The sequence below is a fragment of the Patiria miniata genome, unplaced genomic scaffold (genome assembly GCF_015706575.1).
Source record: "Patiria miniata isolate m_02_andy unplaced genomic scaffold, ASM1570657v1 HiC_scaffold_10, whole genome shotgun sequence".
In the NCBI taxonomy this organism is placed as follows: Eukaryota; Metazoa; Echinodermata; class Asteroidea; order Valvatida; family Asterinidae; genus Patiria; species Patiria miniata.
In genome coordinates this window covers 7,796,937-7,852,262 of record NW_024037048.1, presented here as the reverse complement: position 1 = coordinate 7,852,262, position 55,326 = coordinate 7,796,937, and the positions used below count along the sequence as shown (strand labels likewise).

At 39.3% G+C, this 55,326-nt stretch overlaps 1 pseudogene; it reads left to right on the top strand.

Annotated features, from left to right (window-relative positions):
• The first annotated feature begins 26,890 nt into the window (after nt 1–26,890).
• LOC119740476 lies at nt 26,891–35,391 on the top strand (annotated as a pseudogene).
• The last annotated feature ends 19,935 nt before the right edge of the window (nt 35,392–55,326 follow it).

Sequence of the window (55,326 nt, the reverse complement as noted above, 5' to 3'; positions counted from 1 at the left end):
AAAGTTGTCTTTTCTCACTGGATACTGAATGTGATGAGTTGAACTCTTCAGGGAATTCAATTCTGGCCTCTAGGCACCTCGTGTGAACTTTTGAGGCAATTTGGTGAAGTTGGATTTTGGGTCAAAAACTGACTTTTTCGATGATGCCGGCTATGGAAAACGTTGAAGTTTGGGGGCATTTGTAAAAAATCTAAATGTTGTCTTTTCTCACTGGATACTGAATGTAATGAGTTGAACTCTCAGGGAATTCAATTCTGGCCTCTAGGCACCTCGTGTGAACTTTTGAGGAAATTTGGTGAAACTTGGATTTTGGGTCAAAAACTGACTTTTTCGATGATGCCGGCTATGGAAAACGTTGAAGTTTTGGGGGCATTTTGTAAAAATCTAAAGTTGTCTTTTCTCACTGGATACTGAATGTGATGAGTTGAACTCTTCAGGGAATTCAATTCTGGCCTCTAGGCACCTCGTGTGAACTTTTGAGGAAATTTGGTGAAGTTGGATTTTTGGGTCAAAAACTGACTTTTTCGATGATGCCGGCTATGGAAAACGTTGAAGTTTTGGGGGCATTTTGTAAAAAATCTAAAAGTTGTCTTTTCTCACTGGATACTGAATGTGATGAGTTGAACTCTTCAGGGAATTCAATTCTGGCCTCTAGGCACCTCGTGTGAACTTTTGAGGAAATTTGGTGAAGTTGGATTTTTGGGTCAAAAAACTGACTTTTTCGATGATGCCGGCTATGGAAAACGTTGAAGTTTTGGGGGCATTTTGTAAAAAATCTAAAAGTTGTTTTTTCTCACTGGATACTGAATGTAATGAGTTGAAACTCTTCAGGGAATTCAATTCTGGCCTCTAGGCACCTCGTGTGAACTTTTGAGGAATTTGGTGAACTTGGATTTTTGGGTCAAAAACTGACTTTTTCGATGATGCCGGCTATGGAAAACGTTGAAGTTTTGGGGGCATTTTGTAAAAAATCTAAAAGTTGTCTTTTCTCACTGGATACTGAATGTGATGAGTTGAACTCTTCAGGGAATTCAATTCTGGCCTCTAGGCACCTCGTGTGAAACTTTTAATTTGGTGAAGTTGGATTTTTGGGTCAAAAACTGACTTTTTCGATGATGCCGGCTATGGAAAACGTTGAAGTTTTGGGGCATTTTGTAAAAAATCTAAAGTTGTTCTTTTCTCACTGGATACTGAATGTGATGAGTTGAACTCTTCAGGGAATTCAATTCTGGCCTCTAGGCACTCGTGTGAACTTTTGAGGAATTTGTGGAACTTGGATTTTTGGGTCAAAAACTGACTTTTCGATGATGCCGGCTATGGAAAACGTTGAAGTTTTGGGGGCATTTGTAAAAATCTAAAAGTTGTCTTTTCTCACTGGATACTGAATGTGATGAGTTGAATTCTTCAGGGAATTCAATTCTGGCCTCTAGGCACCTCGTGTGAACTTTTGAAAATTTGGTGAAGTTGGATTTTTGGGTCAAAAACTGACTTTTTCGATGATGCCGGCTATGGAAAACGTTGAAGTTTTGGGGGCATTTTGTAAAAAATCTAAAAGTTGTCTTTTCTCACTGGATACTGAATGTGAATGAGTTGAACTCTTCAGGGAATTCAATTCTGGCCTCTAGGCACCTCGTGTGAACTTTTGAGGAATTTGGTGAACATGGATTTTTGGGTCAAAAACTGACTTTTTCGATGATGCCGGCTATGGAAAACGTTGAAGTTTTGGGGCATTTTGTAAAAAATCTAAAAGTTGTCTTTTCTCACTGGATACTGAATGTGATGAGTTGAACTCTTCAGGGAATTCAATTCTGGCCTCTAGGCACCTCGTGTGAACTTTTGAGGAAATTTGGTGAAGTTGGATTTTTGGGTCAAAAACTGACTTTTCGATGATGCCGGCTATGGAAAACGTTGAAGTTTTGGGGCATTTTGTAAAAAATCTAAAAGTTGTCTTTTCTCACTGGATACTGAATGTGATGAGTTGAACTCTTCAGGGAATTCAATTCTGGCCTCTAGGCACCTCGTGTGAACTTTTGAGGAATTTGGTGTGAATTGGATTTTGGGTCAAAAACTGACTTTTTCGATGATGCGGCTATGGAAAACGTTGAAGTTTTGGGGGCATTTTGTAAAAAATCTAAAAGTTGTCTTTTCTCACTGGATACTGAATGTGATGAGTTGAACTCTTCAGGGAATTCAATTCTGGCCTCTAGGCACCTCGTGTGAACTTTTGAGCAATTTGATGAACTTGGATTTTTGGGTCAAAAACTGACTTTTTCGATGATGCCGGCTATGGAAAACGTTGAAGTTTTGGGGGCATTTTGTAAAAAATCTAAAAGTTGTCTTTTCTCACTGGATACTGAATGTGATGAGTTGAACTCTTCAGGGAATTCAATTCTGGCCTCTAGGCACCTCGTGAGAACTTTTGAGAAATTTGGTGAAGTGGATTTTTGGGTCAAAAACTGACTTTTTCGATGATGCCGGCTATGGAAAACGTTGAAGTTTTGGGGGCATTTTGTAAAAAATCTAAAAGTTGTCTTTTCTCACTGGATACTGAATGTGATGAGTTGAACTCTTCAGGGAATTCAATTCTGGCCTCTAGGCACCTCGTGTGAACTTTTGAGGGAATTTGTGAACTTGGATTTTTGGGTCAAAAACTGACTTTTTCGATGATGCCGGCTATGGAAAACGTTGAAGTTTTGGGGGCATTTTGTAAAAAATCTAAATGTTGTTTTTTCTCACTGGATACTGAATGTGATGAGTTGAATCTTCAGGGAATTCAATTCTGGCCTCTAGGCACCTCGTGTGAACTTTTGAGGCAATTTGATGAACTTGATTTTTGGGTCAAAAACTGACTTTTTCGATGATGCCGGCTATGGAAAACGTTGAAGTTTTGGGGCATTTTGTAAAAAATCTAAAAGTTGTCTTTTCTCACTGGATACTGAATGTGATGAGTTGAACTCTTCAGGGAATTCAATTCTGGCCTCTAGGCACCTCGTGTGAACTTTTGAGGAAATTTGGTGAAGTTGGATTTTTGGGTCAAAAAACTGACTTTTTCGATGATGCCGGCTATGGAAAACGTTGAAGTTTTGGGGGCATTTTGTAAAAAAATCTAAAAGTTGTCTTTTCTCACTGGATACTGAATGTGATGAGTTGAACTCTTCAGGGAATTCAATTCTGGCCTCTAGGCACCTCGTGTGAACTTTTGAGGAAATTTGGTGAACTTGGATTTTTGGGTCAAAAACTGACTTTTTCGATGATGCCGGCTATGGAAAACGTTGAAGTTTTGGGGCATTTTGTAAAAAATCTAAAAGTTGTCTTTTCTCACTGGATACTGAATGTGATGAGTTGAACTCTTCAGGGAATTCAATTCTGGCCTCTAGGCACCTCGTGTGAACTTTTGAGCAATTTGATGAAACTTGGATTTTTGGGTCAAAAACTGACTTTTTTCGATGATGCCGGCTATGGAAAACGTTGAAGTTTTGGGGCATTTTGTAAAAAATCTAAAAGTTGTCTTTTCTCACTGGATACTGAATGTGATGAGTTGAACTCTTCAGGGAATTCAATTCTGGCCTCTAGGCACCTCGTGTGAACTTTTGAGGAAATTTGGTGAAGTTGGATTTTTGGGTCAAAAACTGACTTTTTCGATGATGCCGGCTATGGAAAACGTTGAAGTTTTGGGGGCATTTTGTAAAAAATCTAAAAGTTGTCTTTTCTCACTGGATACTGAATGTGATGAGTTGAACTCTTCAGGGAATTCAATTCTGGCCTCTAGGCACCTCGTGTGAACTTTTGAGAAATTTGATGAACTTGGATTTTTGGGTCAAAAACTGACTTTTTCGATGATGCCGGCTATGGAAAACGTTGAAGTTTTGGGGGCATTTTGTAAAAAATCTAAAAGTTGTCTTTTCTCACTGGATACTGAATGTGATGAGTTGAATTCTTCAGGGAATTCAATTCTGGCCTCTAGGCACCTCGTGTGAACTTTTGAGCTAATTTGATGAATTGGATTTTTGGGTCAAAAACTGACTTTTTCGATGATGCCGGCTATGGAAAACGTTGAAGTTTTGGGGGCATTTTGTAAAAAAATCTAAAAGTTGTTTTCTCACTGGATACTGAATGTGATGAGTTGAACTCTTCAGGGAATTCAATTCTGGCCTCTAGGCACCTCGTGTGAACTTTGAGGAAATTTGGTGAACTTGGATTTTTGGGTCAAAAACTGACTTTTTCGATGATGCCGGCTATGGAAAACGTTGAAGTTTTGGGGGCATTTTGTAAAAAATCTAAAAGTTGTCTTTTCTCACTGGATACTGAATGTGATGAGTTGAATTCTTCAGGGAATTCAATTCTGGCCTCTAGGCACTCTTGTGAACTTTTGAGGAATTTGGTGAACTTGGATTTTTGGGTCAAAAACTGACTTTTTCGATGATGCCGGCTATGGAAAACGTTGAAGTTTTGGGGGCATTTTGTAAAAAATCTAAAAAAGTTGTCTTTTCTCACTGGATACTGAATGTGATGAGTTGAACTCTTCAGGGAATTCAATTCTGGCCTCTAGGCACCTCGTGTGAACTTTGAGGAAATTTGGTGAAGTGGATTTTTGGGTCAAAAACTGACTTTTTCGATGATGCCGGCTATGGAAAACGTTGAAGTTTTGGGGGCATTTTTTAAAAAATCTAAAATGTGTCTTTCTCACTGGATACTGAATGTGATGAGTTGAACTCTTCAGGGAATTCAATTCTGGCCTCTAGGCACCTCGTGTGAACTTTTGAGGAATTTGGTGAACTTGGATTTTTGGGTCAAAAACTGACTTTTTCGATGATGCCGGCTATGGAAAACGTTGAAGTTTTGGGGGCATTTTGTAAAAAATCTAAAAGTTGTCTTTTCTCACTGGATACTGAATGTGATGAGTTGAACTCTTCAGGGAATTCAATTCTGGCCTCTAGGCACCTCGTGTGAACTTTTGAGGAAATTTGGTGAACTTGGATTTTTGGGTCAAAAACTGACTTTTTCGATGATGCCGGCTATGGAAAACGTTGAAGTTTTGGGGCATTTTGTAAAAAATCTAAAAGTTGTCTTTTCTCACTGGATACTGAATGTGATGAGTTGAACTCTTCAGGGAATTCAATTCTGGCCTCTAGGCACCTCGTGTGAACTTTTGAGCTAATTTGGTGAACTTGGATTTTGGGTCAAAAACTGACTTTTTCGATGATGCCGCTATGGAAAACGTTGAAGTTTTGGGGGCATTGTGTAAAAAATCTAAAAGTTGTCTTTTCTCACTGGATACTGAATGTGATGAGTTGAACTCTTCAGGGAATTCAATTCTGGCCTCTAGGCACCTCGTGTGAACTTTGAGGAATTTGGTGAATTGGATTTTTGGGTCAAAAACTGACTTTTTCGATGATGCCGGCTATGGAAAACGTTGAAGTTTTGGGGGCATTTTGTAAAAAATCTAAAAGTTGTCTTTTCTCACTGGATACTGAATGTGATGAGTTGAACTCTTCAGGGAATTCAATTCTGGCCTCTAGGCACCTCGTGTGAACTTTTGAGCCAATTTGATGAACTTGTATTTTTGGGTCAAAAACTGACTTTTTCGATGATGCCGGCTATGGAAAACGTTGAAGTTTTGGGGGCATTTTGTAAAAAATCTAAAAGTTGTCTTTTCTCACTGGATACTGAATGTGATGAGTTGAACTCTTCAGGGAATTCAATTCTGGCCTCTAGGCACCTCGTGTGAACTTTTGAGAAATTTGATGAACTTGTATTTTTGGGTCAAAAACTGACTTTTTCGATGATGCCGGCTATGGAAAACGTTGAAGTTTTGGGGGCATTTTGTAAAAAATCTAAAAGTTTTCTTTTCTCACTGGATACTGAATGTGATGAGTTGAACTCTTCAGGGAATTCAATTCTGGCCTCTAGGCACCTCGTGTGAACTTTTGAGCCAATTTGATGAAGTTGGATTTTTGGGTCAAAAACTGACTTTTTTCGATGATGCCGGCTATGGAAAACGTTGAAGTTTTGGGGGCATTTTGTAAAAAATCTAAAAGTTGTCTTTTCTCACTGGATACTGAATGTGATGAGTTGAACTCTTCAGGGAATTCAATTCTGGCCTCTAGGCACCTCGTGTGAACTTTTGAGGAAATTTGGTGAAGTGGATTTTTGGGTCAAAAACTGACTTTTTCGATGATGCCGGCTATGGAAAACGTTGAAGTTTTGGGGGCATTTTGTAAAAAATCTAAAAGTTGTTTTCTCACTGGATACTGAATGTGATGAGTTGAATTCTTCAGGGAATTCAATTCTGGCCTCTAGGCACCTCGTGTGAACTTTTGAGGAAATTTGGTGAACTTGGATTTTTGGGTCAAAAACTGACTTTTTCGATGATGCCGGCTATGGAAAACGTTGAAGTTTTGGGGGCATTTTGTAAAAAATCTAAAAGTTGTTTTTCTCACTGGATACTGAATGTGATGAGTTGAACTCTTCAGGGAATTCAATTCTGGCCTCTAGGCACCTCTGTGAACTTTTGAGGAAATTTGGTGAACTTGGATTTTTGGGTCAAAAACTGACTTTTTCGATGATGCCGGCTATGGAAAACGTTGAAGTTTTGGGGCATTTTGTAAAAAATCTAAAAGTTGTCTTTTCTCACTGGATACTGAATGTGATGAGTTGAACTCTTCAGGGAATTCAATTCTGGCCTCTAGGCACCTCGTGTGAACTTTTGAGCAATTTGGTGAACTTGGATTTTTGGGTCAAAAACTGACTTTTTCGATGATGCCGGCTATGGAAAACGTTGAAGTTTTGGGGGCATTTTGTAAAAAATCTAAAAGTTGTCTTTTCTCACTGGATACTGAATGTGATGAGTTGAACTCTTCAGGGAATTCAATTCTGGCCTCTAGGCACCTCGTGTGAACTTTTGAGGAAATTTGGTGAATTGGATTTTTGGGTCAAAAACTGACTTTTTCGATGATGCCGGCTATGGAAAACGTTGAAGTTTGGGGGCATTTTGTAAAAAATCTAAAAGTTGTCTTTCTCACTGGATACTGAATGTGATGAGTTGAAACTCTTCAGGGAATTCAATTCTGGCCTCTAGGCACCTCGTGTGAACTTTTGAGAAATTTGGTGAACTTGGATTTTGGGTCAAAAACTGACTTTTTCGATGATGCCGGCTATGGAAAACGTTGAAGTTTTGGGGGCATTTTGTAAAAAATCTAAAAGTTGTTTCTCACTGGATACTGAATGTGATGAGTTGAATTCTTCAGGGAATTCAATTCTGGCCTCTAGGCACCTCGTGTGAACTTTTGAGGAAATTTGGTGAACTTGGATTTTTGGGTCAAAAACTGACTTTTTCGATGATGCCGGCTATGGAAAACGTTGAAGTTTTGGGGGCATTTTGTAAAAAATCTAAAAGTTTCTTTTCTCACTGGATACTGAATGTGATGAGTTGAACTCTTCAGGGAATTCAATTCTGGCCTCTAGGCACCTCGTGTGAACTTTTGAGAAATTTGATGAAGGTGGATTTTTGGGTCAAAAACTGACTTTTTCGATGATGCCGGCTATGGAAAACGTTGAAGTTTGGGGGCATTTTGTAAAAAATCTAAAAGTTGTCTTTTCTCACTGGATACTGAATGTGATGAGTTGAACTCTTCAGGGAATTCAATTCTGGCCTCTAGGCACCTCGTGTGAACTTTTGAGCTAATTTGATGAATTGGATTTTTGGGTCAAAAACTGACTTTTTCGATGATGCCGGCTATGGAAAACGTTGAAGTTTTGGGGGCATTTTGTAAAAAATCTAAAAGTTTTCTTTTCTCACTGGATACTGAATGTGATGAGTTGAACTCTTCAGGGAATTCAATTTTGCCTCTAGGCACCTCGTGTGAACTTTTGAGGAAATTTGGTGAACTTGATTTTTGGGTCAAAAACTGACTTTTTCGATGATGCCGGCTATGGAAAACGTTGAAGTTTTGGGGGCATTTTGTAAAAAATCTAAAAGTTGTCTTTTCTCACTGGATACTGAATGTGATGAGTTGAATTCTTCAGGGAATTCAATTCTGGCCTCTAGGCACCTCGTGTGAACTTTTGAGCCAATTTGATGAACTTGGATTTTTGGGTCAAAAACTGACTTTTTCGATGATGCCGGCTATGGAAAACGTTGAAGTTTTGGGGCATTTTGTAAAAAATCTAAAAGTTGTCTTTTCTCACTGGATACTGAATGTGATGAGTTGAACTCTTCAGGGAATTCAATTCTGGCCTCTAGGCACCTCGTGTGAACTTTTGAGCAATTTGATGAAATGGATTTTGGGTCAAAAACTGACTTTTTCGATGATGCCGGCTATGGAAAACGTTGAAGTTTTGGGGGCATTTTGTAAAAAATCTAAAAGTTGTCTTTTCTCACTGGATACTGAATGTGATGAGTTGAACTCTTCAGGGAATTCAATTCTGGCCTCTAGGCACCTCGTGTGAACTTTTGAGGAAATTTGGTGAACTTGGATTTTTGGGTCAAAAACTGACTTTTTCGATGATGCCGGCTATGGAAAACGTTGAAGTTTTGGGGGCATTTTGTAAAAAATCTAAAAGTTTTCTTTTCTCACTGGATACTGAATGTGATGAGTTGACTCTTCAGGGAATTCAATTCTGGCCTCTAGGCACCTCGTGTGAACTTTTGAGCCAATTTGATCAACTTGTATTTTTGGGTCAAAAACTGACTTTTTCGATGATGCCGGCTATGGAAAACGTTGAAGTTTTGGGGGCATTTTGTAAAAAATCTAAAAGTTGTCTTTTCTCACTGGATACTGAATGTGATGAGTTGAATTCTTCAGGGAATTCAATTCTGGCCTCTAGGCACCTCGTGTGAACTTTTGAGGAAATTTGGTGAACTTGGATTTTTGGGTCAAAAACTGACTTTTTCGATGATGCCGGCTATGGAAAACGTTGAAGTTTTGGGGGCATTTTGTAAAAAATCTAAAAGTTGTCTTTTCTCACTGGATACTGAATGTGATGAGTTGAATTCTTCAGGGAATTCAATTCTGGCCTCTAGGCACCTCGTGTGAACTTTTGAGCCAATTTGATGAACTTGGATTTTTGGGTCAAAAACTGACTTTTTCGATGATGCCGGCTATGGAAAACGTTGAAGTTTTGGGGCATTTTGTAAAAAATCTAAAAGTTGTCTTTTCTCACTGGATACTGAATGTGATGAGTTGAACTCTTCAGGGAATTCAATTCTGGCCTCTAGGCACCTCGTGTGAACTTTTGAGCTAATTTGATGAAATTGGATTTTTGGGTCAAAAACTGACTTTTTCGATGATGCCGGCTATGGAAAACGTTGAAGTTTTTGGGGCATTTTGTAAAAAATCTAAAAGTTGTCTTTTCTCACTGGATACTGAATGTGATGAGTTGAATTCTTCAGGGAATTCAATTCTGGCCTCTAGGCACCTCGTGTGAACTTTGAGCGGAATTTGGTGAAGGTGGATTTTTGGGTCAAAAACTGACTTTTTCGATGATGCCGGCTATGGAAAACGTTGAAGTTTTGGGGGCATTTTGTAAAAAATCTAAAAGTTGTCTTTTCTCACTGGATACTGAATGTGATGAGTTGAACTCTTCAGGGAATTCAATTCTGGCCTCTAGGCACCTCGTGTGAACTTTTGAGCCAATTTGTGAACTTGGATTTTTGGGTCAAAAACTGACTTTTTCGATGATGCCGGCTATGGAAAACGTTGAAGTTTTGGGGGCATTTTGTAAAAAATCTAAAAGTTGTCTTTTCTCACTGGATACTGAATGTGATGAGTTGAACTCTTCAGGGAATTCAATTCTGGCCTCTAGGCACCTCGTGTGAACTTTTGAGGAAATTTGATGAAGTTGGATTTTTGGGTCAAAAACTGACTTTTTCGATGATGCCGGCTATGGAAAACGTTGAAGTTTTGGGGGCATTTTGTAAAAAATCTAAAAGTTTGTCTTTTCTCACTGGATACTGAATGTGATGAGTTGAACTCTTCAGGGAATTCAATTCTGGCCTCTAGGCACCTCGTGTGAACTTTTGAGCCAATTTGATGAACTTGTATTTTTGGGTCAAAAACTGACTTTTTCGATGATGCCGGCTATGGAAAACGTTGAAGTTTTGGGGCATTTTGTAAAAAATCTAAAAGTTGTCTTTTCTCACTGGATACTGAATGTGATCAGTTGAATTCTTCAGGGAATTCAATTCTGGCCTCTAGGCACCTCGTGTGAACTTTTGAGGAAATTTGGTGAAGTTGGATTTTTGGGTCAAAAACTGACTTTTTCGATGATGCCGGCTATGGAAAACGTTGAAGTTTTGGGGGCATTTTGTAAAAAATTAAAAGTTGTCTTTTCTCACTGGATACTGAATGTGATGAGTTGAACTCTTCAGGGAATTCAATTCTGGCCTCTAGGCACCTCGTGTGAACTTTTGAGGAAATTTGGTGAAGTTGGATTTTTGGGTCAAAAACTGACTTTTTCGATGATGCCGGCTATGGAAAACGTTGAAGTTTTGGGGGCATTTTGTAAAAAATCTAAAAGTTGTCTTTTCTCACTGGATACTGAATGTGATGAGTTGAACTCTTCAGGGAATTCAATTCTGGCCTCTAGGCACCTCGTGTGAACTTTTGAGGCAATTTGATGAACTTGGATTTTTGGGTCAAAAACTGACTGATGCCGGCTATGGAAAACGTTGAAGTTTTGGGGGCATTTTGTAAAAAATCTAAATGTTGTCTTTCTCACTGGATACTGAATGTGATGAGTTGAACTCTTCAGGGAATTCAATTCTGGCCTCTAGGCACCTCGTGTGAACTTTTGAGGAAATTTGGTGAACTTGGATTTTTGGGTCAAAAACTGACTTTTTCGATGATGCCGGCTATGGAAAACGTTGAAGTTTTGGGGGCATTTTGTAAAAAATCTAAAAGTTGTCTTTTCTCACTGGATACTGAATGTGATGAGTTGAATTCTTCAGGGAATTCAATTCTGGCCTCTAGGCACCTCGTGTGAACTTTTGAGGAAATTTGGTGAAGTTGGATTTTTGGGTCAAAAACTGACTTTTTCGATGATGCCGGCTATGGAAAACGTTGAAGTTTTGGGGGCATTTTGTAAAAAATCTAAAAGTTGTGTTTTCTCACTGGATACTGAATGTGATGAGTTGAATTCTTCAGGGAATTCAATTCTGGCCTCTAGGCACCTCGTGTGAACTTTTGAGGAATTTGGTGAACATGGATTTTTGGGTCAAAAACTGACTTTTTCGATGATGCCGGCTATGGAAAACGTTGAAGTTTTGGGGGCATTTTTTAAAAAATCTAAAAGTTGTCTTTTCTCACTGGATACTGAATGTGATGAGTTGAACTCTTCAGGGAATTCAATTCTGGCCTCTAGGCACCTCGTGTGAACTTTTGAGGAATTTGATGAAGTTGGATTTTTGGGTCAAAAACTGACTTTTTCGATGATGCCGGCTATGGAAAACGTTGAAGTTTTGGGGGCATTTTGTAAAAAATCTAAAAGTTTTCTTTTCTCACTGGATACTGAATGTGATGAGTTGAACTCTTCAGGGAATTCAATTCTGGCCTCTAGGCACCTCGTGTGAACTTTTGAGCCAATTTGATGAACTTGGATTTTTGGGTCAAAAACTGACTTTTTCGATGATGCCGGCTATGGAAAACGTTGAAGTTTTGGGGGCATTTTGTAAAAAATCTAAAAGTTGTCTTTTCTCACTGGATACTGAATGTGATGAGTTGAATTCTTCAGGGAATTCAATTCTGGCCTCTAGGCACCTCGTGTGAACTTTTGAGCCAATTTGATGAACTTGGATTTTTGGGTCAAAAACTGACTTTTTCGATGATGCCGGCTATGGAAAACGTTGAAGTTTTGGGGGCATTTTGTAAAAAATCTAAAAGTTGTCTTTTCTCACTGGATACTGAATGTGATGAGTTGAATTCTTCAGGGAATTCAATTCTGGCCTCTAGGCACCTCGTGAGAACTTTTGAGGAAATTTGGTGAAGTTGGATTTTTGGGTCAAAAACTGACTTTTTCGATGATGCCGGCTATGGAAAACGTTGAAGTTTTGGGGGCATTTTGTAAAAAATCTAAAAGTTGTCTTTTCTCACTGGATACTGAATGTGATGAGTTGAACTCTTCAGGGAATTCAATTCTGGCCTCTAGGCACCTCGTGTGAACTTTTGAGGAAATTTGGTGAAGTTGGATTTTTGGGTCAAAAACTGACTTTTTCGATGATGCCGGCTATGGAAAACGTTGAAGTTTTGGGGGCATTTTGTAAAAAATCTAAAAGTTGTCTTTTCTCACTGGATACTGAATGTGATGAGTTGAACTCTTCAGGGAATTCAATTCTGGCCTCTAGGCACCTCGTGTGAACTTTTGAGCTAATTTGATGAAATTGGATTTTGGGTCAAAAACTGATCGATGATGCCGGCTATGGAAAACGTTGAAGTTTTGGGGGCATTTTGTAAAAAATCTAAAAGTTGTCTTTTCTCACTGGATACTGAATGTGATGAGTTGAACTCTTCAGGGAATTCAATTCTGGCCTCTAGGCACCTCGTGTGAACTTTTGAGGAATTTGGTGAACTTGGATTTTTGGGTCAAAAACTGACTTTTTCGATGATGCCGGCTATGGAAAACGTTGAAGTTTTGGGGGCATTTTGTAAAAAATCTAAAAGTTGTCTTTTCTCACTGGATACTGAATGTGATGAGTTGAATTCTTCAGGGAATTCAATTCTGGCCTCTAGGCACCTCGTGTGAACTTTTGAGGAAATTTGGTGAAGTTGGATTTTTGGGTCAAAAACTGACTTTTTCGATGATGCCGGCTATGGAAAACGTTGAAGTTTTGGGGGCATTTTGTAAAAAATCTAAATGTTGTCTTTTCTCACTGGATACTGAATGTGATGAGTTGAACTCTTCAGGGAATTCAATTCTGGCCTCTAGGCACCTCGTGTGAACTTTTGAGGAATTTGGTGAACATGGATTTTTGGGTCAAAAACTGACTTTTTCGATGATGCCGGCTATGGAAAACGTTGAAGTTTTGGGGGCATTTTTAAAAAATCTAAAAGTTGTCTTTTCTCACTGGATACTGAATGTGATGAGTTGAACTCTTCAGGGAATTCAATTCTGGCCTCTAGGCACCTCGTGTGAACTTTTGAGCTAATTTGATGAAGTTGGATTTTTGGGTCAAAAACTGACTTTTTCGATGATGCCGGCTATGGAAAACGTTGAAGTTTTGGGGGCATTTTGTAAAAAATCTAAAAGTTTTCTTTTCTCACTGGATACTGAATGTGATGAGTTGAACTCTTCAGGGAATTCAATTCTGGCCTCTAGGCACCTCGTGTGAACTTTTGAGCCTATTTGATGAAGGTGGATTTTTGGGTCAAAAACTGACTTTTTCGATGATGCCGGCTATGGAAAACGTTGAAGTTTTGGGGGCATTTTGTAAAAAATCTAAAAGTTGTCTTTTCTCACTGGATACTGAATGTGATGAGTTGAACTCTTCAGGGAATTCAATTCTGGCCTCTAGGCACCTCGTGTGAACTTTTGAGGAAATTTGGTGAACTTGGATTTTGGGTCAAAAACTGACTTTTTCGATGATGCCGGCTATGGAAAACGTTGAAGTTTTGGGGGCATTTTGTAAAAAATCTAAAAGTTGTCTTTTCTCACTGGATACTGAATGTGATGAGTTGAATTCTTCAGGGAATTCAATTCTGGCCTCTAGGCACCTCGTGTGAACTTTTGAGGAAATTTGGTGAAGTTGGATTTTTGGGTCAAAAACTGACTTTTTCGATGATGCCGGCTATGGAAAACGTTGAAGTTTTGGGGGCATTTTGTAAAAAATCTAAAAGTTGTGTTTTCTCACTGGATACTGAATGTGATGAGTTGAACTCTTCAGGGAATTCAATTCTGGCCTCTAGGCACCTCGTGTGAACTTTTGAGCCAATTTGATGAAGTTGGATTTTTGGGTCAAAAACTGACTTTTTCGATGATGCCGGCTATGGAAAACGTTGAAGTTTTGGGGGCATTTTGTAAAAAATCTAAATGTTGTGTTTTCTCACTGGATACTGAATGTGATGAGTTGAACTCTTCAGGGAATTCAATTCTGGCCTCTAGGCACCTCGTGTGAACTTTTGAGCTAAATTTGATGAAGTTGGATTTTTGGGTCAAAAACTGACTTTTTCGATGATGCCGGCTATGGAAAACGTTGAAGTTTTGGGGGCATTTTGTAAAAAATCTAAAAGTTGTCTTTTCTCACTGGATACTGAATGTGATGAGTTGAACTCTTCAGGGAATTCAATTCTGGCCTCTAGGCACCTCGTGTGAACTTTTGAGCCAATTTGATGAAGGTCAATTTTTGGGTCAAAAACTGACTTTTTCGATGATGCCGGCTATGGAAAACGTTGAAGTTTTGGGGGCATTTTGTAAAAAATCTAAAAGTTGTCTTTTCTCACTGGATACTGAATGTGATGAGTTGAACTCTTCAGGGAATTCAATTCTGGCCTCTAGGCACCTCGTGTGAACTTTTGAGGAAATTTGGTGAACTTGGATTTTTGGGTCAAAAACTGACTTTTTCGATGATGCCGGCTATGGAAAACGTTGAAGTTTTGGGGGCATTTTGTAAAAAATCTAAAAGTTGTCTTTTCTCACTGGATACTGAATGTGATGAGTTGAACTCTTCAGGGAATTCAATTCTGGCCTCTAGGCACCTCGTGTGAACTTTTGAGCCAATTTTTGAACTTGGATTTTTGGGTCAAAAACTGACTTTTTCGATGATGCCGGCTATGGAAAACGTTGAAGTTTTGGGGCATTTTGTAAAAAATCTAAAAGTTGTCTTTTCTCACTGGATACTGAATGTGATGAGTTGAACTCTTCAGGGAATTCAATTCTGGCCTCTAGGCACCTCGTGTGAACTTTTGAGCTAATTTGATGAACTTGGATTTTTGGGTCAAAAATTGACTGATGCCGGCTATGGAAAACGTTGAAGTTTTGGGGGCATTTTGTAAAAAATCTAAAAGTTGTCTTTTCTCACTGGATACTGAATGTGATGAGTTGAACTCTTCAGGGAATTCAATTCTGGCCTCTAGGCACCTCGTGTGAACTTTTGAGGAAATTTGGTGAAGTTGGATTTTTGGGTCAAAAACTGACTTTTTCGATGATGCCGGCTATGGAAAACGTTGAAGTTTTGGGGGCATTTTGTAAAAAATCTAAAGTTGTGTTTTCTCACTGGATACTGAATGTGATGAGTTGAACTCTTCAGGGAATTCAATTCTGGCCTCTAGGCACCTCGTGTGAACTTTTGAGGAATTTGGTGAACTTGGATTTTTGGGTCAAAAACTGACTTTTTCGATGATGCCGGCTATGGAAAACGTTGAAGTTTTGGGGGCATTTTGTAAAAAATCTAAAAGTTGTCTTTTCTCACTGGATACTGAATGTGATGAGTTGAACTCTTCAGGGAATTCAATTCTGGCCTCTAGGCACCTCGTGTGAACTTTTGAGCTAATTTGATGAAGTTGGATTTTTGGGTCAAAAACTGACTTTTTCGATGATGCCGGCTATGGAAAACGTTGAAGTTTTGGGGGCATTTTGTAAAAAATCTAAAAGTTTTCTTTTCTCACTGGATACTGAATGTGATGAGTTGAACTCTTCAGGGAATTCAATTCTGGCCTCTAGGCACCTCGTGTGAACTTTTGAGGAAATTTGGTGAACTGGTATTTTTGGGTCAAAAACTGACTTTTTCGATGATGCCGGCTATGGAAAACGTTGAAGTTTTGGGGGCATTTTGTAAAAAATCTAAAAGTTGTCTTTTCTCACTGGATACTGAATGTGATGAGTTGAATTCTTCAGGGAATTCAATTCTGGCCTCTAGGCACCTCGTGTGAACTTTTGAGGAAATTTGGTGAAGTTGGATTTTTGGGTCAAAAACTGACTTTTTCGATGATGCCGGCTATGGAAAACGTTGAAGTTTTGGGGGCATTTTGTAAAAAATCTAAAAGTTGTCTTTTCTCACTGGATACTGAATGTGATGAGTTGAACTCTTCAGGGAATTCAATTCTGGCCTCTAGGCACCTCGTGTGAACTTTTGAGCCAATTTGATGAAGTTGGATTTTTGGGTCAAAAACTGACTTTTTCGATGATGCCGGCTATGGAAAACGTTGAAGTTTTGGGGGCATTTTGTAAAAAATCTAAAAGTTGTCTTTTCTCACTGGATACTGAATGTGATGAGTTGAATTCTTCAGGGAATTCAATTCTGGCCTCTAGGCACCTCGTGTGAACTTTTGAGCCAATTTGATCAACTTGTATTTTTGGGTCAAAAACTGACTTTTTCGATGATGCCGGCTATGGAAAACGTTGAAGTTTTGGGGGCATTTTGTAAAAAATCTAAAAGTTGTCTTTTCTCACTGGATACTGAATGTGATGAGTTGAATTCTTCAGGGAATTCAATTCTGCCTCTAGGCACCTCGTGTGAACTTTTGAGGAAATTTGGTGAAGTTGGATTTTTGGGTCAAAAACTGACTTTTTCGATGATGCCGGCTATGGAAAACGTTGAAGTTTTGGGGGCATTTTGTAAAAAATCTAAAAGTTGTCTTTTCTCACTGGATACTGAATGTGATGAGTTGAACTCTTCAGGGAATTCAATTCTGGCCTCTAGGCACCTCGTGTGAACTTTTGAGCCAATTTGATGAACTTGTATTTTTGGGTCAAAAACTGACTTTTTCGATGATGCCGGCTATGGAAAACGTTGAAGTTTTGGGGGCATTTTGTAAAAAATCTAAAAGTTGTCTTTTCTCACTGGATACTGAATGTGATGAGTTGAATTCTTCAGGGAATTCAATTCTGGCCTCTAGGCACCTCGTGTGAACTTTTGAGGAAATTTGGTGAAGTTGGATTTTTGGGTCAAAAACTGACTTTTTCGATGATGCCGGCTATGGAAAACGTTGAAGTTTTGGGGGCATTTTGTAAAAAATCTAAATGTTGTCTTTTCTCACTGGATACTGAATGTGATGAGTTGAACTCTTCAGGGAATTCAATTCTGGCCTCTAGGCACCTCGTGTGAACTTTTGAGGAAGTTTGGTGAACTGGATTTTGGGGTCAAAAACTGACTTTTTCGATGATGCCGGCTATGGAAAACGTTGAAGTTTTGGGGGCATTTTGTAAAAAATCTAAAAGTTGTCTTTTCTCACTGGATACTGAATGTGATGAGTTGAATTCTTCAGGGAATTCAATTCTGGCCTCTAGGCACCTCGTGTGAACTTTTGAGCCAATTTGATGAACTTGTATTTTTGGGTCAAAAACTGACTTTTTCGATGATGCCGGCTATGGAAAACGTTGAAGTTTTGGGGGCATTTTGTAAAAAATCTAAAAGTTGTCTTTTCTCACTGGATACTGAATGTGATGAGTTGAATTCTTCAGGGAATTCAATTCTGGCCTCTAGGCACCTCGTGTGAACTTTTGAGGAAATTTGGTGAAGTTGGATTTTTGGGTCAAAAACTGACTTTTTCGATGATGCCGGCTATGGAAAACGTTGAAGTTTTGGGGGCATTTTGTAAAAAATCTAAAAGTTGTCTTTTCTCACTGGATACTGAATGTGATGAGTTGAATTCTTCAGGGAATTCAATTCTGGCCTCTAGGCACCTCGTGTGAACTTTTGAGCCAATTTGATCAACTTGTATTTTTGGGTCAAAAACTGACTTTTTCGATGATGCCGGCTATGGAAAACGTTGAAGTTTTGGGGGCATTTTGTAAAAAATCTAAAAGTTGTCTTTTCTCACTGGATACTGAATGTGATGAGTTGAATTCTTCAGGGAATTCAATTCTGACCTCTAGGCACCTCGTGAGAACTTTTGAGGAAATTTGGTGAAGTTGGATTTTGGGTCAAAAACTGACTTTTTCGATGATGCCGGCTATGGAAAACGTTGAAGTTTTGGGGGCATTTTGTAAAAAATCTAAATGTTGTCTTTTCTCACTGGATACTGAATGTGATGAGTTGAACTCTTCAGGGAATTCAATTCTGGCCTCTAGGCACCTCGTGTGAACTTTTGAGGAATTTGGTGAACTTGGATTTTTGGGTCAAAAACTGACTTTTTCGATGATGCCGGCTATGGAAAACGTTGAAGTTTTGGGGGCATTTTGTAAAAAATCTAAAAGTTGTCTTTTCTCACTGGATACTGAATGTGATGAGTTGAACTCTTCAGGGAATTCAATTCTGGCCTCTAGGCACCTCGTGTGAACTTTTGAGCTAATTTGATGAAGTTGGATTTTTGGGTCAAAAATTGACTTTTTCGATGATGCCGGCTATGGAAAACGTTGAAGTTTTGGGGCATTTTGTAAAAAATCTAAAAGTTGTCTTTTCTCACTGGATACTGAATGTGATGAGTTGAACTCTTCAGGGAATTCAATTCTGGCCTCTAGGCACCTCGTGTGAACTTTTGAGCCAATTTGATGAAGGTCAATTTTTGGGTTAAAAACTGACTTTTTCGATGATGCCGGCTATGGAAAACGTTGAAGTTTTGGGGGCATTTTGTAAAAAATCTAAAAGTTGTCTTTTCTCACTGGATACTGAATGTGATGAGTTGAACTCTTCAGGGAATTCAATTCTGGCCTCTAGGCACCTCGTGTGAACTTTTGAGGAAATTTGGTGAACTTGTATTTTTGGGTCAAAAACTGACTTTTTCGATGATGCCGGCTATGGAAAACGTTGAAGTTTTGGGGGCATTTTGTAAAAAATCTAAAAGTTGTCTTTTCTCACTGGATACTGAATGTGATGAGTTGAATTCTTCAGGGAATTCAATTCTGGCCTCTAGGCACCTCGTGTGAACTTTTGAGGAAATTTGGTGAAGTTGGATTTTTGGGTCAAAAACTGACTTTTTCGATGATGCCGGCTATGGAAAACGTTGAAGTTTTGGGGGCATTTTGTAAAAAATCTAAAAGTTGTCTTTTCTCACTGGATACTGAATGTGATGAGTTGAACTCTTCAGGGAATTCAATTCTGGCCTCTAGGCACCTCGTGTGAACTTTTGAGCCAATTTGATGAAGTTGGATTTTTGGGTCAAAAACTACTTTTTCGATGATGCCGGCTATGGAAAACGTTGAAGTTTTGGGGGCATTTTGTAAAAAATCTAAAAGTTGTCTTTTCTCACTGGATACTGAATGTGATGAGTTGAACTCTTCAGGGAATTCAATTCTGGCCTCTAGGCACCTCGTGTGAACTTTTGAGCTAATTTGATGAAGTTGGATTTTTGGGTCAAAAACTGACTTTTTCGATGATGCCGGCTATGGAAAACGTTGAAGTTTTGGGGGCATTTTGTAAAAAATCTAAAAGTTTTCTTTTCTCACTGGATACTGAATGTGATGAGTTGAACTCTTCAGGGAATTCAATTCTGGCCTCTAGGCACCTCGTGTGAACTTTTGAGCCAATTTGGTGAACTTGGATTTTTGGGTCAAAAACTGACTTTTTCGATGATGCCGGCTATGGAAAACGTTGAAGTTTTGGGGGCATTTTGTAAAAAATCTAAAAGTTGTCTTTTCTCACTGGATACTGAATGTGATGAGTTGAACTCTTCAGGGAATTCAATTCTGGCCTCTAGGCACCTCGTGTGAACTTTTGAGGAAATTTGGTGAACTTGGATTTTTGGGTCAAAAACTGACTTTTTCGATGATGCCGGCTATGGAAAACGTTGAAGTTTTGGGGGCATTTTGTAAAAAATCTAAAAGTTGTCTTTTCTCACTGGATACTGAATGTGATGAGTTGAACTCTTCAGGGAATTCAATTCTGGCCTCTAGGCACCTCGTGTGAACTTTTGAGCCAATTTATGAACTTGGATTTTTGGGTCAAAAACTGACTTTTTCGATGATGCCGGCTATGGAAAACGTTGAAGTTTTGGGGGCATTTTGTAAAAAATCTAAAAGTTGTCTTTTCTCACTGGATACTGAATGTGATGAGTTGAACTCTTCAGGGAATTCAATTCTGGCCTCTAGGCACCTCGTGTGAACTTTTGAGCTAATTTGATGAAATTGGATTTTTGGGTCAAAAATTGACTGATGATGCCGGCTATGGAAAACGTTGAAGTTTTGGGGGCATTTTGTAAAAAATCTAAAAGTTGTCTTTTCTCACTGGATACTGAATGTGATGAGTTGAATTCTTCAGGGAATTCAATTCTGGCCTCTAGGCACCTCGTGTGAACTTTTGAGGAAATTTGGTGAAGTTGGATTTTTGGGTCAAAAACTGACTTTTTCGATGATGCCGGCTATGGAAAACGTTGAAGTTTTGGGGGCATTTTGTAAAAAATCTAAATGTTGTGTTTTCTCACTGGATACTGAATGTGATGAGTTGAACTCTTCAGGGAATTCAATTCTGGCCTCTAGGCACCTCGTGTGAACTTTTGAGGAAGTTTGGTGAACTTGGATTTTTGGGTCAAAAACTGACTTTTTCGATGATGCCGGCTATGGAAAACGTTGAAGTTTTGGGGGCATTTTTTAAAAAATCTAAAAGTTGTCTTTTCTCACTGGATACTGAATGTGATGAGTTGAACTCTTCAGGGAATTCAATTCTGGCCTCTAGGCACCTCGTGTGAACTTTTGAGCTAATTTGATGAAGTTGGATTTTTGGGTCAAAAATTGACTTTTTCGATGATGCCGGCTATGGAAAACGTTGAAGTTTTGGGGGCATTTTGTAAAAAATCTAAAAGTTTGTCTTTTCTCACTGGATACTGAATGTGATGAGTTGAACTCTTCAGGGAATTCAATTCTGGCCTCTAGGCACCTCGTGTGAACTTTTGAGCAATTTGATGAAGGTCAATTTTTGGGTTCAAAAACTGACTTTTTCGATGATGCCGGCTATGGAAAACGTTGAAGTTTTGGGGGCATTTTGTAAAAAATCTAAAAGTTGTCTTTTCTCACTGGATACTGAATGTGATGAGTTGAACTCTTCAGGGAATTCAATTCTGGCCTCTAGGCACCTCGTGAGAACTTTTGAGGAAATTTGGTGAAGTTGGATTTTTGGGTCAAAAACTGACTTTTTCGATGATGCCGGCTATGGAAAACGTTGAAGTTTTGGGGGCATTTTGTAAAAAATCTAAAAGTTGTCTTTTCTCACTGGATACTGAATGTGATGAGTTGAACTCTTCAGGGAATTCAATTCTGGCCTCTAGGCACCTCGTGTGAACTTTTGAGCCAATTTGATGAAGTTGGATTTTTGGGTCAAAAACTGACTTTTTCGATGATGCCGGCTATGGAAAACGTTGAAGTTTTGGGGGCATTTTGTAAAAAATCTAAAAGTTGTCTTTTCTCACTGGATACTGAATGTGATGAGTTGAATTCTTCAGGGAATTCAATTCTGGCCTCTAGGCACCTCGTGTGAACTTTTGAGCCAATTTGATGAACTTGTATTTTTGGGTCAAAAACTGACTTTTTCGATGATGCCGGCTATGGAAAACGTTGAAGTTTTGGGGGCATTTTGTAAAAAATCTAAAAGTTGTCTTTTCTCACTGGATACTGAATGTGATGAGTTGAATTCTTCAGGGAATTCAATTCTGGCCTCTAGGCACCTCGTGTGAACTTTTGAGGAAATTTGGTGAAGTTGGATTTTTGGGTCAAAAACTGACTTTTTCGATGATGCCGGCTATGGAAAACGTTGAAGTTTTGGGGGCATTTTGTAAAAAATCTAAAAGTTGTCTTTTCTCACTGGATACTGAATGTGATGAGTTGAACTCTTCAGGGAATTCAATTCTGGCCTCTAGGCACCTCGTGTGAACTTTTGAGCCAATTTGATGAACTTGTATTTTTGGGTCAAAAACTGACTTTTTCGATGATGCCGGCTATGGAAAACGTTGAAGTTTTGGGGGCATTTTGTAAAAAATCTAAAAGTTGTCTTTTCTCACTGGATACTGAATGTGATGAGTTGAATTCTTCAGGGAATTCAATTCTGGCCTCTAGGCACCTCGTGTGAACTTTTGAGGAAATTTGGTGAAGTTGGATTTTTGGGTCAAAAACTGACTTTTTCGATGATGCCGGCTATGGAAAACGTTGAAGTTTTGGGGGCATTTTGTAAAAAATCTAAATGTTGTCTTTTCTCACTGGATACTGAATGTGATGAGTTGAACTCTTCAGGGAATTCAATTCTGGCCTCTAGGCACCTCGTGTGAACTTTTGAGAAGTTTGGTGAACATGGATTTTTGGGTTCAAAAACTGACTTTTTCGATGATGCGGCTATGGAAAACGTTGAAGTTTTGGGGGCATTTTGTAAAAAATCTAAAAGTTGTCTTTTCTCACTGGATACTGAATGTGATGAGTTGAATTCTTCAGGGAATTCAATTCTGGCCTCTAGGCACCTCGTGTGAACTTTTGAGGAAATTTGGTGAAGTTGGATTTTTGGGTCAAAAACTGACTTTTTCGATGATGCCGGCTATGGAAAACGTTGAAGTTTTGGGGGCATTTTGTAAAAAATCTAAAAGTTGTCTTTTCTCACTGGATACTGAATGTGATGAGTTGAACTCTTCAGGGAATTCAATTCTGGCCTCTAGGCACCTCGTGTGAACTTTTGAGCCAATTTGATGAACTTGGATTTTTGGGTCAAAAACTGACTTTTTCGATGATGCCGGCTATGGAAAACGTTGAAGTTTTGGGGGCATTTTGTAAAAAATCTAAAAGTTGTCTTTTCTCACTGGATACTGAATGTGATGAGTTGAATTCTTCAGGGAATTCAATTCTGGCCTCTAGGCACCTCGTGTGAACTTTTGAGGAAATTTGGTGAAGTTGGATTTTTGGGTCAAAAACTGACTTTTTCGATGATGCCGGCTATGGAAAACGTTGAAGTTTTGGGGGCATTTTGTAAAAAATCTAAAAGTTGTCTTTTCTCACTGGATACTGAATGTGATGAGTTGAACTCTTCAGGGAATTCAATTCTGGCCTCTAGGCACCTCGTGTGAACTTTTGAGGAAGTTTGGTGAACATGGATTTTTGGGTCAAAAACTGACTTTTTCGATGATGCCGGCTATGGAAAACGTTGAAGTTTTGGGGGCATTTTGTAAAAAATCTAAAAGTTGTCTTTTCTCACTGGATACTGAATGTGATGAGTTGAACTCTTCAGGGAATTCAATTCTGGCCTCTAGGCACCTCGTGTGAACTTTTGAGCCAATTTGATGAACTTGTATTTTTGGGTCAAAAACTGACTTTTTCGATGATGCCGGCTATGGAAAACGTTGAAGTTTTGGGGGCATTTTGTAAAAAATCTAAAAGTTGTCTTTTCTCACTGGATACTGAATGTGATGAGTTGAATTCTTCAGGGAATTCAATTCTGGCCTCTAGGCACCTCGTGTGAACTTTTGAGGAAATTTGGTGAAGTTGGATTTTTGGGTCAAAAACTGACTTTTTCGATGATGCCGGCTATGGAAAACGTTGAAGTTTTGGGGGCATTTTGTAAAAAATCTAAAAGTTGTCTTTTCTCACTGGATACTGAATGTGATGAGTTGAATTCTTCAGGGAATTCAATTCTGGCCTCAAGGCACCTCGTGTGAACTTTTGAGCCAATTTGATGAACTTGATTTTTGGGTCAAAAACTGACTTTTTCGATGATGCCGGCTATGGAAAACGTTGAAGTTTTGGGGGCATTTTGTAAAAAATCTAAAAGTTGTCTTTTCTCACTGGATACTGAATGTGATGAGTTGAATTCTTCAGGGAATTCAATTCTGGCCTCTAGGCACCTCGTGTGAACTTTTGAGGAAATTTGGTGAAGTTGGATTTTTGGGTCAAAAACTGACTTTTTCGATGATGCCGGCTATGGAAAACGTTGAAGTTTTGGGGCATTTTGTAAAAAATCTAAATGTTGTGTTTTCTCACTGGATACTGAATGTGATGAGTTGAACTCTTCAGGGAATTCAATTCTGGCCTCTAGGCACCTCGTGTGAACTTTTGAGGAAATTTGGTGAACTTGGATTTTTGGGTTCAAAAACTGACTTTTTCGATGATGCCGGCTATGGAAAACGTTGAAGTTTTGGGGGCATTTTGTAAAAAATCTAAAAGTTGTCTTTTCTCACTGGATACTGAATGTGATGAGTTGAACTCTTCAGGGAATTCAATTCTGGCCTCTAGGCACCTCGTGTGAACTTTTGAGCTAATTTGATGAAGTTGGATTTTTGGGTCAAAAATTGACTTTTTCGATGATGCCGGCTATGGAAAACGTTGAAGTTTTGGGGGCATTTTGTAAAAAATCTAAAAGTTTTCTTTTCTCACTGGATACTGAATGTGATGAGTTGAACTCTTCAGGGAATTCAATTCTGGCCTCTAGGCACCTCGTGTGAACTTTTGAGCCAATTTGATGAAGGTCAATTTTTGGGTCAAAAACTGACTTTTTCGATGATGCCGGCTATGGAAAACGTTGAAGTTTTGGGGGCATTTTGTAAAAAATTAAAAGTTGTCTTTTCTCACTGGATACTGAATGTGATGAGTTGAACTCTTCAGGGAATTCAATTCTGGCCTCTAGGCACCTCGTGTGAACTTTTGAGGAAATTTGGTGAACTTGGATTTTTGGGTCAAAAACTGACTTTTTCGATGATGCCGGCTATGGAAAACGTTGAAGTTTTGGGGGCATTTTGTAAAAAATCTAAAAGTTGTCTTTTCTCACTGGATACTGAATGTGATGAGTTGAATTCTTCAGGGAATTCAATTCTGACCTCTAGGCACCTCGTGAGAACTTTTGAGGAAATTTGGTGAAGTTGGATTTTTTGGTCAAAAACTGACTTTTTCGATGATGCCGGCTATGGAAAACGTTGAAGTTTTGGGGGCATTTTGTAAAAAATCTAAAAGTTGTCTTTTCTCACTGGATACTGAATGTGATCAGTTGAATTCTTCAGGGAATTCAATTCTGACCTCTAGGCACCTCGTGTGAACTTTTGAGCTAATTTGATGAAGTTGGATTTTTGGGTCAAAAACTGACTTTTTCGATGATGCTGGCTATGGAAAACGTTGAAGTTTTGTGGGCATTCTGTAAAAAATCTAAAAGTTGTCTTTTCTCACTGGATACTGAATGTGATGAGTTGAACTCTTCAGGGAATTCAATTCTGGCCTCTCGGCACCTCGTGTGAACTTTTGAGGAAGTTTGGTGAACATGGATTTTTGGGTCAAAAACTGACTTTTTCGATGATGCCGGCTATGGAAAACGTTGAAGTTTTGGGGGCATTTTGTAAAAAATCTAAAAGTTGTCTTTTCTCACTGGATACTGAATGTGATGAGTTGAACTCTTCAGGGAATTCAATTCTGGCCTCTAGGCACCTCGTGTGAACATCTGAGGAAATTTGGTGAAGTTGGATTTTTGGGTCAAAAACTGACTTTTTCGATGATGCCGGCTATGGAAAACGTTGAAGTTTTGGGGGCATTTTGTAAAAAATCTAAAAGTTGTGTTTTCTCACTGGATACTGAATGTGATGAGTTGAACTCTTCAGGGAATTCAATTCTGGCCTCTAGCCATCTCGTGTGAACTTTTGAGCCAATTTGATGAACTTGGATTTTTGGGTCAAAAACTGACTTTTTCGATAATGCCGGCTATGGAAAACGTTGAAGTTTTGTGGGCATTCTGTTAAAAATCTCAAAGTTGTCTTTTCTCACTGGATACTGAATGCGATGAGTTGAACTCTTCAGGGAATTCTATTCTGGCCTCTAGGCACCTCGTGTGAACTTTTGAGCTAATTTGATGAAGTTGGATTTTTGGGTCAAAAATTGACTTTTTCGATGATGCCGGCTATGGAAAACGTTGAAGTTTTGGGGGCATTTTGTAAAAAATCTAAAAGTTGTCTTTTCTCACTGGATACTGAATGTGATGAGTTGAACTCTTCAGGGAATTCAATTCTGGCCTCTATGCACCTCGTGTGAACTGCTGAGGAAATTCGGTGAAGTTGGATTTTTGGGTCAAAAACTGACTTTTTCGATGATGCCGGCTATGGAAAACGTTGAAGTTTTGGGGGCATTTTGTAAAAAATCTAAAAGTTGTCTTTTCTCACTGGATACTGAATGTGATGAGTTGAACTCTTCAGGGAATTCAATTCTGGCCTCTAGGCACCTCGTGAGAACTTTTGAGCCAATTTGATGAAGTTGGATTTTTGGGTGAAAAACTGACTTTTTCGATGATGCCGGCTATGGAAAACTTTGAAGTTTTGGGGGCATTTTGTAAAAAATCTAAAAGTTGTCTTTTGTCACTGGATACTGAATGTGATGAGTTGAACTCTTCAGGGAATTCAATTCTGGCCTCTAGGCACCTCATGTGAACTTTTGAGGAAATTTGGTGAAGTTGGATTTTTGGGTCAAAAACTGACTTTTTCGATGATGCCGGCTATGGAAAACGTTGAAGTTTTGGGGGCATTTTGTAAAAAATCTAAAAGTTGTCTTTTGTCACTGGATACTGAATGTGATGAGTTGAACTCTTCAGGGAATTCAATTCTGGCCTCTAGGCGCCTCGTGTGAACTTTTGAGGAAATTTGGTGAAGTTGGATTTTTGGGTCAAAAACTGACTTTTTCGATGATGCCGGCTATGGAAACGTTGAAGGTTTGGGGGCATTTTGTAAAAAATCAAAAAGTTGTCTTTTCTCACTATCTACTGAATGTGATGAGTTGAACTCTTCAGGGAATTTAATTCTGGCGTCTATGCACCTCCTGAGAACTTTTGAACAATTTTTGTCAACTCTGATTTTTGGGTGAAAAACTGACTTTTTCGATGATGCCAGCTATGGACAATGATGGAAAACTTTGAAGTTTTGGGGGCATTTTGTAAAAAATCAAAAAGTTGTCTTTTCTCACTGGATACTGAATGTAATGAGTCGAACTCTGCAGGGATTTCAATTCTGGCCACTAGGCATCTTGTATGATTTTTTGAGCAATTTTGGTGAAGTTGGTTTTTTGGGGTCAAAAACTGACTTTTTCAATGATGCCGGCTTTGGAAAACGTTGAAGGTTGGGGAGCACTTTGTAAAAAATCAAAAAGTTGTCTTTTCTCACTGGATACTGAATGTAATGAGTTGAACTCTACAGGGAATTCAATTTTGGCCTCTAGGCACCTCCTGTGAACTTTTGAGCAATTTTGGTGAAGTTGGATTTTTGGGTGAAAAACTGACTTTTTTTATGATGCTGACTATGGAAAACGTTGAAGTTTTGGGGGCTTTTGTAAAAAATCAAAAAGTTTTCTTTTCTTACTGGATACTGAATGTAATGAGTTGAACTCTTTAGGGAATTCAATTCTGGCTTCTAGGCACCTCCTGTGAACTTTTGTGCAATTTTGGTCAACTTTGATTTTTGGGTGAAAAACTGACTGATTCTATGATGCCGGCTATGGAAAACATTGAAGTTTGGGGGGAATTTTGTAAAGAATCAAAAAGTTTTCTTTTTTCATCACTGGATACTGAATGTAATGAGTTGAACTCTTCAGGGAATTCAATTCTGGCCTCTTTGCACCTCGTGTGAACTTTTGGGCAAGTTTGGTCAAGTTGGATTTTTGGGGAAATTGATTTCCCCCCGTCTCAGCCCTGTGTGTGTTCTTTTGCATCACATTGACCCTGACCTTTCCAATTCCTCCAAAAACCTCTTTGCAAAGGCTACCTGTCCTCTTTGCAAAGGCTACCTGTATATGGCAAAAAATGTGTGGCTGATTTTGCAGGATGCACTACACGGCTTTACCTTGTGTTGTTTATGCTCAGACTTGCATAAATTTAGGCCTATATTTAACGGTGATTGCTGGAGGGTTTTGCAGGTTTGAGGCAGTGGTCACCCCTCCAAGGACGACATCCAAGAAATAACGTAGGAATTTGGATGATTGAGGCTATATGCAATTTTTTACATAGTTGGAGGATTTTGCAGGATAGAGGTTGCATCCTAGCAAAAATGCCCATGGCTAGGGATTCAGGGTTAAAACATCTTTCCTGAGTGAATTCCAACAATGTACAGAGTTTTAAACTAGAAGTTATGGGTTCGAGTCACACCTCAGCAAAGTTGTGATTTTTTTTTTTTCAGAGGGTCTCTGACGATACTTATTGCAGTCTTAGAGTGCAATTCCAAGATTAACATGTACACCCTCCAGATGTAATAGTCCATCAAAAAGTCATGTGGTTTATCATTATTCCCGTCATTTTTCTTGCCTGGTTGCAGAATTCCTGACAAGTGAGCTGCAAGCTGCCAAGATTATTGCCAGCCGACCCCAGAAGGTGGAGGCCATGCAAGTGGATAAAGAGGCGAGTTATTTGGTGGCATGCTGCCTTCAAGATGCAAAAGAGAAACTGTGTCACCTCACGATGAGATCATTAGATTTGAAATCAAGTCTGTATCATCTGGTTATTGTCGGTTGGCTATGTGGGGTGCAGAAACCCAATAAACCTAGCACACAGCACGGTCACTTGCGTCATGCCTGCTCCCCCACTATCCCAGTATGTGGACAGTGTATCACCCACGACTATACGTGCCCTAGTGAGAATTTGCTACAATTTACGGCAGTCAGTAAGCCTTCTGCTAGTAACGTTTGACCTTTGTCAGTCTAGGTCTCGGACACGAATAATTCGACTACAATACTGGAGCACACATATAGGAAGACCCTGTGTTGCTCATCGACAAGTAGGGCTCCCCCAAATATTTTTCATGATTTTTTTTTTAGATACCCAATTCTCACCCTGATGTGAGTTATGTTTTGAACACAGCAATGCCCTTAATTATCCATCGCTGTTTTTATTGCGTTCATTTCCTCAGTGCGGATGGCACGTATCTAGCCAGCACCTGAAGAACATCTGCGTGGGTCTGAAGCTGAAGAAGCCCCCGGCAGGTGTCAGCGAGGTCCAGTTATTCAATAAGATAGAGGAAAATATACGAGAAAGACTAGGCAGCATGGGCACCGAAGGGCGGGCAAGCCTATCTTGAAGAAACAGCTCACGGAGCAACAGTGGGTAAGTACAAAAAAAATACAGTAGATAGAATACGAAACTATAGACCAATCCTAGTTGCCAAAGCCACACGCACCACAACCCCAGGCTGGTTTCGAACGCACAACTTGTGCTGAATCTGATCCTCCGGGTTCAGTTCGGTTCGGTCCGGTTGCGGTTGGTATTTTTTTCTTTTCCGAACATCATGTACATTGAGAAGGTATATCAATTGCTGGATCGCGCTGATAGTCGGCTTATATAAGTGGCCATTTTGCTCAGGTTGGCGTGTTACTCTCGGTCCCCTACAAAAAGCACAACAAAATCCGTTGTGTAAATCGGCATTTTGAAAATCACGCATTGGCATCGACTTCCTGCTGTACAGTTGCAGTTACAAAATACATGGGCCACCAAAAAGGGGTTTCCCCAGTATATAAATGTGATTCTCCATCGTGAGCAATACCTCTTGACTCTGTCTAGTTTGGGGGTTGTCTTAATGAATGATGCAGTAACTTTTTCCTACCATGTTTGCATTATGTATATAGTCTCCACTCATAGCCTTGTCATAGTTTGTACGGATTATGCACACCAAAGATGGACAATCATGGAGCTTAGCCCACCAAACAATGAAGATGAATGCAGTGACTTGTTTACTGCAGGGGTGTGAAATCTCAGCTTTAAAGCTGATTTCAGCTTATTTTGTTTTGGATTTCAGTTTTTTCCCCTCACTTGCTGTGTACAAAAGTATAAGAGATTTCCAAAGTTCAGCTTTTTTACACCTTTTTCAGCTGTTTTCGGCTATTTTTTATCAGTGGTCACTCACACCCCTGTGGTTAACACGGTAAATTCAACCATCCGTGCGCTTTAATGCTGCCCTTTCATTGCAAGCACTAGCGTTCCTAGCGTTTTAAAAAAAAAAATTGCCAAACTTCCGGTTCATTTTGGAAGGCCATGTTTGGCTATTTTTAGTTTGGTTCGGCTGCAGCACTGCCAAAAACCTGCAGAATTACCCGCAGAGCACGAATTCAATGCTCAAGACCATGAGACCACGATACTCCACACGTGTTCTGGCATGGAAGTGTCCCCGTAAAGGCGAACAAAATCGTCGATGTAATATTAAAATCAGATTGGAATTGAGATCTATAGTGAATTATTCCTTAAAGGGAAGATACAACATTTGCAAACATCGAAAAACAAAATGATCAAATTACCACGAAATTCTTTACTGGACTGTTAGGGAATGACAGTCTAATTAAGCATCCTGTAAAATCATGGCTTGTGGTGTGCTGATATTTTAAAGTAAAGTGGTATTTTTGTATCAATTTCCAACACTGGTCGGCCGACCAGCGTTGGAGAAAACTGGATTTTTTTCAACAACTGCTCCTAATTATTCATAATTAGTTATTCTGCATTTTCATTGCAATTGATTACACACCTATGAAGAGGCACAAGCCAGCTAGACTGATTCTCTGACCTTATAATTCCCCAACATCTATAAATTGCTCTGTTTCATCTTAAGTTGGGTCAGGGAAACCAGACTACAAGAACATGATTGGTTTTCTTGGTTTTTCCAGCACCTACGAACCCAAAACGTGAAACAAGTCAGTCTAACAATATTTGCTTTAACATACTATTCCTCCAAATCCATTTATTTCTGAAAATTACAGCAAAAGCAAATTAATGTTGTAACTTCCCTCTAACCCTCAACCATTTTGTAACAGGCCAAATTGGGAAAGATCAATGATCGTATGCGGAAGGAGTACAGTCTGCGCAGGCAGATGTTACTGAAGCGTCTTGATGTCACCATACAGTCCTTCCAGTGGGGAGAAAGGATTAAGGTGAGTCTTGGGTCTGTTCAAATAAAATGGTTAATCACAAAATGTGGGCTGTCAGAATAAAAAACACACAGTCATTTTGAGAGATATAATAAGGGAATAAATGTGTGTTTGGGAGGTATTAAAAAGTCTGTTTAAGACCGCTGGGAGTCTGGATGGGTGATATTCGCCTCGGGTAATTATCAGCACTTCAGACTCCAACTGGTCTTTAAACAAAGTGTTTAATACCAACCAAGCACATATTTATTCCCATTCATAAATACCTTCTCGGTCAAAAAACAAAATTGTTTCGGTCCAAAAATGTAAAAAATATTGGACAAATATTGAATGCTTCGAGTGGTGTAGTAAAACTAGCCTCCCGAGGTGATCCATGGACATTCTATTCGCCTCGGGAAAATAGAATGCTCCATGGATCACCAAGGGAGGCTAGTTTTACTTCACCACGAGATAAAGCATTCAATTTTTGTTTTATAACACTTCACCCACAGATTCTGCTTGGTTATAATATTTAAATTATTTACATCTGAACACAGTTGAAATAAACTTCAATTTCAATACAAAACTGGAGGAAAATGTATTTCTCTCTTCCAAACTACCCCTTTGCGAAATGTTTGAACCCAACTCTGCGGCGCGCTCTCTTTGGAACAAAAGGAGCTGCTTGCAACGCGCAACGCGTACACCAGCATGCATTTTGCACACAAATACCGCGCCGTGGAAATAGTACTTTGGTTGCTAATGGTATAGTACTTTGGTTGCTACGGGCATAGTACTTTTGACCGTGCACAGAAAGATAGCAAAAATAGAAAGTATCATGTGACTCGCTCTCGGCCAATCAAGACAAAGAATCTGTGGGTGAGGTGTTATAACAAAAGCTAGACGTTGCCACTCATTTTGTTTAACAAGTTAACTTCGTGTTTAATTTAACACCCCTCTGACTATATGGAATGTCCTCTACAACTTATAAGGAGATTGGCGTGCACGTCGCACGTACTGCGCAATGTCACGCAAAACGCAGCTGGGCTGGTGTAGTGTGCATTTCAGAATATGAAATACTGATTCACTGGTAGAATTGTCATGTGACACTGGAAAAGTGTTCAAGACCAACAAGCCATGTCTTTATCATCCGTTTAAGACTGGCCACATGACGGGTTCTTGACCAATAGGAATGGGTAAACTGTCTTAGGTATTTATGAATTCAGAGTAATGTATGATGAATATAAATAAAAGCCTGGAAAAAAAACCTGTAAAACAGCAAATGAGCTGTATAGTGCAGTGTTTTTAATTTTTTTCAAACATCACATTTTTTTTAAATCTGATTTCGGCTGCAATGTAGATGTATTTCAATTTTGTGTTAAAGGTAGAGAATATCATTTGTCATTTTGCATTTCTTTTCTTTGAAGCAACAAAATGCTCAAAATCTAAAGAAGGGTACTTAACAACTAACCTGATGAAGTTTTAGCTCAGTGAATGCTGTATATTCTGAGAAAACAATATTCTAGGATCTCGATTTCAATTCAAAAGTTGCCGAGTCGTGTTGTGAATTGTGCCCGAAATCAGTGCCGATTGCACCTACACGATGTTGGGCACTGAACCAACAAATTATGGTATCCGCACGCCTGTGTGCTTCCTGTCAATGCTTGCGTGCACTTATTTATGGTTTCCTCTATTAAAACCGAACAAAATTTTCAAAAGTGTGTCTTCAGACAGATCTTTGGAAATGACCTTCTTTTATTGTTTTCTTCAAAATGACAGCAGGAATAATTTCACACGGAGTTTAGCACCATTACTATCTTTAAACCCAGTATGCATGCTTTTCAACAACAATTTTTTTAGTAACGTTTTGGATAGCAGCAAATGATTTACATGTACCTTTAAACAATCAATGTTGTCTACTTTGGCTGACTGATTTCAAGTTCATTTGTTGAGGAAAACTAATGAATGCCCTGTCGTGAATCATTTTTGGATCGTATGGACAAGTCCGCCGACCAACTAAAATTGACTGCAGAAATCTTTTGGTAAACCACTTTCACGTACATTTATGACAGGTACCGCTCATAAGTCTGACGCCTCTTAGGTCCGACCTCTCATAAGTCCAAAATTTCTGACTTATGAGGCGTCGGACTTATGAGGCATCACATTTATTTATTCTGCCTCATAGGTACCACTCCTCTTAAGTCCGACGCCTCATGGCTCCGACGCCTCATAAGTCCTAAACAGCATTTGTCCATTGTCGGACATATGAGGCGTCAGACGTATGAGTCGTTGGACCCGGCTATGAGGCAGATTTATGCCTCATAAGTCCGACGCCTCATTCGGACTTAAGAGGCGTCGGACTTATGACACGGCCCCTTCATGACAGCATTTACTTGATTTTCGACCTTCTCACAAAAAATCTTGAAAAGATTTTTCTGTCTTTTTCTGTTGTTTTTTTGTCTTTCATCCCACAGGGCAAAATGCAAGACGATTTAGCAGCTGCCTATCGACCCAAACGGGGCAAGCTTGCTGCAGACAGTCCGGTTACCATAGCAACGCTCATGGCTGCTAGAGAAGGTAAGCTGCAAATTATATGCACCATAGGTTTGGGGGAGGGGTTGGGAGGGGGGTGGGAAGGCCAACACGTACGTGTTCACCAGAAACATTTCTCAATTTATCGTTGAAAGTAGCTGAACTGGGATTTGTACCTGCAACCTCAGCGAGAATGACATTTTGTTGTAGTGCCGTGGTCAAAGGGTTACAGTTTAAGACTCGCGTGGTACCTGGGATTGAACCCTGATGAGGAACATTGTGCTTGTGTTTTTGGGCAAGACACTTAACCACAATCGCCCCTCTCCACCCAGGAGTGTAAATGGGCACCTGTGGAGGTAGAGATTAGAATGCGCAGATCTCGAGCTCCTGCAGAAACTGGTCTCATTGCCTGATGAACAGGGGCAATTGTGAAGCGCCTTGAGACCTTTGGTATAAAGCGCTACATAAGCACCACATGATTGTTATTCGGGCCTATGTTTTGTATAATGAATTAAGCTATTCAAGTTGCCCAACACATCAGCATTATGGCTTGAGAAGACATCTACAGGGCTTGACTTTTATTTACTGTGTCTTCAAAAGCCTTCTCAGACTTTTTGGAAAAAAATAATTACCCCATGCTTAAAGAGTGCCAATTGGTCTCGTAAGCAGCGCATTAAGAAAGTCGCATAAAATGTGTACAATTTCCACTATTTGGGTATCCAGGATGCCATTTTTCAGGCTATAGCTTAAATTAAGGCTTTTTCATGTTTTGGAAAAACAAATAGAGGCTTTCCATCCCTTTACACGCTGGCACAGTACATCCTCTTGTAGCACGCACAGAGAATATAAAATTGTGCATGCAGTGGCAGTCAGTATGCAAGCTCAGTACACAAATCTATAATTTGTTGAGTGAGTTCAAGGTAGACATACACGTGTGGTTTATACGTGTAATGGCACCATTAAGGAGACACGTTATCGTAATTTCTTCGCACGATGGGAGACATAGGTCATCAGGCAGACATTTTCATGTCTCCCTAATGTCACAGCCCCACTTTAGAGGCAAAATGTTGTTGTCGCAATTAGATTATATTTGTTGCTCCTGTTCTCATTAGTAAACATGCTGAAATTCGTGGAAAAAGGACAAGGGAATATTGGGTTAGGGCACATTTAAGTTTTAACAATTTTGTGCACAAGTCTATAGGGATGTCTCCCAAATGTCCAATCCAGGGTAATTATTATTATTACTATTATTATTATATATTTTTGGTAATGAAACCAAGGATTTCTCAAAAGTGCCATAGGCACTGTAGCTCGCAAGCCTGAAGAAACCTGTGGAGAGAAGACACTGAGAAGACATTACAGTTTATGAGGTGGGAAGAAAACCCCTGAAAATACTCTGGGGAAAACCCACGGAATCAGGTAGGGACTGAAAACCCAATCCACATATTGGCCCAGGCGGGATTCGATCCAGGGTCACAGCGGTGGAAGGCAAGAAGGAAATGTAATATTGAAATGTGATGGTGTACTGCAGTAGATTTGTGTATTTCGCCGTCTTTCACATGTCAACTGTTTCAGGCCCTGGTGCACTAACCCACTGGCATCCCTAAATTGCATCTCATGTGTTACAATTGCTCATGCCATGTTCTCCTTTCCTTTTCTGATTCAGATTTGGCAAAGCTTAGAAAGACCAGCAGTGGGTCAGTCAGGAAGAACACAAAGTCTGCCATCCACAAAGTCATCATGGGACATGTAAGTTTTGGGGACTTGCTGTTTTATTGGTGCCATAGGCCACTGAGGGTCCAACGTCATTGAGACACCGAGCACAGAAAAAAGTTTTCTTAGCTAAAAAAAAAGAAAAAAAGGTCACCAGCCAAAATGGCATGCATTTGTACATTGCTTGTGGCTGGTACTCGGCAGATTTTTGCTTACCTTAAAACAATTGCTGAGCACTTTTTCTACCTTCAGTTCCATGACATTGGTCCTGGTGGCCACAATCAGCCAGTTCGGTATCTCGATGAAGTATTCCAGGTCAAAGGTCATCATGAAATCACGAACGCCCATTCTGCTGTATTTAACGCCTAGCATCGTGCGACAGTCTCTATGCGCTTTCATGCGCCTTTGATGAGCTTTCGAATATCCCGGATGACCTGTTCCCCATATCATTGTGGGCAGGCACAGTTGAAATACTGAACTGGCTTATTGGAAGCCATTGTTGAAGTGGCACTACTCAGGGATTCATTTCTGGCATCTAACCACCTTGTGTGAACATTTGACTTAGTTTCGTGAAGTTGGATTTTTGGGCCAAAAATCAGTATTTTTGATGACCGCGGATATGGAAAACTTTTCAGATTGGGACCATTTTTGGTCAAAAACTAAAATGTTTGTTTTCTGCCCGGATCCTGACTGTAGTGAGCTGAAATCTCTTGGGGATTCATTTCTGGCATCTCTTCACCTTCTGTGCCCATTTGACTTAGTTTCGTGAATTTGGATTTTTGACCAAAAATCGGTATTTTTGATGACCGCGGATATGGAAAACTTTTCAGATTTGAACGATTTTTGGTAAAAAAATGAAATGTGTGTTTTCTGCCCGAATCCTGACTGTAGTGGGCTGAAATCTCTTGGGGATTCATTTCTGGCATCTACCCACCTCGTGTGAACATTTGACTTAGTTTCGTGAAGTCGGATTTTTTGGCCAAAAATCAGTAGTTTTGATGACCGCGGATATGGAAAACTTTTCACTTTTGAACGATTTGTGGTAAAAAACTGAAATGTGTGTTTTCTGCCCGAATCCTGACTGTAGTGGGCTGAAATCTCTTTGGAATTCATTCATGGCATCTACCCACCTTGTGTGAACATTTGACTTAGTTTCGTGAATTTGGATTTTTAGGCCCAAAATCAGTATTTTTGATGACCGCGGATATGGAAAACTTTTCAGATTTGAACCATTTTTGGTAAAAAACTGAAATGTTTGTTTTCTGCCCGGATCCTGACTATATTTAGCTGAAATCTCTTGGGGATTCATTTCAAGCATCTACCCACCTCGTGTGAAAATTTGACTAAGTTTCATGAAGTTGGATTTTTGGGCCAAAAATCAGTAGTTTTGATGAACACGATTATGGAAAACTTTTCAGATTGGAACGATTTGTGGTAAAAAACTGAAATGTGTGTTTTCTGCCCGATTCTTGACTATAGTGGGCTGAAATCTCTTGGGGATTCATTTCTGGCATCTACCCACCTTGTGTGAACATTTGACTTAGTTTCGCAAAGTTGGATTTTTTGGCCAAAAATCACTATTTTTGATGACCGCGGATATGGAAAACTTTTCAGATTGGAACGATTTGTGGTAAAAACTTAGATGTGTGTTTTCTGCCCGAATCCTGACTGTAGTGGGCTGAAACCTCTTGGGGATTCATTTCTGGCATCTACCCACCTTGTGTGAACATTTGACTTAGTTTCGTGAAGTTGGATTTTTGGGCCAAAAATCAGTATTTTTGATGACCGCGGATTTTGAAAACCTTTCAGATTTGGACCACTTTTGCTGAAAAACTGAAATGTTTGTTTTCTGCCCGAATCCTGACTATAGTGAGCTGAAATCTCTTGGGTATTCATTTCAAGCATCTACCCACCTCATGTGAACATTTGACTTAGTTTCGTGAAGTTGGATTTTTTGGCCAAAAATCAGTATTTTTGATGACCACGGATATGGAAAACTTTTCACTTTTAAACAATTTGTGGTAAAAAACTGAAATGTTTGTTTTCTGCCCGAATCCTGACTGTAGTGGGCTGAAATCTCTTGGGGATTCATTGCTGGCATCTACCCACCTTGTGTGAACATTTGACTTAGTTTCGTGAAGTTGGATTTTTTGGCCAAAAATCAGTATTTTTGATGACCGCGGATATGAAAAACTTTTCAGATTTGGACCATTTTTTGCTTCAAAACTGAAATGTTTGTTTTCTGCCCGGATCCTGACTATAGTGAGCTGAAATCTCTTGGGGATTCTTTTCAAGCATCTACCCACCTCGTGTGAAAATTTGACTAAGTTTCGTGAAGTTGGATTTTTTGGCCAAAAATCAGTATTTTTGATGACCGCGGATATGGAAAACTTTTCACTTTTGAACAATTTGTGGTAAAAAACTGAAATGTGTGTTTTCTGCCCGAATCCTGAATGTAGTGGGTTGAAATCTCTTGGGAATTCATTCATGGCATCTACCCACCTTGTGTGAACATTAGACTTAGTTTCATGAAGTTGGATTTTTTGGTCCAAAATCAGTATTTTTGATGACAGCGGATATGGAAAACTTTTCAGATTTGGACCATTTTTGCTAAAAATCTGAAATGTTTGTTTTCTGCCCGGATCCTGACTATAGTGAGCTGAAATCTCTTGGGGATTCATTTCAAGCATCTACCAACCTCGTGTGAAAATTTGACTTAGTTTCGTGAAGTTGGATTTTTTGGCCAAAAAGCAGTATTTTTGATGACCGCGGATATGGAAATCTTTTCAGATTTGAAACATTTTTGGTAAAAAACTTAGATGTGTGTTTTCTGCCCGAATCCTGACTGTAGTGGGCTGAAATCTCTTGGGGATTCATTCCTGGCATGTACCCACCTTGTGTGACTATTTGACTTACTTTCGTGAAGTTGGATTTTTTGGCCCAAAATCAGTATTTTTGATGACCGCGGATATGGAAAACTTTTCAGATTTGAACCATTTTTGGTAAAAAACTGAAATGTGTGTTTTCTGTCCGAATCCTGACCGTAGTGGGCTGAAATCTCTTTGGGATTCATTTCTGGCATCTACCCACCTTGTGTGAACATTTGACTTAGTTTCGTGAAGTTGGATTTTTTGGCCAAAAAGCAGTATTTTTGATGACCGCGGATATGGAAATCTTTTCAGATTTGAAACATTTTTGGTAAAACACTTAGATGTGTGTTTTCTGCCCGAATCCTGACTGTAGTGGGCTGAAATCTCTTGGGGATTCATTCCTGGCATGTACCCACCTTGTGTGAACATTTGACTTACTTTCTGTGAAGTTGGATTTTTTGGCCCAAAATCAGTATTTTTGATGACCGCGGATATGGAAAACTTTTCAGATTTGAACCATTTTTGGTAAAAAACTGAAATGTGTGTTTTCTGCCCGAATCCTGACCGTAGTGGGCTGAAATCTCTTTGGGATTCATTTCTGGCATCTACCCACCTTGTGTGAACATTTGACTTAGTTTCGTGAAGTTGGATTTTTTGGCCAAAAATCAGTATTTTTGATGACTGCGGATATGGAAAACTTTTCAGATTTAAACCATTTTTGGTAAAAAACTGAAACGTGTTTTTTCTGCCCGAATCCTGAATGTAGTGGGCTGAAATCTCTTGGGAATTCATTCATGGCATCTACCCACCTTGTGTGAACATTTGACTTAGTTTCGTGAAGTTGGATTTTTTGGCCCAAAATCAGTATTTTTGATGACCGCGGATATGGAAAACTCTTCAGATTTGAACCATTTTTGGTAAAAAACTTAGATGTGTGTTTTCTGCCCGAATCCTGACTGTAGTGAGCTGAAATCTCTTGGGGATTCATTTCTGGCATCTACCCACCTCGTGTGAACATTTGACTTAGTTTCATGAAGTTGGATTTTTTGGCCCAAAATCAGTATTTTTGATGACCGCGGATATGACAACTTTTCAGATTTGAACCATTTTTGGTAAAAAACTTAGATGTGTGTTTTCTGCCCGAATCCTGACTGTAGTGGGCTGAAATCTCTTGGGGATTCATTTCTGGCATCTACCCACCTTGTGTGAACATTTGACTTTGTTTCGTGAAGTTGGATTTTTTGGCCAAAAATCAGTATTTTTGATGACCGCGGATATGGAAAACTTTTCAGATTTGAACCATTTTTGGTAAAAAACTGAAATGTGTGTTTTCTGCCCGAATCCTGACTGTAGTGGGCTGAAATCTCTTGGGGATTCATTCCTGGCATCTACCCACCTTGTGTGAACAATTGACTTAGTTTCGTGAAGTTGGATTTTTTGGCCCAAAATCCGTATTTTTGATGACCGCGGATATGGAAAACTTTTCAGATTTGAACCATTTTTGGTAAAAAACTGAAATGTGTGTTTTCTGCCTGAATCCTGACTGTAGTGGGCTGAAATCTCTTGGGGATTCATTCCTGGCATCTACCCACCTTGTGTGAACATTTGACTTAGTTTCGTGAAGTTGGATTTTTTGGCCCAAAATCAGTATTTTTGATGACCGCGGATATGGAAAACTTTTCAGATTTGGACCATTTTTGGTAAAAAACTGAAATGTGTGTTTTCTGCCCGAATCCTGACTGTAGTGGGCTGAAATCTCTTGGGGATTCATTTCTGGCATCTACCCACCTTGTGTGAACATTTGACTTAGTTTCGTGCAGTTGGATTTTTTGGCCAAAAATCAGTATTTTTGATGACCGCGGATATGGAAAACTTTTCAGATTTGAACCATTTTTGGTAAAAAACTGAAATGTGTTTTTTCTGCCCGAATCCTGAATATAGTGGGCTGAAATCTCTTGGGGATTCATTCCTGGCATCTACCCACCTTGTGTGAACATTTGACTTAGTTTCGTGAAGTTGGATTTTTTGGCCAAAAAGCAGTATTTTTGATGACCGCGGATATGGAAATCTTTTCAGATTTGAAACATTTTTGGTAAAAAACTTAGATGTGTGTTTTCTGCCCGAATCCTGACTGTAGTGGGCTGAAATCTCTTGGGGATTCATTCCTGGCATGTACCCACCTTGTGTGAACATTTGACTTACTTTCTGTGAAGTTGGATTTTTTGGCCCAAAATCAGTATTTTTGTTGACCGCGGATATGGAAAACTTTTCAGATTTGAACCATTTTTGGTAAAAAACTGAAATGTGTGTTTTCTGCCCGAATCCTGACCGTAGTGGGCTGAAATCTCTTTGGGATTCATTTCTGGCATCTACCCACCTTGTGTGAACATTTGACTTAGTTTCGTGAAGTTGGATTTTTTGGCCAAAAATCAGTATTTTTGATGACTGCGGATATGGAAAACTTTTCAGATTTAAACCATTTTTGGTAAAAAACTGAAATGTGTTTTTTCTGCCCGAATCCTGAATGTAGTGGGCTGAAATCTCTTGGGAATTCATTCATGGCATCTACCCACCTTGTGTGAACATTTGACTTAGTTTCGTGAAGTTGGATTTTTTGGCCCAAAATCAGTATTTTTGATGACCGCGGATATGGAAAACTCTTCAGATTTGAACCATTTTTGGTAAAAAACTTAGATGTGTGTTTTCTGCCCGAATCCTGACTGTAGTGAGCTGAAATCTCTTGGGGATTCATTTCTGGCATCTACCCACCTCGTGTGAACATTTGACTTAGTTTCATGAATTTGGATTTTTTGGCCCAAAATCAGTATTTTTGATGACCGCGGATATGGACAACTTTTCAGATTTGAACCATTTTTGGTAAAAAACTTAGATGTGTGTTTTCTGCCCGAATCCTGACTGTAGTGGGCTGAAATCTCTTGGGGATTCATTTCTGGCATCTACCCACCTTGTGTGAACATTTGACTTTGTTTCGTGAAGTTGGATTTTTTGGCCAAAAATCAGTATTTTTGATGACCGCGGATATGGAAAACTTTTCAGATTTGAACCATTTTTGGTAAAAAACTGAAATGTGTGTTTTCTGCCCAATCCTGACTGTAGTGGGCTGAAATCTCTTGGGGATTCATTCCTGGCATCTACCCACCTTGTGTGAACAATTGACTTAGTTTCGTGAAGTTGGATTTTTTGGCCCAAAATCAGTATTTTTGATGACAGCGGATATGGAAAACTTTTCAGATTTGAACCATTTTTGGTAAAAAACTGAAATGTGTGTTTTCTGCCCGAATCCTGACTGTAGTGGGCTGAAATCTCTTGGGGATTCATTCCTGGCATCTACCCACCTTGTGTGAACATTTGACTTAGTTTCGTGAAGTTGGATTTTTTGGCCCAAAATCAGTATTTTTGATGACCGCGGATATGGAAAACTTTTCAGATTTGGACCATTTTTGGTAAAAAACTGAAATGTGTTTTTTCTGCCCGAATCCTGAATATAGTGGGCTGAAATCTCTTGGGGATTCATTCCTGGCATCTACCCACCTTGTGTGAACATTTGACTTAGTTTCGTGAAGTTGGATTTTTTGGCCCAAAATCAGTATTTTTGATGACCGCGGATATGGAAAACTTTTCAGATTTGAACCATTTTTGGTAAAAAACTGAAATGTTTGTTTTCTGCCCGAATCCTGACCGTAGTGGGCTGAAATCTCTTTGGGATTCATTTCTGGCATCTACCCACCTTGTGTGAACATTTGACTTAGTTTCGTGAAGTTGGATTTTTTGGCCCAAAATCAGTATTTTTGATGACCGCGGATATGGAAAACTTTTCAGATTTGGACCATTTTTGGTAAAAAACTGAAATGTGTGTTTTCTGCCCGAATCCTGACCGTAGTGAGCTGAAATCTCTTGGGGATTCATTTCTGGAATCTACCCACCTCGTGTGAACATTTGACTTAGTTTCGTGAAGTTGGATTTTTTGGCCAAAAATCAGTATTTTTGATGACTGCGGATATGGAAAACTTTTCAGATTTGAACCATTTTTGGTAAAAAACTGAAATGTGTGTTTTCTGCCCGAATCCTGAATGTAGTGGGCTGAAATCTCTTGGGAATGCATTCATGGCATCTACCCACCTTGTGTGAACATTTGACTGAGTTTCGTGAAGTTGGATTTTTTGGCCCAATATCAGTATTTTTGATGACCGCGGATATGGAAAACTTTTCAGATTTGAACCATTTTTGGTAAAAAACTGAAATGTTTGTTTTCTGCCCGAATCCTGACTGTAGTGGGCTGAAATCTCTTGGGGATTCATTTCTGGCATCTACCTACCTTGTGTGAACATTTGACTTAGTTTCGTGAAGTTGGATTTTTTGGCCCAAAATCAGTATTTTTGATGACCGCGGATATGGAAAACTTTTCAGATTTGGACCATTTTTGGTAAAAAACTTAGATGTGTGTTTTCTGCCCGAATCCTGACTGTAGTGGGCTGAAATCTCTTGGGGATTCATTGCTGGCATCTACCCACCTCGTGTGAACATTTGACTTAGTTTCGTGCAGTTGGATTTTTTGGCCAAAAATCAGTATTTTTGATGACCGCGGATATGGAAAACTTTTCAGATTTGAACCATTTTTGGTAAAAAACTGAAATGTGTGTTTTCTGCCCGAATCCTGACTGTAGTGGGCTGAAATCTCTTGGGGATTCATTCCTGGCATCTACCCACCTTGTGTGAACATTTGACTTAGTTTCGTGAAGTTGGATTTTTTGGCCCAAAATCAGTATTTTTGATGACCGCGGATATGGAAAACTTTTCAGATTTGGACCATTTTTGGTAAAAAACTGAAATGTGTGTTTTCTGCCCGAATCCTGACTGTAGTGGGCTGAAATCTCTTGGGGATTCATTTCTGGCATCTACCCACCTTGTGTGAACATTTGACTTAGTTTCGTGCAGTTGGATTTTTTGGCCAAAAATCAGTATTTTTGATGACCGCGGATATGGAAAACTTTTCAGATTTGAACCATTTTTGGTAAAAAACTGAAATGTGTTTTTTCTGCCCGAATCCTGAATATAGTGGGCTGAAATCTCTTGGGATTCATTCCTGGCATCTACCCACCTTGTGTGAACATTTGACTTAGTTTCGTGAAGTTGGATTTTTTGGCCCAAAATCAGTATTTTTGATGACCGCGGATATGGAAAACTTTTCAGATTTGAACCATTTTTGGTAAAAAACTGAAATGTTTGTTTTCTGCCCGAATCCTGACCGTAGTGGGCTGAAATCTCTTTGGGATTCATTTCTGGCATCTACCCACCTTGTGTGAACATTTGACTTAGTTTCGTGAAGTTGGATTTTTTGGCCCAAAATCAGTATTTTTGATGACCGGGATATGGAAAACTTTTCAGATTTGGACCATTTTTGGTAAAAAACTGAAATGTGTGTTTTCTGCCCGAATCCTGACTGTAGTGAGCTGAAATCTCTTGGGGATTCATTTCTGGCATCTACCCACCTCGTGTGAACATTTGACTTAGTTTCGTGAAGTTGGATTTTTTGGCCAAAAATCAGTATTTTTGATGACCGCGGATATGGAAAACTTTTCAGATTTGAACCATTTTTGGTAAAAAACTGAAATGTGTGTTTTCTGCCCGAATCCTGAATGTAGTGGGCTGAAATCTCTTGGGAATTCATTCATGGCATCTACCCACCTTGTGTGAACATTTGACTTAGTTTCGTGAAGTTGGATTTTTTGGCCCAAAATCAGTATTTTTGATGACCGCGGATATGGAAAACTTTTCAGATTTGAACCATTTTTGGTAAAAAACTGAAATGTTTGTTTTCTGCCCGAATCCTGAATGTAGTGGCCTGAAATCTCTTGGGGATTCATTTCTGGCATCTACCCACCTTGTGTGAACATTTGACTTAGTTTCGTGAAGTTGGATTTTTGGCCAAAAATCAGTATTTTTGATGACCGCGGATATGGAAAACTTTTCAGATTTGAACCATTTTTGGTAAAAAACTGAGATGTGTGTTTTCTGCCCGAATCCTGACTGTAGTGGGCTGAAATCTCTTGGGGATTCATTTCTTGCATCTACCCACCTTGTGTGAACATTTGACTTAGTTTCGTGAAGTTGGATTTTTTGGCCAAAATCAGTATTTTTGATGACCGCGGATATGGAAAACTTTTCAGATTTGAACCATTTTTGGTAAAAAACTGAAATGTGTGTTTTCTGCCCGAATCCTGACTGTAGTGGGCTGAAATCTCTTGGGATTCATTTCTGGCATCTACCCACCTTGTGTGAACATTTGACTTAGTTTCGTGAAGTTGGATTTTTTGGCCAAAATCAGTATTTTTGATGACCGCGGATATGGAAAACTTTTCAGATTTGAACCATTTTTGGTAAAAAACTGAAATGTTGTTTTCTGCCCGAATCCTGACTGTAGTGGGCTGAAATCTCTTGGGGATTCATTTCTGGCATCTACCCACCTTGTGTGAACATTTGACTTAGTTTCGTGAAGTTGGATTTTTTGGCCAAAAATCAGTATTTTTGATGACCGCGGATATGGAAAACTTTTCAGATTTGAACCATTTTTGGTAAAAAACTGAAATGTGTGTTTTCTGCCCGAATCCTGACTGTAGTGGGCTGAAATCTCTTGGGGATTCATTTCTGGCATCTACCCACCTTGTGTGAACATTTGACTTAGTTTCGTGAAGTTGGATTTTTTGGCCAAAAATCAGTATTTTTGATGACCGCGGATATGGAAAACTTTTCAGATTTGAACCATTTTTGGTAAAAACTGAAATGTGTGTTTTCTGCCCGAATCCTGACTGTAGTGGGCTGAAATCTCTTGGGATTCATTTCTGGCATCTACCCACCTTGTGTGAACATTTGACTTAGTTTCGTGAAGTTGGATTTTTTGGCCCAAAATCAGTATTTTTGATGACCGCGGATATGGAAAACTTTTCAGATTTGAACCATTTTTGGTAAAAAACTGAAATGTGTGTTTTCTGCCCGAATCCTGACTGTAGTGGGCTGAAATCTCTTGGGATTCATTCATGGCATCTACCCACCTTGTGTGAACATTTGACTTAGTTTCGTGAAGTTGGATTTTTTGGCCCAAAATCAGTATTTTTGATGACCGCGGATATGGAAAACTTTTCAGATTTGAACCATTTTTGGTAAAAAACTGAAATGTGTGTTTTCTGCCCGAATCCTGACTGTAGTGGGCTGAAATCTCTTGGGGATTCATTTCTGGCATCTACCCACCTTGTGTGAACATTTGACTTAGTTTCGTGAAGTTGGATTTTTTGGCCCAAAATCAGTATTTTTGATGACCGCGGATATGGAAAACTTTTCAGATTTGGACCATTTTTGGTAAAAAACTTAGATGTGTTTTTCTGCCCGAATCCTGACTGTAGTGGGCTGAAATCTCTTGGGGATTCATTTCTGGCATCTACCCACCTTGTGTGAACATTTGACTTAGTTTCGTGAAGTTGGATTTTTTGGCCAAAAATCAGTATTTTTGATGACCGCGGATATGGAAAACTTTTCAGATTTGAACCATTTTTGGTAAAAAACTGAAATGTGTGTTTTCTGCCCGAATCCTGACTGTAGTGGGCTGAAATCTCTTGGGGATTCATTCCTGGCATCTACCCACCTTGTGTGAACATTTGACTTAGTTTCGTGAAGTTGGATTTTTTGGGCCAAAATCAGTATTTTTGATGACCGCGGATATGGAAAACTTTTCAGATTTGAACCATTTTTGGTAAAAAACTGAAATGTGTGTTTTCTGCCCGAATCCTGACTGTAGTGGGCTGAAATCTCTTGGGGATTCATTTCTGGCATCTACCCACCTTGTGTGAACATTTGACTTAGTTTCGTGAAGTTGGATTTTTTGGCCAAAAATCAGTATTTTTGATGACCGCGGATATGGAAAACTTTTCAGATTTGAACCATTTTTGGTAAAAAACTGAAATGTGTTTTTTCTGCCCGAATCCTGACTGTAGTGGGCTGAAATCTCTTGGGGATTCATTCCTGGCATCTACCCACCTTGTGTGAACATTTGACTTAGTTTCGTGAAGTTGGATTTTTTGGCCCAAAATCAGTATTTTTGATGACCGCGGATATGGAAAACTTTTCAGATTTGAACCATTTTTGGTAAAAAACTGAAATGTTTGTTTTCTCTGCCCGAATCCTGACTGTAGTGGGCTGAAATCTCTTGGGATTCATTTCTGGCATCTACCCACCTTGTGTGAACATTTGACTTAGTTTCGTGAAGTTGGATTTTTTGGCCCAAAATCAGTATTTTTGATGACCGCGGATATGGAAAACTTTTCAGATTTGGACCATTTTTGGTAAAAAACTGAAATGTGTGTTTTCTGCCCGAATCCTGACTGTAGTGGGCTGAAATCTCTTGGGGATTCATTTCTGGCATCTACCCACCTTGTGTGAACATTTGACTTAGTTTCGTGAAGTTGGATTTTTTGGCCAAAAATCAGTATTTTTGATGACCGCGGATATGGAAAACTTTTCAGATTTGAACCATTTTTGGTAAAAAACTGAAATGTGTGTTTTCTGCCCGAATCCTGACTGTAGTGGGCTGAAATCTCTTGGGAATTCATTCATGGCATCTACCCACCTTGTGTGAACATTTGACTTAGTTTCGTGAAGTTGGATTTTTTGGCCCAAAATCAGTATTTTTGATGACCGCGGATATGGAAAACTTTTCAGATTTGAACCATTTTTGGTAAAAAACTGAAATGTTTGTTTTCTGCCCGAATCCTGAATGTAGTGGGCTGAAATCTCTTGGGGATTCATTTCTGGCATCTACCCACCTTGTGTGAACATTTGACTTAGTTTCGTGAAGTTGGATTTTTTGGCCAAAAATCAGTATTTTTGATGACCGCGGATATGGAAAACTTTTCAGATTTGAACCATTTTTGGTAAAAAACTGAAATGTGTGTTTTCTGCCCGAATCCTGACTGTAGTGGGCTGAAATCTCTTGGGGATTCATTTCTGGCATCTACCCACCTTGTGTGAACATTTGACTTAGTTTCGTGAAGTTGGATTTTTTGGCCAAAAATCAGTATTTTTGATGACCGCGGATATGGAAAACTTTTCAGATTTGGACCATTTTTGGTAAAAAACTGAAATGTGTGTTTTCTGCCCGAATCCTGACTGTAGTGGGCTGAAATCTCTTGGGATTCATTTCTGGCATCTACCCACCTTGTGTGAACATTTGACTTAGTTTCGTGAAGTTGGATTTTTTGGCCCAAAATCAGTATTTTTGATGACCGCGGATATGGAAAACTTTTCAGATTTGAACCATTTTTGGTAAAAAACTGAAATGTGTGTTTTCTGCCCGAATCCTGACTGTAGTGGGCTGAAATCTCTTGGGGATTCATTTCTGGCATCTACCCACCTTGTGTGAACATTTGACTTAGTTTCGTGAAGTTGGATTTTTTGGCCAAAAATCAGTATTTTTGATGACCGCGGATATGGAAAACTTTTCAGATTTGGACCATTTTTGGTAAAAAACTGAAATGTGTGTTTTCTGCCCGAATCCTGACTGTAGTGGGCTGAAATCTCTTGGGGATTCATTCTGGCATCTACCCACCTTGTGTGAACATTTGACTTAGTTTCGTGAAGTTGGATTTTTTGGCCAAAAATCAGTATTTTTGATGACCGCGGATATGGAAAACTTTTCAGATTTGGACCATTTTTGGTAAAAAACTGAAATGTGTGTTTTCTGCCCGAATCCTGACTGTAGTGGGCTGAAATCTCTTGGGATTCATTTCTGGCATCTACCCACCTTGTGTGAACATTTGACTTAGTTTCGTGAAGTTGGATTTTTTGGCCCAAAATCAGTATTTTTGATGACCGCGGATATGGAAAACTTTTCAGATTTGGACCATTTTTGGTAAAAAACTGAAATGTGTGTTTTCTGCCCGAATCCTGACTGTAGTGGGCTGAAATCTCTTGGGAATTCATTCTGGCATCTACCCACCTTGTGTGAACATTTGACTTAGTTTCGTGAAGTTGGATTTTTTGGCCCAAAATCAGTATTTTTGATGACCGCGGATATGGAAAACTTTTCAGATTTGAACCATTTTTGGTAAAAAACTGAAATGTGTGTTTTCTGCCCGAATCCTGACTGTAGTGGGCTGAAATCTCTTGGGGATTCATTTCTGGCATCTACCCACCTTGTGTGAACATTTGACTTAGTTTCGTGAAGTTGGATTTTTTGGCCCAAAATCAGTATTTTTGATGACCGCGGATATGGAAAACTTTTCAGATTTGAACCATTTTTGGTAAAAACTTAGATGTGTTTTTCTGCCCGAATCCTGACTGTAGTGGGCTGAAATCTCTTGGGGATTCATTTCTGGCATCTACCCACCTTGTGTGAACATTTGACTTAGTTTCGTGAAGTTGGATTTTTTGGCCAAAAATCAGTATTTTTGATGACCGCGGATATGGAAAACTTTTCAGATTTGAACCATTTTTGGTAAAAACTGAAATGTGTGTTTTCTGCCCGAATCCTGACTGTAGTGGGCTGAAATCTCTTGGGGATTCATTCCTGGCATCTACCCACCTTGTGTGAACATTTGACTTAGTTTCGTGAAGTTGGATTTTTTGGCCCAAAATCAGTATTTTTGATGACCGCGGATATGGAAAACTTTTCAGATTTGAACCATTTTTGGTAAAAAACTGAAATGTGTGTTTTCTGCCCGAATCCTGACTGTAGTGGGCTGAAATCTCTTGGGATTCATTTCTGGCATCTACCCACCTTGTGTGAACATTTGACTTAGTTTCGTGAAGTTGGATTTTTTGGCCAAAAATCAGTATTTTTGATGACCGCGGATATGGAAAACTTTTCAGATTTGAACCATTTTTGGTAAAAAACTGAAATGTGTTTTTTCTGCCCGAATCCTGAATGTAGTGGGCTGAAATCTCTTGGGATTCATTCATGGCATCTACCCACCTTGTGTGAACATTTGACTTAGTTTCGTGAAGTTGGATTTTTTGGCCCAAAATCAGTATTTTTGATGACCGCGGATATGGAAAACTTTTCAGATTTGGACCATTTTTGGTAAAAAACTGAAATGTGTGTTTTCTGCCCGAATCCTGACTGTAGTGGGCTGAAATCTCTTGGGATTCATTCATGGCATCTACCCACCTTGTGTGAACATTTGACTTAGTTTCGTGAAGTTGGATTTTTTGGCCCAAAATCAGTATTTTTGATGACCGCGGATATGGAAAACTTTTCAGATTTGAACCATTTTTGGTAAAAAACTGAAATGTGTGTTTTCTGCCCGAATCCTGACTGTAGTGGGCTGAAATCTCTTGGGGATTCATTTCTGGCATCTACCCACCTTGTGTGAACATTTGACTTAGTTTCGTGAAGTTGGATTTTTTGGCCCAAAATCAGTATTTTTGATGACCGCGGATATGGAAAACTTTTCAGATTTGAACCATTTTTGGTAAAAAACTTAGATGTGTTTTTCTGCCCGAATCCTGACTGTAGTGGGCTGAAATCTCTTGGGGATTCATTTCTGGCATCTACCCACCTTGTGTGAACATTTGACTTAGTTTCGTGAAGTTGGATTTTTTGGCCAAAAATCAGTATTTTTGATGACCGCGGATATGGAAAACTTTTCAGATTTGAACCATTTTTGGTAAAAAACTGAAATGTGTGTTTTCTGCCCGAATCCTGACTGTAGTGGGCTGAAATCTCTTGGGGATTCATTCTGGCATCTACCCACCTTGTGTGAACATTTGACTTAGTTTCGTGAAGTTGGATTTTTTGGCCCAAAATCAGTATTTTTGATGACCGCGGATATGGAAAACTTTTCAGATTTGGACCATTTTTGGTAAAAAACTGAAATGTGTGTTTTCTGCCCGAATCCTGACTGTAGTGGGCTGAAATCTCTTGGGGATTCATTTCTGGCATCTACCCACCTTGTGTGAACATTTGACTTAGTTTCGTGAAGTTGGATTTTTTGGCCAAAAATCAGTATTTTTGATGACCGCGGATATGGAAAACTTTTCAGATTTGAACCATTTTTGGTAAAAAACTGAAATGTGTTTTTTCTGCCCGAATCCTGACTGTAGTGGGCTGAAATCTCTTGGGATTCATTCCTGGCATCTACCCACCTTGTGTGAACATTTGACTTAGTTTCGTGAAGTTGGATTTTTTGGCCAAAAATCAGTATTTTTGATGACCGCGGATATGGAAAACTTTTCAGATTTGAACCATTTTTGGTAAAAAACTGAAATGTGTGTTTTTCTGCCCGAATCCTGACTGTAGTGGGCTGAAATCTCTTGGGGATTCATTTCTGGCATCTACCCACCTTGTGTGAACATTTGACTTAGTTTCGTGAAGTTGGATTTTTTGGCCCAAAATCAGTATTTTTGATGACCGCGGATATGGAAAACTTTTCAGATTTGAACCATTTTTGGTAAAAAACTGAAATGTGTTTTTTCTGCCCGAATCCTGACTGTAGTGGGCTGAAATCTCTTGGGATTCATTCTGGCATCTACCCACCTTGTGTGAACATTTGACTTAGTTTCGTGAAGTTGGATTTTTTGGCCAAAATCAGTATTTTTGATGACCGCGGATATGGAAAACTTTTCAGATTTGAACCATTTTTGGTAAAAAACTGAAATGTGTGTTTTCTGCCCGAATCCTGACTGTAGTGGGCTGAAATCTCTTGGGATTCATTCTGGCATCTACCCACCTTGTGTGAACATTTGACTTAGTTTCGTGAAGTTGGATTTTTTGGCCCAAAATCAGTATTTTTGATGACCGCGGATATGGAAAACTTTTCAGATTTGAACCATTTTTGGTAAAAAACTGAAATGTGTGTTTTCTGCCCGAATCCTGACTGTAGTGGGCTGAAATCTCTTGGGGATTCATTTCTGGCATCTACCCACCTTGTGTGAACATTTGACTTAGTTTCGTGAAGTTGGATTTTTTGGCCCAAAATCAGTATTTTTGATGACCGCGGATATGGAAAACTTTTCAGATTTGGACCATTTTTGGTAAAAAACTGAAATGTGTGTTTTCTGCCCGAATCCTGACTGTAGTGGGCTGAAATCTCTTGGGGATTCATTTCTGGCATCTACCCACCTTGTGTGAACATTTGACTTAGTTTCGTGAAGTTGGATTTTTTGGCCAAAAATCAGTATTTTTGATGACCGCGGATATGGAAAACTTTTCAGATTTGAACCATTTTTGGTAAAAAACTGAAATGTGTGTTTTCTGCCCGAATCCTGACTGTAGTGGGCTGAAATCTCTTGGGGATTCATTCCTGGCATCTACCCACCTTGTGTGAACATTTGACTTAGTTTCGTGAAGTTGGATTTTTTGGCCCAAATCAGTATTTTTGATGACCGCGGATATGGAAAACTTTTCAGATTTGAACCATTTTTGGTAAAAAACTGAAATGTGTGTTTTCTGCCCGAATCCTGACTGTAGTGGGCTGAAATCTCTTGGGGATTCATTTCTGGCATCTACCCACCTTGTGTGAACATTTGACTTAGTTTCGTGAAGTTGGATTTTTTGGCCAAAAATCAGTATTTTTGATGACCGCGGATATGGAAAACTTTTCAGATTTGAACCATTTTGGTAAAAAACTGAATGTGTTTTTTCTGCCCGAATCCTGACTGTAGTGGGCTGAAATCTCTTGGGAATTCATTTCTGGCATCTACCCACCTTGTGTGAACATTTGACTTAGTTTCGTGAAGTTGGATTTTTTGGCCAAAAATCAGTATTTTTGATGACCGCGGATATGGAAAACTTTTCAGATTTGAACCATTTTTGGTAAAAAACTGAAATGTGTTTTTCTGCCCGAATCCTGACTGTAGTGGGCTGAAATCTCTTGGGGATTCATTCTGGCATCTACCCACCTTGTGTGAACATTTGACTTAGTTTCGTGAAGTTGGATTTTTTGGCCCAAAATCAGTATTTTTGATGACCGCGGATATGGAAAACTTTTCAGATTTGAACCATTTTTGGTAAAAAACTGAAATGTTTGTTTTCTGCCCGAATCCTGACTGTAGTGGGCTGAAATCTCTTTGGGATTCATTTCTGGCATCTACCCACCTTGTGTGAACATTTGACTTAGTTTCGTGAAGTTGGATTTTTTGGCCCAAAATCAGTATTTTTGATGACCGCGGATATGGAAAACTTTTCAGATTTGGACCATTTTTGGTAAAAAACTGAAATGTGTGTTTTCTGCCCGAATCCTGACTGTAGTGGGCTGAAATCTCTTGGGGATTCATTCTGGCATCTACCCACCTTGTGTGAACATTTGACTTAGTTTCGTGAAGTTGGATTTTTTGGCCAAAATCAGTATTTTTGATGACCGCGGATATGGAAAACTTTTCAGATTTGAACCATTTTTGGTAAAAAACTGAAATGTGTGTTTTCTGCCCGAATCCTGACTGTAGTGGGCTGAAATCTCTTGGGAATTCATTCTGGCATCTACCCACCTTGTGTGAACATTTGACTTAGTTTCGTGAAGTTGGATTTTTTGGCCCAAAATCAGTATTTTTGATGACCGCGGATATGGAAAACTTTTCAGATTTGAACCATTTTTGGTAAAAAACTGAAATGTGTGTTTTCTGCCCGAATCCTGACTGTAGTGGGCTGAAATCTCTTGGGATTCATTTCTGGCATCTACCCACCTTGTGTGAACATTTGACTTAGTTTCGTGAAGTTGGATTTTTTGGCCAAAAATCAGTATTTTTGATGACCGCGGATATGGAAAACTTTTCAGATTTGGACCATTTTTGGTAAAAAACTGAAATGTGTGTTTTCTGCCCGAATCCTGACTGTAGTGGGCTGAAATCTCTTGGGGATTCATTTCTGGCATCTACCCACCTTGTGTGAACATTTGACTTAGTTTCGTGAAGTTGGATTTTTTGGCCAAAATCAGTATTTTTGATGACCGCGGATATGGAAAACTTTTCAGATTTGAACCATTTTTGGTAAAAAACTGAAATGTGTGTTTTCTGCCCGAATCCTGACTGTAGTGGGCTGAAATCTCTTGGGGATTCATTTCTGGCATCTACCCACTTGTGTGAACATTTGACTTAGTTTCGTGAAGTTGGATTTTTTGGCCCAAAATCAGTATTTTTGATGACCGCGGATATGGAAAACTTTTCAGATTTGAACCATTTTTGGTAAAAACTGAATGTGTGTTTTCTGCCCGAATCCTGACTGTAGTGGGCTGAAATCTCTTGGGAATTCATTTCTGGCATCTACCCACCTTGTGTGAACATTTGACTTAGTTTCGTGAAGTTGGATTTTTTGGCCCAAAATCAGTATTTTTGATGACCGCGGATATGGAAAACTTTTCAGATTTGAACCATTTTTGGTAAAAAACTGAAATGTGTGTTTTCTGCCCGAATCCTGACTGTAGTGGGCTGAAATCTCTTGGGGATTCATTTCTGGCATCTACCCACCTTGTGTGAACATTTGACTTAGTTTCGTGAAGTTGGATTTTTTGGCCAAAAATCAGTATTTTTGATGACCGCGGATATGGAAAACTTTTCAGATTTGAACCATTTTTGGTAAAAAACTGAAATGTGTGTTTTCTGCCCGAATCCTGACTGTAGTGGGCTGAAATCTCTTGGGATTCATTTCTGGCATCTACCCACCTTGTGTGAACATTTGACTTAGTTTCGTGAAGTTGGATTTTTTGGCCCAAATCAGTATTTTTGATGACCGCGGATATGGAAAACTTTTCAGATTTGAACACATTTTTGGTAAAAAACTGAAATGTGTGTTTTCTGCCCGAATCCTGACTGTAGTGGGCTGAAATCTCTTGGGATTCATTCTGGCATCTACCCACCTTGTGTGAACATTTGACTTAGTTTCGTGAAGTTGGATTTTTTGGCCCAAAATCAGTATTTTTGATGACCGCGGATATGGAAAACTTTTCAGATTTGAACCATTTTTGGTAAAAAACTGAAATGTGTGTTTTCTGCCCGAATCCTGACTGTAGTGGGCTGAAATCTCTTGGGATTCATTTCTGGCATCTACCCACCTTGTGTGAACATTTGACTTAGTTTCGTGAAGTTGGATTTTTGGCCCAAATCAGTATTTTTGATGACCGCGGATATGGAAAACTTTTCAGATTTGACCATTTTTGGTAAAAAACTGAGATGTGTTTTTTCTGCCCGAATCCTGACTGTAGTGGGCTGAAATCTCTTGGGGATTCATTTCTGGCATCTACCCACCTTGTGTGAACATTTGACTTAGTTTCGTGAAGTTGGATTTTTTGGCCAAAAATCAGTATTTTTGATGACCGCGGATATGGAAAACTTTTCAGATTTGAACCATTTTTGGTAAAAAACTGAAATGTGTGTTTTCTGCCCGAATCCTGACTGTAGTGGGCTGAAATCTCTTGGGATTCATTCCTGGCATCTACCCACCTTGTGTGAACATTTGACTTAGTTTCGTGAAGTTGGATTTTTTGGCCAAAAATCAGTATTTTTGATGACCGCGGATATGGAAACTTTTCAGATTTGAACCATTTTTGGTAAAAACTGAAATGTGTGTTTTCTGCCCGAATCCTGACTGTAGTGGGCTGAAATCTCTTGGGGATTCATTTCTGGCATCTACCCACCTTGTGTGAACATTTGACTTAGTTTCGTGAAGTTGGATTTTTTGGCCAAAAATCAGTATTTTTGATGACCGCGGATATGGAAAACTTTTCAGATTTGAACCATTTTTGGTAAAAAAACTGAAATGTGTGTTTTCTGCCCGAATCCTGACTGTAGTGGCTGAAATCTCTTGGGGATTCATTTCTGGCATCTACCCACCTTGTGTGAACATTTGACTTAGTTTCGTGAAGTTGGATTTTTTGGCCCAAAATCAGTATTTTTGATGACCGCGGATATGGAAAACTTTTCAGATTTGAACCATTTTTGGTAAAAAACTGAAATGTGTGTTTTCTGCCCGAATCCTGACTGTAGTGGGCTGAAATCTCTTGGGATTCATTTCTGGCATCTACCCACCTTGTGTGAACATTTGACTTAGTTTCGTGAAGTTGGATTTTTTGGCCCAAAATCAGTATTTTTGATGACCGCGGATATGGAAAACTTTTCAGATTTGAACCATTTTTGTAAAAACTGAATGTGTGTTTTCTGCCCGAATCCTGACTGTAGTGGGCTGAAATCTCTTGGGGATTCATTTCTGGCATCTACCCACCTCGTGTGAACATTTGACTTAGTTTCGTGAAGTTGGATTTTTTGGCCAAAATCAGTATTTTTGATGACCGCGGATATGGAAAACTTTTCAGATTTGAACCATTTTTGGTAAAAAACTGAAATGTGTGTTTTCTGCCCGAATCCTGACTGTAGTGGGCTGAAATCTCTTGGGATTCATTCTGGCATCTACCCACCTTGTGTGAACATTTGACTTAGTTTCGTGAAGTTGGATTTTTTGGCCAAAATCAGTATTTTTGATGACCGCGGATATGGAAAACTTTTCAGATTTGAACCATTTTTGGTAAAAAACTGAAATGTGTGTTTT